Consider the following 72,089-nt stretch of genomic DNA (forward strand, 5'->3'; position numbering starts at 1 on the left):
TTTTCCTTCAGTTTTTCTTTGTTATCATACTCCACACATGAGTGAATTCATTTGGTACATGTATTTCTCCGCCTGGCCTATTGACTGAGCATAATACCCTCTAGCTCCATCCACGTTATTACAAATGATAGGATTTGTTTTCTTCTTATGGCTGCTTACTGCACTTTTTAAACTGGATTTCACTCTTCTTTTTGTTTGTAGATTCGCTATGTGCTATCACCATTGCTCTCCTGGTTATGAGCAATAGCTCTTGTTAATCGATATGTACCTATATCTATCTATCTGTCTGTCTATCTATTTATCAATCAATCAATCATCTTTTTGTCTGCCCATCTGTCCTTGTGTACAGAACAGTTAACCATATATCCTAAATCTCTTTCCTACACTACGCTTCCAAAAATCCTGCAAAGGATCTAGGCTGTAGAGAGAGCACTGGTTTCACCGAGACACTTTCAGGTCGAGTCGGCCACGTGTACCTACAATACCAGGAAATGGTTGTTCCTGGACTTGAACCCATGTCTCTATCCTCTGTCCTCTTTCATCTCCTTCTAACTTGCTGTCTGTATTTAGCCACATTCATTGACTAAGTGCTCCCTGGAGACCACAAGTATCATTCCTCTGGGCCTGTTGTCGGCAGAAAAGTAAACATGTTGCTTTGCTCACCACCATGTTTGAAGGACATCAGCGTGATCACCTCCGATAGGACGGAGGGACAAATGAAAAGGAACACCAATTTCTAGACAGGAGCAGTTGGGAGCTAAGAGTGCATTGTGGAGTGACGTGTTTATTTGAGTGTCCCAACTTCCCTCTTTAGGTGGTTATTAGATCTTCACATTCGTGAACATCATAAAACCCACTGATTTCAAAGGCCCAGATGCTTATTATTACAGCAACTCAGTTGTTGAGGTGAGAGACAATGAGAAGTATGTTGCTGCACCACTAAATCTATGGCTGGGAACTGCTGAAACAAAACAAAAAGAATTCACTGTGGCCAGATAGGGCTATTTTCTGCTGACTGTCTCTGGGGACTCAAACAGAATCCATTTGTTTGATTGGTTGTTTTTCAGTTTCACTCGTGTAGGGTACTTGTCCACACACCTTCGGCTTGTAGTTTGTCTGTGTCCTTGGATCTCAAGTGAGTCTCCTGTAAGTAAGCACGTATGTGTCTTGAGTTTTCATCCCTTCTTTTAACCCTGTGTCTTTTGTTTGCAGCACTCAGTGCCTGACCTTTTATTCTGATGAATCAGAGCTGTGCACTTATTGCACTTAAAGAATTTTTTTTATCATTAATCTACACTCACGTGAAGAACATTATGTTTACTAGGCTCCCCCCTTAACCAAGTCCCCCGAAAAACCACTTCACTCGCTGTTGATCAGCGTAGTTGGATGCTGTAGACCCCTTCACCATGTCCCCCTCCACAGACCCAGTTACATTCGCTGTCCATCAGTGAGTAGTAAGATGCTATATGATGTCTACTAGTCTTCTCTGTGTTGTACAGTACTCCCCATGCACACCCGACCCCACGCATTATACATGCTAATCCTAATGCCCACATTCTTTCTCCCCACACTTATCCCTACCTTCAGACCCACCATGCCCAGTCCTTTTCCCTTTGGTAACTTTTAGTCAACTCTCGATTTCTGTGAGTCTGCTGCTGTTTTTTTCCTACAGTTTTTCTTTATTGTTATACTCCACACATGAGTGAAATCACTTGGTACTTGTCTTTCTCCGCCTGACCTATTTCTCCGAACATACTACTGTCTAGCTCAATCCACGTCATTGCAAATGGTAGTATTTGTTTTCTTCTTAAGGCTGCTTACTGCACTTTTTAAACTGGATTTCTTTCTTCCTTTTTGTTTGTAGTTTAGCTATGTTATTCACCATTCAACTCCTGGTTATGAAAAATAGCTTGGTGTCAATTGAGATGTATCTGTATCTATCTATCTAATGGTCTGTCTATCTATGTATTTATGTATCTATGTATCTATCTATCTACCTATCTTCCTATCATCTATCTATGATGTCTATCATCTCTCAATCTATTTACCTATCTATCTATCTTTCATCTGTCGTCTGTCTCGCTATCTATCTATGAATCAATCATCATTTGTCTGCCCATCTATCCTTATGTGCAGAACTGTTATCAACACAGTGTAAGTCTCTTCACTACGTTATGCTTCCAGAAATATTGCAAGGTAACTAAGCCATAAGGAGAGCACTGTGTTCACCGATGCACTTTCAGGTAGAGTCAGCCACGTGTGCTTAAAAAACCAGTAAGTGGAGGTGAAAGGACTTGAATCCGTATCTCTGTCCCCAGTCCTCTTATACTTCCTGCTCGCTTGGTGACATTATTTAGCCACTTACAGTGAGTAAGTGATCCCTGAAGACCACAAGTATCCTTCGTCTGGGCCTGTTGTCGACAGAAACGTGTACTTGGTTCTTTGCACACCACCATGTTAGAGGAACATCGGGGTGATCACTGCTTATAGGTGGAGGGCCAAATATAAAGGAACACCTATTTATGGACAGGAGCAGATGGGAACAAAGAGTGTGTTGTGGAGTGAAGTGTTTATTTGAGGGTCCAAACTTCCCTCTTTAGGTGGTTATTACTACTTTACATTCGTGAACATCCTAAAAAGCTATGATTTTAAAAGCCAAGATGCATATTATTACAGCAATTCATTTGTTGAGGTGAGAGGAAATGAGAAGGAAGTTGCTGCACCACGAAATCTATGCCTGAGCACTGCTGAAACCAAACAAAAAGAATTCACGGTGGCTAGATAGGGCTATTTTCTACTGACTCTCTCTGGGGACGCAAACAGAATCCATTTGTTTGTTTGTTTCTCAGTTTCACTTGTGTAGGGTACCTGACCCCGCCCATTCACCTTGTAGTTTGTCTGTGCCTTTAGATCTCAAGTGAGTGTCCAGTAAGGGAACACGTAAGTGGTCTTGAGGTTTCATCAGGTCTTCTAACCCTGTGTCTTTTGATTGGAGCACTCAAAGCCTGTACTTTCATTCTGATATTTGAGAGCTGTGCTCTTACTGCACTTTGAAATTTTTTTGTTCTCATTAATATACAATCATATGCAGAACATTATGTTTTGCAGTCTACCCACTTCACCAAGTCCCCCCAAAATCCCAGTTTAAGTCGATGTCCGTCAGCATGTACTATGATGCTGTAGAATCACTACATGTCTTCTCTGTGTTGTACAGCCCTACGCATGACTCCCCACCCTACACATTACACATGCTAATCCCAATGCCCCCATTCTTTTCCCACCCTTATTACTCCCTTCCCACAAACCCTACCCAGTCCCTTTCTCTTTGGTAACTGTTAGTCCACTCTCGGGTTCTGTGTGTCTGCTGCTGTCTTTTCCTTCAGTTTTTCTTTGTTATCATACTCCACACATGAGTGAATTCATTTGGTACATGTATTTCTCCGCCTGGCCTATTGACTGAGCATAATACCCTCTAGCTCCATCCACGTTATTACAAATGATAGGATTTGTTTTCTTCTTATGGCTGCTTACTGCACTTTTTAAACTGGATTTCACTCTTCTTTTTGTTTGTAGATTCGCTATGTGCTATCACCATTGCTCTCCTGGTTATGAGCAATAGCTCTTGTTAATCGATATGTACCTATATCTATCTATCTGTCTGTCTATCTATTTATCAATCAATCAATCATCTTTTTGTCTGCCCATCTGTCCTTGTGTACAGAACAGTTAACCATATATCCTAAATCTCTTTCCTACACTACGCTTCCAAAAATCCTGCAAAGGATCTAGGCTGTAGAGAGAGCACTGGTTTCACCGAGACACTTTCAGGTCGAGTCGGCCACGTGTACCTACAATACCAGGAAATGGTTGTTCCTGGACTTGAACCCATGTCTCTATCCTCTGTCCTCTTTCATCTCCTTCTTACTTGCTGTCTGTATTTAGCCACATTCATTGACTAAGTGCTCCCTGGAGACCACAAGTATCATTCCTCTGGGCCTGTTGTCGGCAGAAAAGTAAACATGTTGCTTTGCTCACCACCATGTTTGAAGGACATCAGCGTGATCACCTCCGATAGGACGGAGGGACAAATGAAAAGGAACACCAATTTCTAGACAGGAGCAGTTGGGAGCTAAGAGTGCATTGTGGAGTGACGTGTTTATTTGAGTGTCCCAACTTCCCTCTTTAGGTGGTTATTAGATCTTCACATTCGTGAACATCATAAAACCCACTGATTTCAAAGGCCCAGATGCTTATTATTACAGCAACTCAGTTGTTGAGGTGAGAGACAATGAGAAGTATGTTGCTGCACCACTAAATCTATGGCTGGGAACTGCTGAAACAAAACAAAAAGAATTCACTGTGGCCAGATAGGGCTATTTTCTGCTGACTGTGTCTGGGGACTCAAACAGAATCCATTTGTTTGATTGGTTGTTTTTCAGTTTCACTCGTGTAGGGTACTTGTCCACACACCTTCGGCTTGTAGTTTGTCTGTGTCCTTGGATCTCAAGTGAGTCTCCTGTAAGTAAGCACGTATGTGTCTTGAGTTTTCATCCCTTCTTTTAACCCTGTGTCTTTTGTTTGCAGCACTCAGTGCCTGACCTTTTATTCTGATGAATCAGAGCTGTGCAATTACTGCACTTAAAGAATTTTTTTAATCATTAATCTACACTCACGTGAAGAACATTATGTTTACTAGGCTCCCCCCTTAACCAAGTCCCCCCGAAAAACCTCTTCACTCGCTGTCGATCAGCGTAGTTGGATGCTGTAGACCCCTTCACCATGTCCCCCTCCACAGACCCAGTTACATTCGCTGTCCATCAGTGAGTAGTAAGATGCTATATGATGTCTACTAGTCTTCTCTGTGTTGTACAGTACTCCCCATGCACACCCGACCCCACGCATTATACATGCTAATCCTAATGCCCACATTCTTTCTCCCCACACTTATCCCTACCTTCAGACCCACCATGCCCAGTCCTTTTCCCTTTGGTAACTTTTAGTCAACTCTCGATTTCTGTGAGTCTGCTGCTGTTTTTTTCCTACAGTTTTTCTTTATTGTTATACTCCACACATGAGTGAAATCACTTGGTACTTGTCTTTCTCCGCCTGACCTATTTCCCTGAACATACTACTGTCTAGCTCAATCCACGTCATTGCAAATGGTAGTATTTGTTTTCTTCTTAAGGCTGCTTACTGTACTTTTTAAACTGGATTTCTTTCTTCCTTTTTGTTTGTAGTTTAGCTATGTTATTCACCATTCAACTCCTGGTTATGAACAATAGCTTGGTGTCAATTGAGATGTATCTGTATCTATCTATCTAATGGTCTCTCTATCTATGTATTTATGTATCTATGTATCTATCTATCTACCTATCTTCCTATCATCTATCTATGATGTCTATCATCTCTCAATCTATTTACCTATCTATCTATCTTTCATCTGTCGTCTGTCTCGCTATCTATCTATGAATCAATCATCATTTGTCTGCCCATCTATCCTTATGTGCAGAACTGTTATCAACACAGCGTAAGTCTCTTCACTACGTTATGCTTCCAGAAATATTGCAAGGTAACTAAGCCATAAGGAGAGCACTGTGTTCACCGATGCACTTTCAGGTAGAGTCAGCCACGTGTGCTTAAAAAACCAGTAAGTGGAGGTGAAAGGACTTGAATCCGTATCTCTGTCCCCAGTCCTCTTATACTTCCTGCTCGCTTGGTGACATTATTTAGCCACTTACAGTGAGTAAGTGATCCCTGAAGACCACAAGTATCCTTCGTCTGGGCCTGTTGTCGACAGAAACGTGTACTTGGTTCTTTGCACACCACCATGTTAGAGGAACATCGGGGTGATCACTGCTTATAGGTGGAGGGCCAAATATAAAGGAACACCTATTTATGGACAGGAGCAGATGGGAACAAAGAGTGTGTTGTGGAGTGAAGTGTTTATTTGAGGGTCCAAACTTCCCTCTTTAGGTGGTTATTACTACTTTACATTCGTGAACATCCTAAAAAGCTATGATTTTAAAAGCCAAGATGCATATTATTACAGCAATTCATTTGTTGAGGTGAGAGGAAATGAGAAGGAAGTTGCTGCACCACGAAATCTATGCCTGAGCACTGCTGAAACCAAACAAAAAGAATTCACGGTGGCTAGATAGGGCTATTTTCTACTGACTCTCTCTGGGGACGCAAACAGAATCCATTTGTTTGTTTGTTTCTCAGTTTCACTTGTGTAGGGTACCTGACCCCGCCCATTCACCTTGTAGTTTGTCTGTGCCTTTAGATCTCAAGTGAGTGTCCAGTAAGGGAACACGTAAGTGGTCTTGAGGTTTCATCAGGTCTTCTAACCCTGTGTCTTTTGATTGGAGCACTCAAAGCCTGTACTTTCATTCTGATATTTGAGAGCTGTGCTCTTACTGCACTTTGAAATTTTTTTGTTCTCATTAATATACAATCATATGCAGAACATTATGTTTTGCAGTCTACCCACTTCACCAAGTCCCCCCAAAATCCCAGTTTAAGTCGATGTCCGTCAGCATGTACTATGATGCTGTAGAATCACTACATGTCTTCTCTGTGTTGTACAGCCCTACGCATGACTCCCCACCCTACACATTACACATGCTAATCCCAATGCCCCCATTCTTTTCCCACCCTTATTACTCCCTTCCCACAAACCCTACCCAGTCCCTTTCTCTTTGGTAACTGTTAGTCCACTCTCGGGTTCTGTGTGTCTGCTGCTGTCTTTTCCTTCAGGTTTTCTTTGTTATCATACTCCACACATGAGTGAATTCATTTGGTACATGTATTTCTCCGCCTGGCCTATTGACTGAGCATAATACCCTCTAGCTCCATCCACGTTATTACAAATGATAGGATTTGTTTTCTTCTTATGGCTGCTTACTGCACTTTTTAAACTGGATTTCACTCTTCTTTTTGTTTGTAGATTCGCTATGTGCTTTCACCATTGCTCTCCTGGTTATGAGCAATAGCTCTTGTTAATCGATATGTACCTATATCTATCTATCTGTCTGTCTATCTATTTATCAATCAATCAATCATCTTTTTGTCTGCCCATCTGTCCTTGTGTACAGAACAGTTAACCATATATCCTAAATCTCTTTCCTACACTACGCTTCCAAAAATCCTGCAAAGTATCTAGGCTGTAGAGAGAGCACTGGTTTCACCGAGACACTTTCAGGTCGAGTCGGCCACGTGTACCTACAATACCAGGAAATTGTTGTTCCTGGACTTGAACCCATGTCTCTATCCTCTGTCCTCTTTCATCTCCTTCTAACTTGCTGTCTGCATTTAGCCACATTCATTGACTAAGTGCTCCCTGGAGACCACAAGTATCATTCCTCTGGGCCTGTTGTCGGCAGAAAAGTAAACATGTTGCTTTGCTCACCACCATGTTTGAAGGACATCAGCGTGATCACCTCCGATAGGACGGAGGGACAAATGAAAAGGAACACCAATTTCTAGACAGGAGCAGTTGGGAGCTAAGAGTGCATTGTGGAGTGACGTGTTTATTTGAGTGTCCCAACTTCCCTCTTTAGGTGGTTATTAGATCTTCACATTCGTGAACATCATAAAACCCACTGATTTCAAAGGCCCAGATGCTTATTATTACAGCAACTCAGTTGTTGAGGTGAGAGACAATGAGAAGTATGTTGCTGCACCACTAAATCTATGGCTGGGAACTGCTGAAACAAAACAAAAAGAATTCACTGTGGCCAGATAGGGCTATTTTCTGCTGACTGTCTCTGGGGACTCAAACAGAATCCATTTGTTTGATTGGTTGTTTTTCAGTTTCACTCGTGTAGGGTACTTGTCCACACACCTTCAGCTTGTAGTTTGTCTGTGTCCTTGGATCTCAAGTGAGTCTCCTGTAAGTAAGCACGTATGTGTCTTGAGTTTTCATCCCTTCTTTTAACCCTGTGTCTTTTGTTTGCAGCACTCAGTGCCTGACCTTTTATTCTGATGAATCAGAGCTGTGCACTTATTGCACTTAAAGAAGTTTTTTTATCATTAATCTACACTCACGTGAAGAACATTATGTTTACTAGGCTCCCCCCTTAACCAAGTCCCCCCGAAAAACCTCTTCACTCGCTGTCGATCAGCGTAGTTGGATGCTGTAGACCCCTTCACCATGTCCCCCTCCACAGACCCAGTTACATTCGCTGTCCATCAGTGAGTAGTAAGATGCTATATGATGTCTACTAGTCTTCTCTGTGTTGTACAGTACTCCCCATGCACACCCGACCCCACGCATTATACATGCTAATCCTAATGCCCACATTCTTTCTCCCCACACTTATCCCTACCTTCAGACCCACCATGCCCAGTCCTTTTCCCTTTGGTAACTTTTAGTCAACTCTCGATTTCTGTGAGTCTGCTGCTGTTTTTTTCCTACAGTTTTTCTTTATTGTTATACTCCACACATGAGTGAAATCACTTGGTACTTGTCTTTCTCCGCCTGACCTATTTCTCTGAACATACTACTGTCTAGCTCAATCCACGTCATTGCAAATGGTAGTATTTGTTTTCTTCTTAAGGCTGCTTACTGCACTTTTTAAACTGGATTTCTTTCTTCCTTTTTGTTTGTAGTTTAGCTATGTTATTCACCATTCAACTCCTGGTTATGAACAATAGCTTTGTGTCAATTGAGATGTATCTGTATCTATCTATCTAATGGTCTGTCTATCTATGTATTTATGTATCTATGTATCTATCTATCTACCTATCTTCCTATCATCTATCTATGATGTCTATCATCTCTCAATCTATTTACCTATCTATCTATCTTTCATCTGTTGTCTGTCTCGCTATCTATCTATGAATCAATCATCATTTGTCTGCCCATCTATCCTTATGTGCAGAACTGTTATCAACACAGCGTAAGTCTCTTCACTACGTTATGCTTCCAGAAATATTGCAAGGTAACTAAGCCATAAGGAGAGCACTGTGTTCACCGATGCACTTTCAGGTAGAGTCAGCCACGTGTGCTTAAAAAACCAGTAAGTGGAGGTGAAAGGACTTGAATCCGTATCTCTGTCCCCAGTCCTCTTATACTTCCTGCTCGCTTGGTGACATTATTTAGCCACTTACAGTGAGTAAGTGATCCCTGAAGACCACAAGTATCCTTCGTCTGGGCCTGTTGTCGACAGAAACGTGTACTTGGTTCTTTGCACACCACCATGTTAGAGGAACATCGGGGTGATCACTGCTTATAGGTGGAGGGCCAAATATAAAGGAACACCTATTTATGGACAGGAGCAGATGGAACAAAGAGTGTGTTGTGAAGTGTTTATTTGAGGGTCCAAACTTCCCTCTTTAGGTGGTTATTACTACTTTACATTCGTGATCATCCTAAAAAGCTATGATTTTAAAAGCCAAGATGCATATTATTACAGCAATTCATTTGTTGAGGTGAGAGGAAATGAGAAGGAAGTTGCTGCACCACGAAATCTATGCCTGAGCACTGCTGAAACCAAACAAAAAGAATTCACGGTGGCTAGATAGGGCTATTTTCTACTGACTCTCTCTGGGGACGCAAACAGAATCCATTTGTTTGTTTGTTTCTCAGTTTCACTTGTGTAGGGTACCTGACCCCGCCCATTCACCTTGTAGTTTGTCTGTGCCTTTAGATCTCAAGTGAGTGTCCAGTAAGGGAACACGTAAGTGGTCTTGAGGTTTCATCAGGTCTTCTAACCCTGTGTCTTTTGATTGGAGCACTCAAAGCCTGTACTTTCATTCTGATATTTGAGAGCTGTGCTCTTACTGCACTTTGAAATTTTTTTGTTCTCATTAATATACAATCATATGCAGAACATTATGTTTTGCAGTCTACCCACTTCACCAAGTCCCCCCAAAATCCCAGTTAAAGTCGATGTCTGTCAGCATGTACTATGATGCTGTAGAATCACTACATGTCTTCTCTGTGTTGTACAGCCCTACGCATGACTCCCCACCCTACACATTACACATGCTAATCCCAATGCCCATATTCTTTTCCCACCCTTATTACTCCCTTCCCACAAACCCTACCCAGTCCCTTTCTCTTTGGTAACTGTTAGTCCACTCTCGGGTTCTGCGTGTCTGCTGCTGTCTTTTCCTTCAGTTTTTCTTTGTTATCATACTCCACACATGAGTGAATTCATTTGGTACATGTATTTCTCCGCCTGGCCTATTGACTGAGCATAATACCCTCTAGCTCCATCCACGTTATTACAAATGATAGGATTTGTTTTCTTCTTATGGCTGCTTACTGCACTTTTTAAACTGGATTTCATTCTACTTTTTGTTTGTAGATTCGCTATGTGCTTTCACCATTGCTCTCCTGGTTATGAGCAGTAGCTCGTGTTAATCGATATGTACCTATATCTATCTTTCTGTCTGTCTATCTATTTATCAATCAATCAATCATCTTTTTGTCTGCCCATCTGTCCTTGTGTACAGAACAGTTAACCATATATCCTAAATCTCTTTCCTACACTACGCTTCCAAAAATCCTGCAAAGTATCTAGGCTGTAGAGAGAGCACTGGTTTCACCGAGACACTTTCAGGTCGAGTCGGCCACGTGTACCTACAATACCAGGAAATGGTTGTTCCTGGACTTGAACCCATGTCTCTATCCTCTGTCCTCTTTCATCTCATTCTAACTTGCTGTCTGTATTTAGCCACATTCATTGACTAAGTGCTCCCTGAAGACCACAAGTATCATTCCTCTGGGCCTGTTGTCGGCAGAAAAGTAAACATGTTGCTTTGCTCACCACCATGTTTGAAGGACATCAGCGTGATCACCTCCGATAGGACGGAGGGACAAATGAAAAGGAACACCAATTTCTAGACAGGAGCAGTTGGGAGCTAAGAGTGCATTGTGGAGTGACGTGTTTATTTGAGTGTCCCAACTTCCCTCTTTAGGTGGTTATTAGATCTTCACATTCGTGAACATCATAAAACCCACTGATTTCAAAAGCCCAGATGCTTATTATTATAGCAACTCAGTTGTTGAGGTGAGAGACAATGAGAAGTATGTTGCTGCACCACTAAATCTATGGCTGGGAACTGCTGAAACAAAACAAAAAGAATTCACTGTGGCCAGATAGGGCTATTTTCTGCTGACTGTCTCTGGGGACTCAAACAGAATCCATTTGTTTGATTGGTTGTTTTTCAGTTTCACTCGTGTAGGGTACTTGTCCACACACCTTCGGCTTGTAGTTTGTCTGTGTCCTTGGATCTCAAGTGAGTCTCCTGTAAGTAAGCACGTATGTGTCTTGAGTTTTCATCCCTTCTTTTAACCCTGTGTCTTTTGTTTGCAGCACTCAGTGCCTGACCTTTTATTCTGATGAATCAGAGCTGTGCACTTATTGCACTTAAAGAATTTTTTTTATCATTAATCTTCACTCACGTGAAGAACATTATGTTTACTAGGCTCCCCCCTTAACCAAGTCCCCCCGAAAAACCTCTTCACTCGTTATCGATCAGCGTAGTTGGATGCTGTAGACCCCTTCACCATGTCCCCCTCCACAGACCCAGTTACATTCGCTGTCCATCAGTGAGTAGTAAGATGCTATATGATGTCTACTAGTCTTCTCTGTGTTGTACAGTACTCCCCATGCACACCCGACCCCACGCATTATACATGCTAATCCTAATGCCCACATTCTTTCTCCCCACACTTATGCCTACCTTCAGACCCACCATGCCCAGTCCTTTTCCCTTTGGTAACTTTTAGTCAACTCTCGATTTCTGTGAGTCTGCTGCTGTTTTTTTCCTACAGTTTTTCTTTATTGTTATTCTCCACACATGAGTGAAATCACTTGGTACTTGTCTTTCTCCGCCTGACCTATTTCTCTGAACATACTACTGCCTAGCTCAATCCACGTCATTGCAAATGGTAGTATTTGTTTTCTTCTTAAGGCTGCTTACTGTACTTTTTAAACTGGATTTCTTTCTTCCTTTTTGTTTGTAGTTTAGCTATGTTATTCACCATTCAACTCCTGGTTATGAACAATAGCTTGGTGTCAGTTGAGATGTATCTGTATCTATCTATCTAATGGTCTGTCTATCTATGTATTTATGTATCTATGTATCTATCTATCTACCTATCTTCCTATCATCTATCTATGATGTCTATCATCTCTCAATCTATTTACCTATCTATCTATCTTTCATCTGTCATCTGTCTCGCTATCTATCTATGAATCAATCATCATTTGTCTGCCCATCTATCCTTATGTGCAGAACTGTTATCAACACAGCGTAAGTCTCTTCACTACGTTATGCTTCCAGAAATATTGCAAGGTAACTAAGCCATAAGGAGAGCACTGTGTTCACCGATGCACTTTCAGGTAGAGTCAGCCACGTGTGCTTAAAAAACCAGTAAGTGGAGGTGAAAGGACTTGAATCCGTATCTCTGTCCCCAGTCCTCTTATACTTCCTGCTCGCTTGGTGACTTTATTTAGCCACTTACAGTGAGTAAGTGATCCCTGAAGACCACAAGTATCCTTCGTCTGGGCCTGTTTTCGACAGAAACGTGTACTTGGTTCTTTGCACACCACTATGTTAGAGGAACATCGGGGTGATCACTGCTTATAGGTGGAGGGCCAAATATAAAGGAACACCTATTTATGGACAGGAGCAGATGGGAACAAAGAGTGTGTTGTGGAGTGAAGTGTTTATTTGAGGGTCCAAACTTCCCTCTTTAGGTGGTTATTACTACTTTACATTCGTGAACATCCTAAAAAGCTGTGATTTTAAAAGCCAAGATGCATACTATTACAGCAATTCATTTGTTGAGGTGAGAGGAAATGAGAAGGAAGTTGCTGCACCACGAAATCTATGCCTGAGCACTGCTGAAACCAAACAAAAAGAATTCACGGTTGCTAGATAGGGCTATTTTCTACTGACTCTCTCTGGGGACGCAAACAGAATCCATTTGTTTGTTTGTTTCTCAGTTTCACTTGTGTAGGGTACCTGACCCCGCCCATTCACCTTGTAGTTTGTCTGTGCCCTTAGATCTCAAGTGAGTCTCCAGTAAGGGAACACGTAAGTGGTCTTGAGGTTTCATCAGGACTTCTAACCCTGTGTATTTTGATTGGAGCACTCAAAGCCTGTACTTTCATTCTGATATTTGAGAACTGTGCTCTCACTGCACTTTGAAATTTTTTTTGTTCTCATTAATATACAATCATATGCAGAACATTATGTTTTGCAGTCTACCCACTTCGACAAGTCCCCCCAAAATCCCAGTTAAAGTCGCTGTCCGTCAGCATGTACTATGATGCTGTAGAATCGCTACATGACTTCTCTGTGTTGTACAGCCCTACGCATGACTCCCCACCCTACACATTACACATGCTAATCCCAATGCCCCCATTCTTTTCCCACCCTTATTACTCCCTTCCCACAAACCCTACCCAGTCCCTTTCTCTTTGGTAACTGTTAGTCCACTCTCGGGTTCTGTGTGTCTGCTGCTGTCTTTTCCTTCAGTTTTTCTTTGTTATCATACTCCACACATGAGTGAATTCATTTGGTACATGTATTTCTCCGCCTGGCCTATTGACTGAGCATAATACCCTCTAGCTCCATCCACGTTATTACAAATGATAGGATTTGTTTTCTTCTTATGGCTGCTTACTGCACTTTTTAAACTGGATTTCACTCTTCTTTTTGTTTGTAGATTCGCTATGTGCTATCACCATTGCTCTCCTGGTTATGAGCAATAGCTCTTGTTAATCGATATGTACCTATATCTATCTATCTGTCTGTCTATCTATTTATCAATCAATCAATCATCTTTTTGTCTGCCCATCTGTCCTTGTGTACAGAACAGTTAACCATATATCCTAAATCTCTTTCCTACACTACGCTTCCAAAAATCCTGCAAAGGATCTAGGCTGTAGAGAGAGCACTGGTTTCACCGAGACACTTTCAGGTCGAGTCGGCCACGTGTACCTACAATAAAAGGAAATGGTTGTTCCTGGACTTGAACCCATGTCTCTATCCTCTGTCCTCTTTCATCTCCTTCTAACTTGCTGTCTGTATTTAGCCACATTCATTGACTAAGTGCTCCCTGAAGACCACAAGTATCATTCCTCTGGGCCTGTTGTCGGCAGAAATGTAAACATGTTGCTTTGCTCACCACCATGTTTGAAGGACATCAGCGTGATCACCTCCGATAGGACGGAGGGACAAATGAAAAGGAACACCAATTTCTAGACAGGAGCAGTTGGGAGCTAAGAGTGCATTGTGGAGTGACGTGTTTATTTGAGTGTCCCAACTTCCCTCTTTAGGTGGTTATTAGATCTTCACATTCGTGAACATCATAAAACCCACTGATTTCAAAGGCCCAGATGCTTATTATTACAGCAACTCAGTTGTTGAGGTGAGAGACAATGAGAAGTATGTTGCTGCACCACTAAATCTATGGCTGGGAACTGCTGAAACAAAACAAAAAGAATTCACTGTGGCCAGATAGGGCTATTTTCTGCTGACTGTCTCTGGGGACTCAAACAGAATCCATTTGTTTGATTGGTTGTTTTTCAGTTTCACTCGTGTAGGGTACTTGTCCACACACCTTCTGCTTGTAGTTTGTCTGTGTCCTTGGATCTCAAGTGAGTCTCCTGTAAGTAAGCACGTATGTGTCTTGAGTTTTCATCCCTTCTTTTAACCCTGTGTCTTTTGTTTGCAGCACTCAGTGCCTGACCTTTTATTCTGATGAATCAGAGCTGTGCACTTATTGCACTTAAAGAATTTTTTTTATCATTAATCTACACTCAAGTGAAGAACATTATGTTTACTAGGCTCCCCCCTTAACCAAGTCCCCCCGAAAAACCTCTTCACTCGCTGTCGATCAGCGTAGTTGGATGCTGTAGACCCCTTCACCATGTGAAGACCCCTCCACAGACCCAGTTACATTCGCTGTCCATCAGTGAGTAGTAAGATGCTATATGATGTCTCCTAGTCTTCTCTGTGTTGTACAGTACTCCCCATGCACACCCGACCCCACGCATTATACATGCTAATCCTAATGCCCACATTCTTTCTCCCCACACTTATCCCTACCTTCAGACCCACCATGCCCAGTCCTTTTCCCTTTGGTAACTTTTAGTCAACTCTCGATTTCTGTGAGTCTGCTGCTGTTTTTTTCCTACAGTTTTTCTTTATTGTTATACTCCACACATGAGTGAAATCACTTGGTACTTGTCTTTCTCCGCCTGACCTATTTCTCTGAACATACTACTGTCTAGCTCAATCCACGTCATTGCAAATGGTAGTATTTGTTTTCTTCTTAAGGCTGCTTACTGCACATTTTAAACTGGATTTCTTTCTTCCTTTTTGTTTGTAGTTTAGCTATGTTATTCACCATTCAACTCCTGGTTATGAACAATAGCTTGGTGTCAATTGAGATGTATCTGTATCTATCTATCTAATGGTCTGTCTATCTATGTATTTATGTATCTATGTATCTATCTATCTACCTATCTTCCTATCATCTATCTATGATGTCTATCATCTCTCAATCTATTTACCTATCTATCTATCTTTCATCTGTCGTCTGTCTCGCTATCTATCTATGAATCAATCATCATTTGTCTGCCCATCTATCCTTATGTGCAGAACTGTTATCAACACAGTGTAAGTCTCTTCACTACGTTATGCTTCCAGAAATATTGCAAGGTAACTAAGCCATAAGGAGAGCACTGTGTTCACCGATGCACTTTCAGGTAGAGTCAGCCACGTGTGCTTAAAAAACCAGTAAGTGGAGGTGAAAGGACTTGAATCCGTATCTCTGTCCCCAGTCCTCTTATACTTCCTGCTCGCTTGGTGACATTATTTAGCCACTTACAGTGAGTAAGTGATCCCTGAAGACCACAAGTATCCTTCGTCTGGGCCTGTTGTCGACAGAAATGTGTACTTGGTTCTTTGCACACCACCATGTTAGAGGAACATCGGGGTGATCACTGCTTATAGGTGGAGGGCCAAATATAAAGGAACACCTATTTATGGACAGGAGCAGATGGGAACAAAGAGTGTGTTGTGGAGTGAAGTGTTTATTTGAGGGTCCAAACTTCCCTCTTTAGGTGGTTATTACTACTTTACATTCGTGAACATCCTAAAAAGCTATGATTTTAAAAGCCAAGATGCATATTATTACAGCAATTCATTTGTTGAGGTGAGAGGAAATGAGAAGGAAGTTGCTGCACCACGAAATCTATGCCTGAGCACTGCTGAAACCAAACAAAAAGAATTCACGGTGGCTAGATAGGGCTATTTTCTACTGACTCTCTCTGGGGACGCAAACAGAATATATTTGTTTGTTTGTTTCTCAGTTTCACTTGTGTAGGGTACCTGACCCCGCCCATTCACCTTGTAGTTTGTCTGTGCCTTTAGATCTCAAGTGAGTGTCCAGTAAGGGAACACGTAAGTGGTCTTGAGGTTTCATCAGGTCTTCTAACCCTGTGTCTTTTGATTGGAGCACTCAAAGCCTGTACTTTCATTCTGATATTTGAGAGCTGTGCTCTTACTGCACTTTGAAATTTTTTTGTTCTCATTAATATACAATCATATGCAGAACATTATGTTTTGCAGTCTACCCACTTCACCAAGTCCCCCCAAAATCCCAGTTTAAGTCGATGTCCGTCAGCATGTACTATGATGCTGTAGAATCACTACATGTCTTCTCTGTGTTGTACAGCCCTACGCATGACTCCCCACCCTACACATTACACATGCTAATCCCAATGCCCCCATTCTTTTCCCACCCTTATTACTCCCTTCCCACAAACCCTACCCAGTCCCTTTCTCTTTGGTAACTGTTAGTCCACTCTCGGGTTCTGTGTGTCTGCTGCTGTCTTTTCCTTCAGTTTTTCTTTGTTATCATACTCCACACATGAGTGAATTCATTTGGTACATGTATTTCTCCGCCTGGCCTATTGACTGAGCATAATACCCTCTAGCTCCATCCACGTTATTACAAATGATAGGATTTGTTTTCTTCTTATGGCTGCTTACTGCACTTTTTAAACTGGATTTCACTCTTCTTTTTGTTTGTAGATTCGCTATGTGCTATCACCATTGCTCTCCTGGTTATGAGCAATAGCTCTTGTTAATCGATATGTACCTATATCTATCTATCTGTCTGTCTATCTATTTATCAATCAATCAATCATCTTTTTGTCTGCCCATCTGTCCTTGTGTACAGAACAGTTAACCATATATCCTAAATCTCTTTCCTACACTACGCTTCCAAAAATCCTGCAAAGGATCTAGGCTGTAGAGAGAGCACTGGTTTCACCGAGACACTTTCAGGTCGAGTCGGCCACGTGTACCTACAATACCAGGAAATGGTTGTTCCTGGACTTGAACCCATGTCTCTATCCTCTGTTCTCTTTCATCTCCTTCTAACTTGCTGTCTGTATTTAGCCACATACATTGACTAAGTGCTCCCTGAAGACCACAAGTATCATTCCTCTGGGCCTGTTGTCGGCAGAAAAGTAAACATGTTGCTTTGCTCACCACCATGTTTGAAGGACATCAGCGTGATCACCTCCGATAGGACGGAGGGACAAATGAAAAGGAACACCAATTTCTAGACAGGAGCAGTTGGGAGCTAAGAGTGCATTGTGGAGTGACGTGTTTATTTGAGTGTCCCAACTTCCCTCTTTAGGTGGTTATTAGATCTTCACATTCGTGAACATCATAAAACCCACTGATTTCAAAGGCCCAGATGCTTATTATTACAGCAACTCAGTTGTTGAGGTGAGAGACAATGAGAAGTATGTTGCTGCACCACTAAATCTATGGCTGGGAACTGCTGAAACAAAACAAAAAGAATTCACTGTGGCCAGATAGGGCTATTTTTTGCTGACTGTCTCTGGGGACTCAAACAGAATCCATTTGTTTGATTGGTTGTTTTTCAGTTTCACTCGTGTAGGGTACTTGTCCACACACCTTCGGCTTGTAGTTTGTCTGTGTCCTTGGATCTCAAGTGAGTCTCCTGTAAGTAAGCACGTATGTGTCTTGAGTTTTCATCCCTTCTTTTAACCCTGTGTCTTTTGTTTGCAGCACTCAGTGCCTGACCTTTTATTCTGATGAATCAGAGCTGTGCACTTATTGCACTTAAAGAATTTTTTTTATCATTAATCTACACTCACGTGAAGAACATTATGTTTACTAGGCTCCCCCCTTAACCAAGTCCCCCCGAAAAACCTCTTCACTCGCTGTCGATCAGCGTAGTTGGATGCTGTAGACCCCTTCACCATGTCCCCCTCCACAGACCCAGTTACATTCGCTGTCCATCAGTGAGTAGTAAGATGCTATATGATGTCTACTAGTCTTCTCTGTGTTGTACAGTACTCCCCATGCACACCCGACCCCACGCATTATACATGCTAATCCTAATGCCCACATTCTTTCTCCCCACACTTATCCCTACCTTCAGACCCACCATGCCCAGTCCTTTTCCCTTTGGTAACTTTTAGTCAACTCTCGATTTCTGTGAGTCTGCTGCTGTTTTTTTCCTACAGTTTTTCTTTATTGTTATACTCCACACATGAGTGAAATCACTTGGTACTTGTCTTTCTCCGCCTGACCTATTTCTCTGAACATACTACTGTCTAGCTCAATCCACGTCATTGCAAATGGTAGTATTTGTTTTCTTCTTAAGGCTGCTTACTGCACTTTTTAAACTGGATTTCTTTCTTCCTTTTTGTTTGTAGTTTAGCTATGTTATTCACCATTCAACTCCTGGTTATGAAAAATAGCTTGGTGTCAATTGAGATGTATCTGTATCTATCTATCTAATGGTCTGTCTATCTATGTATTTATGTATCTATGTATCTATCTATCTACCTATCTTCCTATCATCTATCTATGATGTCTATCATCTCTCAATCTATTTACCTATCTATCTATCTTTCATCTGTCGTCTGTCTCGCTATCTATCTATGAATCAATCATCATTTGTCTGCCCATCTATCCTTATGTGCAGAACTGTTATCAACACAGTGTAAGTCTCTTCACTACGTTATGCTTCCAGAAATATTGCAAGGTAACTAAGCCATAAGGAGAGCACTGTGTTCACCGATGCACTTTCAGGTAGAGTCAGCCACGTGTGCTTAAAAAACCAGTAAGTGGAGGTGAAAGGACTTGAATCCGTATCTCTGTCCCCAGTCCTCTTATACTTCCTGCTCGCTTGGTGACATTATTTAGCCACTTACAGTGAGTAAGTGATCCCTGAAGACCACAAGTATCCTTCGTCTGGGCCTGTTGTCGACAGAAACGTGTACTTGGTTCTTTGCACACCACCATGTTAGAGGAACATCGGGGTGATCACTGCTTATAGGTGGAGGGCCAAATATAAAGGAACACCTATTTATGGACAGGAGCAGATGGGAACAAAGAGTGTGTTGTGGAGTGAAGTGTTTATTTGAGGGTCCAAACTTCCCTCTTTAGGTGGTTATTACTACTTTACATTCGTGAACATCCTAAAAAGCTATGATTTTAAAAGCCAAGATGCATATTATTACAGCAATTCATTTGTTGAGGTGAGAGGAAATGAGAAGGAAGTTGCTGCACCACGAAATCTATGCCTGAGCACTGCTGAAACCAAACAAAAAGAATTCACGGTGGCTAGATAGGGCTATTTTCTACTGACTCTCTCTGGGGACGCAAACAGGATCCATTTGTTTGTTTGTTTCTCAGTTTCACTTGTGTAGGGTACCTGACCCCGCCCATTCACCTTGTAGTTTGTCTGTGCCTTTAGATCTCAAGTGAGTGTCCAGTAAGGGAACACGTAAGTGGTCTTGAGGTTTCATCAGGTCTTCTAACCCTGTGTCTTTTGATTGGAGCACTCAAAGCCTGTACTTTCATTCTGATATTTGAGAGCTGTGCTCTTACTGCACTTTGAAATTTTTTTGTTCTCATTAATATACAATCATATGCAGAACATTATGTTTTGCAGTCTACCCACTTCACCAAGTCCCCCCAAAATCCCAGTTTAAGTCGATGTCCGTCAGCATGTACTATGATGCTGTAGAATCACTACATGTCTTCTCTGTGTTGTACAGCCCTACGCATGACTCCCCACCCTACACATTACACATGCTAATCCCAATGCCCCCATTCTTTTCCCACCCTTATTACTCCCTTCCCACAAACCCTACCCAGTCCCTTTCTCTTTGGTAACTGTTAGTCCACTCTCGGGTTCTGTGTGTCTGCTGCTGTCTTTTCCTTCAGTTTTTCTTTGTTATCATACTCCACACATGAGTGAATTCATTTGGTACATGTATTTCTCCGCCTGGCCTATTGACTGAGCATAATACCCTCTAGCTCCATCCACGTTATTACAAATGATAGGATTTGTTTTCTTCTTATGGCTGCTTACTGCACTTTTTAAACTGGATTTCACTCTTCTTTTTGTTTGTAGATTCGCTATGTGCTATCACCATTGCTCTCCTGGTTATGAGCAATAGCTCTTGTTAATCGATATGTACCTATATCTATCTATCTGTCTGTCTATCTATTTATCAATCAATCAATCATCTTTTTGTCTGCCCATCTGTCCTTGTGTACAGAACAGTTAACCATATATCCTAAATCTCTTTCCTACACTACGCTTCCAAAAATCCTGCAAAGGATCTAGGCTGTAGAGAGAGCACTGGTTTCACCGAGACACTTTCAGGTCGAGTCGGCCACGTGTACCTACAATACCAGGAAATGGTTGTTCCTGGACTTGAACCCATGTCTCTATCCTCTGTCCTCTTTCATCTCCTTCTAACTTGCTGTCGGTATTTAGCCACATTCATTGACTAAGTGCTCCCTGGAGACCACAAGTATCATTCCTCTGGGCCTGTTGTCGGCAGAAAAGTAAACATGTTGCTTTGCTCACCACCATGTTTGAAGGACATCAGCGTGATCACCTCCGATAGGACGGAGGGACAAATGAAAAGGAACACCAATTTCTAGACAGGAGCAGTTGGGAGCTAAGAGTGCATTGTGGAGTGACGTGTTTATTTGAGTGTCCCAACTTCCCTCTTTAGGTGGTTATTAGATCTTCACATTCGTGAACATCATAAAACCCACTGATTTCAAAGGCCCAGATGCTTATTATTACAGCAACTCAGTTGTTGAGGTGAGAGACAATGAGAAGTATGTTGCTGCACCACTAAATCTATGGCTGGGAACTGCTGAAACAAAACAAAAAGAATTCACTGTGGCCAGATAGGGCTATTTTCTGCTGACTGTGTCTGGGGACTCAAACAGAATCCATTTGTTTGATTGGTTGTTTTTCAGTTTCACTCGTGTAGGGTACTTGTCCACACACCTTCGGCTTGTAGTTTGTCTGTGTCCTTGGATCTCAAGTGAGTCTCCTGTAAGTAAGCACGTATGTGTCTTGAGTTTTCATCCCTTCTTTTAACCCTGTGTCTTTTGTTTGCAGCACTCAGTGCCTGACCTTTTATTCTGATGAATCAGAGCTGTGCACTTATTGCACTTAAAGAATTTTTTTATCATTAATCTTCACTCACGTGAAGAACATTATGTTTACTAGGCTCCCCCCTTAACCAAGTCCCCCCGAAAAACCTCTTCACTCGCTGTCGATCAGCGTAGTTGGATGCTGTAGACCCCTTCACCATGTGAAGACCCCTCCACAGACCCAGTTACATTCGCTGTCCATCAGTGAGTAGTAAGATGCTATATGATGTCTCCTAGTCTTCTCTGTGTTGTACAGTACTCCCCATGCACACCCGACCCCACGCATTATACATGCTAATCCTAATGCCCACATTCTTTCTCCCCACACTTATCCCTACCTTCAGACCCACCATGCCCAGTCCTTTTCCCTTTGGTAACTTTTAGTCAACTCTCGATTTCTGTGAGTCTGCTGCTGTTTTTTTCCTACAGTTTTTCTTTATTGTTATACTCCACACATGAGTGAAATCACTTGGTACTTGTCTTTCTCCGCCTGACCTATTTCTCTGAACATACTACTGTCTAGCTCAATCCACGTCATTGCAAATGGTAGTATTTGTTTTCTTCTTAAGGCTGCTTACTGCACATTTTAAACTGGATTTCTTTCTTCCTTTTTGTTTGTAGTTTAGCTATGTTATTCACCATTCAACTCCTGGTTATGAACAATAGCTTGGTGTCAATTGAGATGTATCTGTATCTATCTATCTAATGGTCTGTCTATCTATGTATTTATGTATCTATGTATCTATCTATCTACCTATCTTCCTATCATCTATCTATGATGTCTATCATCTCTCAATCTATTTACCTATCTATCTATCTTTCATCTGTCGTCTGTCTCGCTATCTATCTATGAATCAATCATCATTTGTCTGCCCATCTATCCTTATGTGCAGAACTGTTATCAACACAGTGTAAGTCTCTTCACTACGTTATGCTTCCAGAAATATTGCAAGGTAACTAAGCCATAAGGAGAGCACTGTGTTCACCGATGCACTTTCAGGTAGAGTCAGCCACGTGTGCTTAAAAAACCAGTAAGTGGAGGTGAAAGGACTTGAATCCGTATCTCTGTCCCCAGTCCTCTTATACTTCCTGCTCGCTTGGTGACATTATTTAGCCACTTACAGTGAGTAAGTGATCCCTGAAGACCACAAGTATCCTTCGTCTGGGCCTGTTGTCGACAGAAATGTGTACTTGGTTCTTTGCACACCACCATGTTAGAGGAACATCGGGGTGATCACTGCTTATAGGTGGAGGGCCAAATATAAAGGAACACCTATTTATGGACAGGAGCAGATGGGAACAAAGAGTGTGTTGTGGAGTGAAGTGTTTATTTGAGGGTCCAAACTTCCCTCTTTAGGTGGTTATTACTACTTTACATTCGTGAACATCCTAAAAAGCTATGATTTTAAAAGCCAAGATGCATATTATTACAGCAATTCATTTGTTGAGGTGAGAGGAAATGAGAAGGAAGTTGCTGCACCACGAAATCTATGCCTGAGCACTGCTGAAACCAAACAAAAAGAATTCACGGTGGCTAGATAGGGCTATTTTCTACTGACTCTCTCTGGGGACGCAAACAGAATATATTTGTTTGTTTGTTTCTCAGTTTCACTTGTGTAGGGTACCTGACCCCGCCCATTCACCTTGTAGTTTGTCTGTGCCTTTAGATCTCAAGTGAGTGTCCAGTAAGGGAACACGTAAGTGGTCTTGAGGTTTCATCAGGTCTTCTAACCCTGTGTCTTTTGATTGGAGCACTCAAAGCCTGTACTTTCATTCTGATATTTGAGAGCTGTGCTCTTACTGCACTTTGAAATTTTTTTGTTCTCATTAATATACAATCATATGCAGAACATTATGTTTTGCAGTCTACCCACTTCACCAAGTCCCCCCAAAATCCCAGTTTAAGTCGATGTCCGTCAGCATGTACTATGATGCTGTAGAATCACTACATGTCTTCTCTGTGTTGTACAGCCCTACGCATGACTCCCCACCCTACACATTACACATGCTAATCCCAATGCCCCCATTCTTTTCCCACCCTTATTACTCCCTTCCCACAAACCCTACCCAGTCCCTTTCTCTTTGGTAACTGTTAGTCCACTCTCGGGTTCTGTGTGTCTGCTGCTGTCTTTTCCTTCAGTTTTTCTTTGTTATCATACTCCACACATGAGTGAATTCATTTGGTACATGTATTTCTCCGCCTGGCCTATTGACTGAGCATAATACCCTCTAGCTCCAATCACGTTATTACAAATGATAGGATTTGTTTTCTTCTTATGGCTGCTTACTGCACTTTTTAAACTGGATTTCACTCTTCTTTTTGTTTGTAGATTCGCTATGTGCTATCACCATTGCTCTCCTGGTTATGAGCAATAGCTCTTGTTAATCGATATGTACCTATATCTATCTATCTGTCTGTCTATCTATTTATCAATCAATCAATCATCTTTTTGTCTGCCCATCTGTCCTTGTGTACAGAACAGTTAACCATATATCCTAAATCTCTTTCCTACACTACGCTTCCAAAAATCCTGCAAAGGATCTAGGCTGTAGAGAGAGCACTGGTTTCACCGAGACACTTTCAGGTCGAGTCGGCCACGTGTACCTACAATACCAGGAAATGGTTGTTCCTGGACTTGAACCCATGTCTCTATCCTCTGTTCTCTTTCATCTCCTTCTAACTTGCTGTCTGTATTTAGCCACATACATTGACTAAGTGCTCCCTGAAGACCACAAGTATCATTCCTCTGGGCCTGTTGTCGGCAGAAAAGTAAACATGTTGCTTTGCTCACCACCATGTTTGAAGGACATCAGCGTGATCACCTCCGATAGGACGGAGGGACAAATGAAAAGGAACACCAATTTCTAGACAGGAGCAGTTGGGAGCTAAGAGTGCATTGTGGAGTGACGTGTTTATTTGAGTGTCCCAACTTCCCTCTTTAGGTGGTTATTAGATCTTCACATTCGTGAACATCATAAAACCCACTGATTTCAAAGGCCCAGATGCTTATTATTACAGCAACTCAGTTGTTGAGGTGAGAGACAATGAGAAGTATGTTGCTGCACCACTAAATCTATGGCTGGGAACTGCTGAAACAAAACAAAAAGAATTCACTGTGGCCAGATAGGGCTATTTTTTGCTGACTGTCTCTGGGGACTCAAACAGAATCCATTTGTTTGATTGGTTGTTTTTCAGTTTCACTCGTGTAGGGTACTTGTCCACACACCTTCGGCTTGTAGTTTGTCTGTGTCCTTGGATCTCAAGTGAGTCTCCTGTAAGTAAGCACGTATGTGTCTTGAGTTTTCATCCCTTCTTTTAACCCTGTGTCTTTTGTTTGCAGCACTCAGTGCCTGACCTTTTATTCTGATGAATCAGAGCTGTGCACTTATTGCACTTAAAGAATTTTTTTTATCATTAATCTACACTCACGTGAAGAACATTATGTTTACTAGGCTCCCCCCTTAACCAAGTCCCCCCGAAAAACCTCTTCACTCGCTGTCGATCAGCGTAGTTGGATGCTGTAGACCCCTTCACCATGTCCCCCTCCACAGACCCAGTTACATTCGCTGTCCATCAGTGAGTAGTAAGATGCTATATGATGTCTACTAGTCTTCTCTGTGTTGTACAGTACTCCCCATGCACACCCGACCCCACGCATTATACATGCTAATCCTAATGCCCACATTCTTTCTCCCCACACTTATCCCTACCTTCAGACCCACCATGCCCAGTCCTTTTCCCTTTGGTAACTTTTAGTCAACTCTCGATTTCTGTGAGTCTGCTGCTGTTTTTTTCCTACAGTTTTTCTTTATTGTTATACTCCACACATGAGTGAAATCACTTGGTACTTGTCTTTCTCCGCCTGACCTATTTCTCTGAACATACTACTGTCTAGCTCAATCCACGTCATTGCAAATGGTAGTATTTGTTTTCTTCTTAAGGCTGCTTACTGCACTTTTTAAACTGGATTTCTTTCTTCCTTTTTGTTTGTAGTTTAGCTATGTTATTCACCATTCAACTCCTGGTTATGAAAAATAGCTTGGTGTCAATTGAGATGTATCTGTATCTATCTATCTAATGGTCTGTCTATCTATGTATTTATGTATCTATGTATCTATCTATCTACCTATCTTCCTATCATCTATCTATGATGTCTATCATCTCTCAATCTATTTACCTATCTATCTATCTTTCATCTGTCGTCTGTCTCGCTATCTATCTATGAATCAATCATCATTTGTCTGCCCATCTATCCTTATGTGCAGAACTGTTATCAACACAGTGTAAGTCTCTTCACTACGTTATGCTTCCAGAAATATTGCAAGGTAACTAAGCCATAAGGAGAGCACTGTGTTCACCGATGCACTTTCAGGTAGAGTCAGCCACGTGTGCTTAAAAAACCAGTAAGTGGAGGTGAAAGGACTTGAATCCGTATCTCTGTCCCCAGTCCTCTTATACTTCCTGCTCGCTTGGTGACATTATTTAGCCACTTACAGTGAGTAAGTGATCCCTGAAGACCACAAGTATCCTTCGTCTGGGCCTGTTGTCGACAGAAACGTGTACTTGGTTCTTTGCACACCACCATGTTAGAGGAACATCGGGGTGATCACTGCTTATAGGTGGAGGGCCAAATATAAAGGAACACCTATTTATGGACAGGAGCAGATGGGAACAAAGAGTGTGTTGTGGAGTGAAGTGTTTATTTGAGGGTCCAAACTTCCCTCTTTAGGTGGTTATTACTACTTTACATTCGTGAACATCCTAAAAAGCTATGATTTTAAAAGCCAAGATGCATATTATTACAGCAATTCATTTGTTGAGGTGAGAGGAAATGAGAAGGAAGTTGCTGCACCACGAAATCTATGCCTGAGCACTGCTGAAACCAAACAAAAAGAATTCACGGTGGCTAGATAGGGCTATTTTCTACTGACTCTCTCTGGGGACGCAAACAGAATCCATTTGTTTGTTTGTTTCTCAGTTTCACTTGTGTAGGGTACCTGACCCCGCCCATTCACCTTGTAGTTTGTCTGTGCCTTTAGATCTCAAGTGAGTGTCCAGTAAGGGAACACGTAAGTGGTCTTGAGGTTTCATCAGGTCTTCTAACCCTGTGTCTTTTGATTGGAGCACTCAAAGCCTGTACTTTCATTCTGATATTTGAGAGCTGTGCTCTTACTGCACTTTGAAATTTTTTTGTTCTCATTAATATACAATCATATGCAGAACATTATGTTTTGCAGTCTACCCACTTCACCAAGTCCCCCCAAAATCCCAGTTTAAGTCGATGTCCGTCAGCATGTACTATGATGCTGTAGAATCACTACATGTCTTCTCTGTGTTGTACAGCCCTACGCATGACTCCCCACCCTACACATTACACATGCTAATCCCAATGCCCCCATTCTTTTCCCACCCTTATTACTCCCTTCCCACAAACCCTACCCAGTCCCTTTCTCTTTGGTAACTGTTAGTCCACTCTCGGGTTCTGTGTGTCTGCTGCTGTCTTTTCCTTCAGTTTTTCTTTGTTATCATACTCCACACATGAGTGAATTCATTTGGTACATGTATTTCTCCGCCTGGCCTATTGACTGAGCATAATACCCTCTAGCTCCATCCACGTTATTACAAATGATAGGATTTGTTTTCTTCTTATGGCTGCTTACTGCACTTTTTAAACTGGATTTCACTCTTCTTTTTGTTTGTAGATTCGCTATGTGCTATCACCATTGCTCTCCTGGTTATGAGCAATAGCTCTTGTTAATCGATATGTACCTATATCTATCTATCTGTCTGTCTATCTATTTATCAATCAATCAATCATCTTTTTGTCTGCCCATCTGTCCTTGTGTACAGAACAGTTAACCATATATCCTAAATCTCTTTCCTACACTACGCTTCCAAAAATCCTGCAAAGGATCTAGGCTGTAGAGAGAGCACTGGTTTCACCGAGACACTTTCAGGTCGAGTCGGCCACGTGTACCTACAATACCAGGAAATGGTTGTTCCTGGACTTGAACCCATGTCTCTATCCTCTGTCCTCTTTCATCTCCTTCTAACTTGCTGTCGGTATTTAGCCACATTCATTGACTAAGTGCTCCCTGGAGACCACAAGTATCATTCCTCTGGGCCTGTTGTCGGCAGAAAAGTAAACATGTTGCTTTGCTCACCACCATGTTTGAAGGACATCAGCGTGATCACCTCCGATAGGACGGAGGGACAAATGAAAAGGAACACCAATTTCTAGACAGGAGCAGTTGGGAGCTAAGAGTGCATTGTGGAGTGACGTGTTTATTTGAGTGTCCCAACTTCCCTCTTTAGGTGGTTATTAGATCTTCACATTCGTGAACATCATAAAACCCACTGATTTCAAAGGCCCAGATGCTTATTATTACAGCAACTCAGTTGTTGAGGTGAGAGACAATGAGAAGTATGTTGCTGCACCACTAAATCTATGGCTGGGAACTGCTGAAACAAAACAAAAAGAATTCACTGTGGCCAGATAGGGCTATTTTCTGCTGACTGTGTCTGGGGACTCAAACAGAATCCATTTGTTTGATTGGTTGTTTTTCAGTTTCACTCGTGTAGGGTACTTGTCCACACACCTTCGGCTTGTAGTTTGTCTGTGTCCTTGGATCTCAAGTGAGTCTCCTGTAAGTAAGCACGTATGTGTCTTGAGTTTTCATCCCTTCTTTTAACCCTGTGTCTTTTGTTTGCAGCACTCAGTGCCTGACCTTTTATTCTGATGAATCAGAGCTGTGCACTTATTGCACTTAAAGAATTTTTTTATCATTAATCTTCACTCACGTGAAGAACATTATGTTTACTAGGCTCCCCCCTTAACCAAGTCCCCCCGAAAAACCTCTTCACTCGCTGTCGATCAGCGTAGTTGGATGCTGTAGACCCCTTCACCATGTCCCCCTCCACAGACCCAGTTATATTCGCTGTCCATCAGTGAGTAGTAAGATGCTATATGATGTCTACTAGTCTTCTCTGTGTTGTACAGTACTCCCCATGCACACCCGACCCCACGCATTATACATGCTAATCCTAATGCCCACATTCTTTCTCCCCACACTTATCCCTACCTTCAGACCCACCATGCCCAGTCCTTTTCCCTTTGGTAACTTTTAGTCAACTCTCGATTTCTGTGAGTCTGCTGCTGTTTTTTTCCTACAGTTTTTCTTTATTGTTATACTCCACACATGAGTGAAATCACTTGGTACTTGTCTTTCTCCGCCTGACCTATTTCCCTGAACATACTACTGTCTAGCTCAATCCACGTCATTGCAAATGGTAGTATTTGTTTTCTTCTTAAGGCTGCTTACTGTACTTTTTAAACTGGATTTCTTTCTTCCTTTTTGTTTGTAGTTTAGCTATGTTATTCACCATTCAACTCCTGGTTATGAACAATAGCTTGGTGTCAATTGAGATGTATCTGTATCTATCTATCTAATGGTCTGTCTATCTATGTATTTATGTATCTATGTATCTATCTATCTACCTATCTTCCTATCATCTATCTATGATGTCTATCATCTCTCAATCTATTTACCTATCTATCTATCTTTCATCTGTCGTCTGTCTCGCTATCTATCTATGAATCAATCATCATTTGTCTGCCCATCTATCCTTATGTGCAGAACTGTTATCAACACAGCGTAAGTCTCTTCACTACGTTATGCTTCCAGAAATATTGCAAGGTAACTAAGCCATAAGGAGAGCACTGTGTTCACCGATGCACTTTCAGGTAGAGTCAGCCACGTGTGCTTAAAAAACCAGTAAGTGGAGGTGAAAGGACTTGAATCCGTATCTCTGTCCCCAGTCCTCTTATACTTCCTGCTCGCTTGGTGACATTATTTAGCCACTTAGAGTGAGTAAGTGATACCTGAAGACCACAAGTATCCTTCGTCTGGGCCTGTTGTCGACAGAAACGTGTACTTGGTTCTTTGCACACCACCATGTTAGAGGAACATCGGGGTGATCACTGCTTATAGGTGGAGGGCCAAATATAAAGGAACACCTATTTATGGACAGGAGCAGATGGGAACAAAGAGTGTGTTGTGGAGTGAAGTGTTTATTTGAGGGTCCAAACTTCCCTCTTTAGGTGGTTATTACTACTTTACATTCGTGAACATCCTAAAAAGCTATGATTTTAAAAGCCAAGATGCATATTATTACAGCAATTCATTTGTTGAGGTGAGAGGAAATGAGAAGGAAGTTGCTGCACCACGAAATCTATGCCTGAGCACTGCTGAAACCAAACAAAAAGAATTCACGGTGGCTAGATAGGGCTATTTTCTACTGACTCTCTCTGGGGACGCAAACAGAATCCATTTGTTTGTTTGTTTCTCAGTTTCACTTGTGTAGGGTACCTGACCCCGCCCATTCACCTTGTAGTTTGTCTGTGCCTTTAGATCTCAAGTGAGTGTCCAGTAAGGGAACACGTAAGTGGTCTTGAGGTTTCATCAGGTCTTCTAACCCTGTGTCTTTTGATTGGAGCACTCAAAGCCTGTACTTTCATTCTGATATTTGAGAGCTGTGCTCTTACTGCACTTTGAAATTTTTTTGTTCTCATTAATATACAATCATATGCAGAACATTATGTTTTGCAGTCTACCCACTTCACCAAGTCCCCCCAAAATCCCAGTTTAAGTCGATGTCCGTCAGCATGTACTATGATGCTGTAGAATCACTACATGTCTTCTCTGTGTTGTACAGCCCTACGCATGACTCCCCACCCTACACATTACACATGCTAATCCCAATGCCCCCATTCTTTTCCCACCCTTATTACTCCCTTCCCACAAACCCTACCCAGTCCCTTTCTCTTTGGTAACTGTTAGTCCACTCTCGGGTTCTGTGTGTCTGCTGCTGTCTTTTCCTTCAGGTTTTCTTTGTTATCATACTCCACACATGAGTGAATTCATTTGGTACATGTATTTCTCCGCCTGGCCTATTGACTGAGCATAATACCCTCTAGCTCCATCCACGTTATTACAAATGATAGGATTTGTTTTCTTCTTATGGCTGCTTACTGCACTTTTTAAACTGGATTTCACTCTTCTTTTTGTTTGTAGATTCGCTATGTGCTATCACCATTGCTCTCCTGGTTATGAGCAATAGCTCTTGTTAATCGATATGTACCTATATCTATCTATCTGTCTGTCTATCTATTTATCAATCAATCAATCATCTTTTTGTCTGCCCATCTGTCCTTGTGTACAGAACAGTTAACCATATATCCTAAATCTCTTTCCTACACTACGCTTCCAAAAATCCTGCAAAGGATCTAGGCTGTAGAGAGAGCACTGGTTTCACCGAGACACTTTCAGGTCGAGTCGGCCACGTGTACCTACAATACCAGGAAATGGTTGTTCCTGGACTTGAACCCATGTCTCTATCCTCTGTCCTCTTTCATCTCCTTCTAACTTGCTGTCGGTATTTAGCCACATTCATTGACTAAGTGCTCCCTGGAGACCACAAGTATCATTCCTCTGGGCCTGTTGTCGGCAGAAAAGTAAACATGTTGCTTTGCTCACCACCATGTTTGAAGGACATCAGCGTGATCACCTCCGATAGGACGGAGGGACAAATGAAAAGGAACACCAATTTCTAGACAGGAGCAGTTGGGAGCTAAGAGTGCATTGTGGAGTGACGTGTTTATTTGAGTGTCCCAACTTCCCTCTTTAGGTGGTTATTAGATCTTCACATTCGTGAACATCATAAAACCCACTGATTTCAAAGGCCCAGATGCTTATTATTACAGCAACTCAGTTGTTGAGGTGAGAGACAATGAGAAGTATGTTGCTGCACCACTAAATCTATGGCTGGGAACTGCTGAAACAAAACAAAAAGAATTCACTGTGGCCAGATAGGGCTATTTTCTGCTGACTGTGTCTGGGGACTCAAACAGAATCCATTTGTTTGATTGGTTGTTTTTCAGTTTCACTCGTGTAGGGTACTTGTCCACACACCTTCGGCTTGTAGTTTGTCTGTGTCCTTGGATCTCAAGTGAGTCTCCTGTAAGTAAGCACGTATGTGTCTTGAGTTTTCATCCCTTCTTTTAACCCTGTGTCTTTTGTTTGCAGCACTCAGTGCCTGACCTTTTATTCTGATGAATCAGAGCTGTGCACTTATTGCACTTAAAGAATTTTTTTATCATTAATCTTCACTCACGTGAAGAACATTATGTTTACTAGGCTCCCCCCTTAACCAAGTCCCCCCGAAAAACCTCTTCACTCGCTGTCGATCAGCGTAGTTGGATGCTGTAGACCCCTTCACCATGTCCCCCTCCACAGACCCAGTTATATTCGCTGTCCATCAGTGAGTAGTAAGATGCTATATGATGTCTACTAGTCTTCTCTGTGTTGTACAGTACTCCCCATGCACACCCGACCCCACGCATTATACATGCTAATCCTAATGCCCACATTCTTTCTCCCCACACTTATCCCTACCTTCAGACCCACCATGCCCAGTCCTTTTCCCTTTGGTAACTTTTAGTCAACTCTCGATTTCTGTGAGTCTGCTGCTGTTTTTTTCCTACAGTTTTTCTTTATTGTTATACTCCACACATGAGTGAAATCACTTGGTACTTGTCTTTCTCCGCCTGACCTATTTCCCTGAACATACTACTGTCTAGCTCAATCCACGTCATTGCAAATGGTAGTATTTGTTTTCTTCTTAAGGCTGCTTACTGTACTTTTTAAACTGGATTTCTTTCTTCCTTTTTGTTTGTAGTTTAGCTATGTTATTCACCATTCAACTCCTGGTTATGAACAATAGCTTGGTGTCAATTGAGATGTATCTGTATCTATCTATCTAATGGTCTGTCTATCTATGTATTTATGTATCTATGTATCTATCTATCTACCTATCTTCCTATCATCTATCTATGATGTCTATCATCTCTCAATCTATTTACCTATCTATCTATCTTTCATCTGTCGTCTGTCTCGCTATCTATCTATGAATCAATCATCATTTGTCTGCCCATCTATCCTTATGTGCAGAACTGTTATCAACACAGCGTAAGTCTCTTCACTACGTTATGCTTCCAGAAATATTGCAAGGTAACTAAGCCATAAGGAGAGCACTGTGTTCACCGATGCACTTTCAGGTAGAGTCAGCCACGTGTGCTTAAAAAACCAGTAAGTGGAGGTGAAAGGACTTGAATCCGTATCTCTGTCCCCAGTCCTCTTATACTTCCTGCTCGCTTGGTGACATTATTTAGCCACTTAGAGTGAGTAAGTGATCCCTGAAGACCACAAGTATCCTTCGTCTGGGCCTGTTGTCGACAGAAACGTGTACTTGGTTCTTTGCACACCACCATGTTAGAGGAACATCGGGGTGATCACTGCTTATAGGTGGAGGGCCAAATATAAAGGAACACCTATTTATGGACAGGAGCAGATGGGAACAAAGAGTGTGTTGTGGAGTGAAGTGTTTATTTGAGGGTCCAAACTTCCCTCTTTAGGTGGTTATTACTACTTTACATTCGTGAACATCCTAAAAAGCTATGATTTTAAAAGCCAAGATGCATATTATTACAGCAATTCATTTGTTGAGGTGAGAGGAAATGAGAAGGAAGTTGCTGCACCACGAAATCTATGCCTGAGCACTGCTGAAACCAAACAAAAAGAATTCACGGTGGCTAGATAGGGCTATTTTCTACTGACTCTCTCTGGGGACGCAAACAGAATCCATTTGTTTGTTTGTTTCTCAGTTTCACTTGTGTAGGGTACCTGACCCCGCCCATTCACCTTGTAGTTTGTCTGTGCCTTTAGATCTCAAGTGAGTGTCCAGTAAGGGAACACGTAAGTGGTCTTGAGGTTTCATCAGGTCTTCTAACCCTGTGTCTTTTGATTGGAGCACTCAAAGCCTGTACTTTCATTCTGATATTTGAGAGCTGTGCTCTTACTGCACTTTGAAATTTTTTTGTTCTCATTAATATACAATCATATGCAGAACATTATGTTTTGCAGTCTACCCACTTCACCAAGTCCCCCCATAATCCCAGTTTAAGTTGATGTCCGTCAGCATGTACTATGATGCTGTAGAATCACTACATGTCTTCTCTGTGTTGTACAGCCCTACGCATGACTCCCCACCCTACACATTACACATGCTAATCCCAATGCCCCCATTCTTTTCCCACCCTTATTACTCCCTTCCCACAAACCCTACCCAGTCCCTTTCTCTTTGGTAACTGTTAGTCCACTCTCGGGTTCTGTGTGTCTGCTGCTGTCTTTTCCTTCAGGTTTTCTTTGTTATCATACTCCACACATGAGTGAATTCATTTGGTACATGTATTTCTCCGCCTGGCCTATTGACTGAGCATAATACCCTCTAGCTCCATCCACGTTATTACAAATGATAGGATTTGTTTTCTTCTTATGGCTGCTTACTGCACTTTTTAAACTGGATTTCACTCTTCTTTTTGTTTGTAGATTCGCTATGTGCTTTCACCATTGCTCTCCTGGTTATGAGCAATAGCTCTTGTTAATCGATATGTACCTATATCTATCTATCTGTCTGTCTATCTATTTATCAATCAATCAATCATCTTTTTGTCTGCCCATCTGTCCTTGTGTACAGAACAGTTAACCATATATCCTAAATCTCTTTCCTACACTACGCTTCCAAAAATCCTGCAAAGTATCTAGGCTGTAGAGAGAGCACTGGTTTCACCGAGACACTTTCAGGTCGAGTCGGCCACGTGTACCTACAATACCAGGAAATTGTTGTTCCTGGACTTGAACCCATGTCTCTATCCTCTGTCCTCTTTCATCTCCTTCTAACTTGCTGTCTGCATTTAGCCACACTCATTGACTAAGTGCTCCCTGGAGACCACAAGTATCATTCCTCTGGGCCTGTTGTCGGCAGAAAAGTAAACATGTTGCTTTGCTCACCACCATGTTTGAAGGACATCAGCGTGATCACCTCCGATAGGACGGAGGGACAAATGAAAAGGAACACCAATTTCTAGACAGGAGCAGTTGGGAGCTAAGAGTGCATTGTGGAGTGACGTGTTTATTTGAGTGTCCCAACTTCCCTCTTTAGGTGGTTATTAGATCTTCACATTCGTGAACATCATAAAACCCACTGATTTCAAAGGCCCAGATGCTTATTATTACAGCAACTCAGTTGTTGAGGTGAGAGACAATGAGAAGTATGTTGCTGCACCACTAAATCTATGGCTGGGAACTGCTGAAACAAAACAAAAAGAATTCACTGTGGCCAGATAGGGCTATTTTCTGCTGACTGTCTCTGGGGACTCAAACAGAATCCATTTGTTTGATTGGTTGTTTTTCAGTTTCACTCGTGTAGGGTACTTGTCCACACACCTTCAGCTTGTAGTTTGTCTGTGTCCTTGGATCTCAAGTGAGTCTCCTGTAAGTAAGCACGTATGTGTCTTGAGTTTTCATCCCTTCTTTTAACCCTGTGTCTTTTGTTTGCAGCACTCAGTGCCTGACCTTTTATTCTGATGAATCAGAGCTGTGCACTTATTGCACTTATAGAAGTTTTTTTATCATTAATCTACACTCACGTGAAGAACATTATGTTTACTAGGCTCCCCCCTTAACCAAGTCCCCCCGAAAAACCTCTTCACTCGCTGTCGATCAGCGTAGTTGGATGCTGTAGACCCCTTCACCATGTCCCCCTCCACAGACCCAGTTACATTCGCTGTCCATCAGTGAGTAGTAAGATGCTATATGATGTCTACTAGTCTTCTCTGTGTTGTACAGTACTCCCCATGCACACCCGACCCCACGCATTATACATGCTAATCCTAATGCCCACATTCTTTCTCCCCACACTTATCCCTACCTTCAGACCCACCATGCCCAGTCCTTTTCCCTTTGGTAACTTTTAGTCAACTCTCGATTTCTGTGAGTCTGCTGCTGTTTTTTTCCTACAGTTTTTCTTTATTGTTATACTCCACACATGAGTGAAATCACTTGGTACTTGTCTTTCTCCGCCTGACCTATTTCTCTGAACATACTACTGTCTAGCTCAATCCACGTCATTGCAAATGGTAGTATTTGTTTTCTTCTTAAGGCTGCTTACTGCACTTTTTAAACTGGATTTCTTTCTTCCTTTTTGTTTGTAGTTTAGCTATGTTATTCACCATTCAACTCCTGGTTATGAACAATAGCTTGGTGTCAATTGAGATGTATCTGTATCTATCTATCTAATGGTCTGTCTATCTATGTATTTATGTATCTATGTATCTATCTATCTACCTATCTTCCTATCATCTTTCTATGATGTCTATCATCTCTCAATCTATTTACCTATCTATCTATCTTTCATCTGTTGTCTGTCTCGCTATCTATCTATGAATCAATCATCATTTGTCTGCCCATCTATCCTTATGTGCAGAACTGTTATCAACACAGCGTAAGTCTCTTCACTACGTTATGCTTCCAGAAATATTGCAAGGTAACTAAGCCATAAGGAGAGCACTGTGTTCACCGATGCACTTTCAGGTAGAGTCAGCCACGTGTGCTTAAAAAACCAGTAAGTGGAGGTGAAAGGACTTGAATCCGTATCTCTGTCCCCAGTCCTCTTATACTTCCTGCTCGCTTGGTGACATTATTTAGCCACTTAGAGTGAGTAAGTGATCCCTGAAGACCACAAGTATCCTTCGTCTGGGCCTGTTGTCGACAGAAACGTGTACTTGGTTCTTTGCACACCACCATGTTAGAGGAACATCGGGGTGATCACTGCTTATAGGTGGAGGGCCAAATATAAAGGAACACCTATTTATGGACAGGAGCAGATGGAACAAAGAGTGTGTTGTGAAGTGTTTATTTGAGGGTCCAAACTTCCCTCTTTAGGTGGTTATTACTACTTTACATTCGTGATCATCCTAAAAAGCTATGATTTTAAAAGCCAAGATGCATATTATTACAGCAATTCATTTGTTGAGGTGAGAGGAAATGAGAAGGAAGTTGCTGCACCACGAAATCTATGCCTGAGCACTGCTGAAACCAAACAAAAAGAATTCACGGTGGCTAGATAGGGCTATTTTCTACTGACTCTCTCTGGGGACGCAAACAGAATCCATTTGTTTGTTTGTTTCTCAGTTTCACTTGTGTAGGGTACCTGACCCCGCCCATTCACCTTGTAGTTTGTCTGTGCCTTTAGATCTCAAGTGAGTGTCCAGTAAGGGAACACGTAAGTGGTCTTGAGGTTTCATCAGGTCTTCTAACCCTGTGTCTTTTGATTGGAGCACTCAAAGCCTGTACTTTCATTCTGATATTTGAGAGCTGTGCTCTTACTGCACTTTGAAATTTTTTTGTTCTCATTAATATACAATCATATGCAGAACATTATGTTTTGCAGTCTACCCACTTCACCAAGTCCCCCCAAAATCCCAGTTAAAGTCGATGTCTGTCAGCATGTACTATGATGCTGTAGAATCACTACATGTCTTCTCTGTGTTGTACAGCCCTACGCATGACTCCCCACCCTACACATTACACATGCTAATCCCAATGCCCATATTCTTTTCCCACCCTTATTACTCCCTTCCCACAAACCCTACCCAGTCCCTTTCTCTTTGGTAACTGTTAGTCCACTCTCGGGTTCTGTGTGTCTGCTGCTGTCTTTTCCTTCAGTTTTTCTTTGTTATCATACTCCACACATGAGTGAATTCATTTGGTACATGTATTTCTCCGCCTGGCCTATTGACTGAGCATAATACCCTCTAGCTCCATCCACGTTATTACAAATGATAGGATTTGTTTTCTTCTTATGGCTGCTTACTGCACTTTTTAAACTGGATTTCATTCTACTTTTTGTTTGTAGATTCGCTATGTGCTTTCACCATTGCTCTCCTGGTTATGAGCAGTAGCTCGTGTTAATCGATATGTACCTATATCTATCTATCTGTCTGTCTATCTATTTATCAATCAATCAATCATCTTTTTGTCTGCCCATCTGTCCTTGTGTACAGAACAGTTAACCATATATCCTAAATCTCTTTCCTACACTACGCTTCCAAAAATCCTGCAAAGTATCTAGGCTGTAGAGAGAGCACTGGTTTCACCGAGACACTTTCAGGTCGAGTCGGCCACGTGTACCTACAATACCAGGAAATGGTTGTTCCTGGACTTGAACCCATGTCTCTATCCTCTGTCCTCTTTCATCTCATTCTAACTTGCTGTCTGTATTTAGCCACATTCATTGACTAAGTGCTCCCTGAAGACCACAAGTATCATTCCTCTGGGCCTGTTGTCGGCAGAAAAGTAAACATGTTGCTTTGCTCACCACCATGTTTGAAGGACATCAGCGTGATCACCTCCGATAGGACGGAGGGACAAATGAAAAGGAACACCAATTTCTAGACAGGAGCAGTTGGGAGCTAAGAGTGCATTGTGGAGTGACGTGTTTATTTGAGTGTCCCAACTTCCCTCTTTAGGTGGTTATTAGATCTTCACATTCGTGAACATCATAAAACCCACTGATTTCAAAGGCCCAGATGCTTATTATTATAGCAACTCAGTTGTTGAGGTGAGAGACAATGAGAAGTATGTTGCTGCACCACTAAATCTATGGCTGGGAACTGCTGAAACAAAACAAAAAGAATTCACTGTGGCCAGATAGGGCTATTTTCTGCTGACTGTCTCTGGGGACTCAAACAGAATCCATTTGTTTGATTGGTTGTTTTTCAGTTTCACTCGTGTAGGGTACTTGTCCACACACCTTCGGCTTGTAGTTTGTCTGTGTCCTTGGATCTCAAGTGAGTCTCCTGTAAGTAAGCACGTATGTGTCTTGAGTTTTCATCCCTTCTTTTAACCCTGTGTCTTTTGTTTGCAGCACTCAGTGCCTGACCTTTTATTCTGATGAATCAGAGCTGTGCACTTATTGCACTTAAAGAATTTTTTTTATCATTAATCTACACTCACGTGAAGAACATTATGTTTACTAGGCTCCCCCCTTAACCAAGTCCCCCCGAAAAACCTCTTCACTCGTTGTCGATCAGCGTAGTTGGATGCTGTAGACCCCTTCACCATGTCCCCCTCCACAGACCCAGTTACATTCGCTGTCCATCAGTGAGTAGTAAGATGCTATATGATGTCTACTAGTCTTCTCTGTGTTGTACAGTACTCCCCATGCACACCCGACCCCACGCATTATACATGCTAATCCTAATGCCCACATTCTTTCTCCCCACACTTATGCCTACCTTCAGACCCACCATGCCCAGTCCTTTTCCCTTTGGTAACTTTTAGTCAACTCTCGATTTCTGTGAGTCTGCTGCTGTTTTTTTCCTACAGTTTTTCTTTATTGTTACTCTCCACACATGAGTGAAATCACTTGGTACTTGTCTTTCTCCGCCTGACCTATTTCTCTGAACATACTACTGTCTAGCTCAATCCACGTCATTGCAAATGGTAGTATTTGTTTTCTTCTTAAGGCTGCTTACTGTACTTTTTAAACTGGATTTCTTTCTTCCTTTTTGTTTGTAGTTTAGCTATGTTATTCACCATTCAACTCCTGGTTATGAACAATAGCTTGGTGTCAGTTGAGATGTATCTGTATCTATCTATCTAATGGTCTGTCTATCTATGTATTTATGTATCTATGTATCTATCTATCTACCTATCTTCCTATCATCTATCTATGATGTCTATCATCTCTCAATCTATTTACCTATCTATCTATCTTTCATCTGTCATCTGTCTCGCTATCTATCTATGAATCAATCATCATTTGTCTGCCCATCTATCCTTATGTGCAGAACTGTTATCAACACAGCGTAAGTCTCTTCACTACGTTATGCTTCCAGAAATATTGCAAGGTAACTAAGCCATAAGGAGAGCACTGTGTTCACCGATGCACTTTCAGGTAGAGTCAGCCACGTGTGCTTAAAAAACCAGTAAGTGGAGGTGAAAGGACTTGAATCCGTATCTCTGTCCCCAGTCCTCTTATACTTCCTGCTCGCTTGGTGACTTTATTTAGCCACTTACAGTGAGTAAGTGATCCCTGAAGACCACAAGTATCCTTCGTCTGGGCCTGTTTTCGACAGAAACGTGTACTTGGTTCTTTGCACACCACTATGTTAGAGGAACATCGGGGTGATCACTGCTTATAGGTGGAGGGCCAAATATAAAGGAACACCTATTTATGGACAGGAGAAGATGGGAACAAAGAGTGTGTTGTGGAGTGAAGTGTTTATTTGAGGGTCCAAACTTCCCTCTTTAGGTGGTTATTACTACTTTACATTCGTGAACATCCTAAAAAGCTGTGATTTTAAAAGCCAAGATGCATACTATTACAGCAATTCATTTGTTGAGGTGAGAGGAAATGAGAAGGAAGTTGCTGCACCACGAAATCTATGCCTGAGCACTGCTGAAACCAAACAAAAAGAATTCACGGTTGCTAGATAGGGCTATTTTCTACTGACTCTCTCTGGGGACGCAAACAGAATCCATTTGTTTGTTTGTTTCTCAGTTTCACTTGTGTAGGGTACCTGACCCCGCCCATTCACCTTGTAGTTTGTCTGTGCCCTTAGATCTCAAGTGAGTCTCCAGTAAGGGAACACGTAAGTGGTCTTGAGGTTTCATCAGGACTTCTAACCCTGTGTATTTTGATTGGAGCACTCAAAGCCTGTACTTTCATTCTGATATTTGAGAGCTGTGCTCTTACTGCACTTTGAAATTTTTTTTGTTCTCATTAATATACAATCATATGCAGAACATTATGTTTTGCAGTCTACCCACTTCACCAAGTCCCCCCAAAATCCCAGTTAAAGTCGCTGTCCGTCAGCATGTACTATGATGCTGTAGAATCGCTACATGACTTCTCTGTGTTGTACAGCCCTACGCATGACTCCCCACCCTACACATTACACATGCTAATCCCAATGCCCCCATTCTTTTCCCACCCTTATTACTCCCTTCCCACAAACCCTACCCAGTCCCTTTCTCTTTGGTAACTGTTAGTCCACTCTCGGGTTCTGTGTGTCTGCTGCTGTCTTTTCCTTCAGTTTTTCTTTGTTATCATACTCCACACATGAGTGAATTCATTTGGTACATGTATTTCTCTGCCTGGCCTATTGACTGAGCAGAATACCCTCTAGCTCCATCCACGTTATTACAAATGATAGGATTTGTTTTCTTCTTATGGCTGCTTACTGCACTTTTTAAACTGGATTTCATTCTACTTTTTGTTTGTAGATTCGCTATGTGCTTTCACCATTGCTCTCCTGGTTATGAGCAGTAGCTCGTGTTAATCGATATGTACCTATATCTATCTTTCTGTCTGTCTATCTATTTATCAATCAATCAATCATTTTTTGTCTGCCCATCTGTCCTTGTGTAAAGAACAGTTAACCATATATCCTAAATCTCTTTCCTACACTACGCTTCCAAAAATCCTGCAAAGAATCTAGGCTGTAGAGAGAGCACTGGTTTCACCGAGACACTTTCAGGTCTAGTCGGCCACGTGTACCTACAATACCAGGAAATGGTTGTTCCTTGACTTGAACCCATGTCTCTATCCTGTGTCCTCTTTCATCTCCTTCTAACTTGCTGTCTGTATTTAGCCACATTCATTGACTAAGTGCTCCCTGAAGACCACAAGTATCATTCCTCTGGGCCTGTTGTCGGCAGAAAAGTAAACATGTTGCTTTGCTCACCACCATGTTTGAAGGACATCAGCGTGATCACCTCCGATAGGACGGAGGGACAAATGAAAAGGAACACCAATTTCTAGACAGGAGCAGTTGGGAGCTAAGAGTGCATTGTGGAGTGACGTGTTTATTTGAGTGTCCCAACTTCCCTCTTTAGGTGGTTATTAGATCTTCAGATTCGTGAACATCATAAAACCCACTGATTTCAAAGGACCAGATGCTTATTATTACAGCAACTCAGTTGTTGAGGTGAGAGACAATGAGATGTATGTTGCTGCACCACTAAATCTATGGCTGGGAACTGCTGAAACAAAACAAAAAGAATTCACTGTGGCCATATAGGGCTATTTTCTGCTGACTGTCTCTGGGGACTCAAACAGAATCCATTTGTTTGATTGGTTGTTTTTCAGTTTCACTCGTGTAGGGTACTTGTCCACACACCTTCTGCTTGTAGTTTGTCTGTGTCCTTGGATCTCAAGTGAGTCTCCTGTAAGTAAGCACGTATGTGTCTTGAGTTTTCATTCCTTCTTTTAACCCTGTGTCTTTTGTTTGCAGCACTCAGTGCCTGACCTTTTATTCTGATGAATCAGAGCTGTGCACTTATTGCACTTAAAGAATTTTTTTTATCATTAATCTACACTCACGTGAAGAACATTATGTTTACTAGGCTCCCCCCTTAACCAAGTCCCCCCGAAAAACCTCTTCACTCGCTGTCGATCAGCGTAGTTGGATGCTGTAGACCCCTTCACCATGTCCCCCTCCACAGACCCAGTTACATTCGCTGTCCATCAGTGAGTAGTAAGATGCTATATGATGTCTACTAGTCTTCTCTGTGTTGTACAGTACTCCCCATGCACACCCGACCCCACGCATTATACAAGCTAATCCTAATGCCCACATCCTTTCTCCCCACACTTATCCCTACCTTCAGACCCACCATGCCCAGTCCTTTTCCCTTTGGTAACTTTTAGTCAACTCTCGATTTCTGTGAATCTGCTGCTGTTTTTTTCCTACAGTTTTTCTTTATTGTTATACTCCACACATGAGTGAAATCACTTGGTACTTGACTTTCTCGGCCTGACCTATTTCTCTGAACATACTACTGTCTAGCTCAATCCACGTCATTGCAAATGGTAGTATTTGTTTTCTTCTTAAGGCTGCTTACTGTACTTTTTAAACTGGATTTCTTTCTTCCTTTTTGTTTGTAGTTTTGCTATGTTATTCACCATTCAACTCCTGGTTATGAACAATAGCTTGGTGTCAATTGAGATGTATCTGTATCTATCTATCTAATGGTCTGTCTATCTATGTATTTATGTATCTATGTATCTATCTATCTACCTATCTTCCTATCATCTATCTATGATGTCTATCATCTCTCAATCTATTTACCTATCTATCTATCTTTCATCTGTCGTCTGTCTCGCTATCTATCTATGAATCAATCATCATTTGTCTGCCCATCTATCCTTATGTGCAGAACTGTTATCAACACAGCGTAAGTCTCTTCACTACGTTATGCTTCCAGAAATATTGCAAGGTAACTAAGCCATAAGGAGAGCACTGTGTTCACCGATGCACTTTCAGGTAGAGTCAGCCACGTGTGCTTAAAAAACCAGTAAGTGGAGGTGAAAGGACTTGAATCCGTATCTCTGTCCCCAGTCCTCTTATACTTCCTGCTCGCTTGGTGACATTATTTAGCCACTTACAGTGAGTAAGTGATCCCTGAAGACCACAAGTATCCTTCGTCTGGGCCTGTTGTCGACAGAAACGTGTACTTGGTTCTTTGCACACCACCATGTTAGAGGAACATCGGGGTGATCACTGCTTATAGGTGGAGGGCCAAATATAAAGGAACACCTATTTATGGACAGGAGCAGATGGGAACAAAGAGTGTGTTGTGGAGTGAAGTGTTTATTTGAGGGTCCAAACTTCCCTCTTTATGTGGTTATTACTACTTTACATTCGTGAACATCCTAAAAAGCTATGATTTTAAAAGCCAAGACGCATATTATTACAGCGATTCATTTGTTGAGGTGAGAGGAAATGAGAAGGAAGTTGCTGCACCACGAAATCTATGCCTGAGCACTGCTGAAACCAAACAAAAAGAATTCACGGTGGCTAGATAGGGCTATTTTCTACTGACCCTCTCTGGGGACGCAAACAGAATCCATTTGTTTGTTTGTTTCTCAGTTTCACTTGTGTAGGGTACCTGACCCCGCCCATTCACCTTGTAGTTGTCTGTGCCCTTAGATCTCAAGTGAGTCTCCAGTAAAGGAACACGTATGTGGACTTGAGGTTTCATCAGTTCTTCTAACCCTGTGTCTTTTGATTGGAGCACTCAAAGCCTGTACTTTCATTCTGATATTTGAGAGCTGTGCTCTTACTGCACTTTGAAATTTTTTTTGTTCTCATTAATATACAATCATATGCAGAACATTATGTTTTGCAGTCTACCCACTTCACCAAGTCCCCCCAAAATCCCAGTTAAAGTCGCTGTCCGTCAGCATGTACTATGATGCTGTAGAATCGCTACATGACTTCTTTGTGTTGTACAGCCCTACGCATGACTCCCCACCCTACACATTACACATGCTAATCCCAATGCCCCCATTCTTTTCCCACCCTTATTACTCCCTTCCCACAAACCCTACCCAGTCCCTTTCTCTTTGGTAACTGTTAGTCCACTCTCGGGTTCTGTGTGTCTGCTGCTGTCTTTTCCTTCAGGTTTTCTTTGTTATCATACTCCACACATGAGTGAATTCATTTGGTACATGTATTTCTCTGCCTGGCCTATTGACTGAGCAGAATACCCTCTAGCTCCATCCACGTTATTACAAATGATAGGATTTGTTTTCTTCTTATGGCTGCTTACTGCACTTTTTAAACTGGATTTCATTCTACTTTTTGTTTGTAGATTCGCTATGTGCTTTCACCATTGCTCTCCTGGTTATGAGCAGTAGCTCGTGTTAATCGATATGTACCTATATCTGTCTTTCTGTCTGTCTATCTATTTATCAGTCAGTCAATCATTTTTTGTCTGCCCATCTGTCCTTGTGTACAGAACAGTTAACCATATATCCTAAATCTCTTTCCTACACTACGCTTCCAAAAATCCTGCAAAGTATCTAGGCTGTAGAGAGAGCACTGGTTTCACCGAGACACTTTCAGGTCTAGTCGGCCACGTGTACCTACAATAAAAGGAAATGGTTGTTCCTGGACTTGAACCCATGTCTCTATCCTCTGTCCTCTTTCATCTCCTTCTAACTTGCTGTCTGTATTTAGCCACATTCATTGACTAAGTGCTCCCTGAAGACCACAAGTATCATTCCTCTGGGCCTGTTGTCGGCAGAAAAGTAAACATGTTGCTTTGCTCACCACCATGTTTGAAGGACATCAGCGTGATCACCTCCGATAGGACGGAGGGACAAATGAAAAGGAACACCAATTTCTAGACAGGAGCAGTTGGGAGCTAAGAGTGCATTGTGGAGTGACGTGTTTATTTGAGTGTCCCAACTTCCCTCTTTAGGTGGTTATTAGATCTTCAGATTCGTGAACATCATAAAACCCACTGATTTCAAAGGCCCAGATGCTTATTATTACAGCAACTCAGTTGTTGAAGTGAGAGACAATGAGAAGTATGTTGCTGCACCACTAAATCTATGGCTGGGAACTGCTGAAACAAAACAAAAAGAATTCACTGTGGCCATATAGGGCTATTTTCTGCTGACTGTCTCTGGGGACTCAAACAGAATCCATTTGTTTGATTGGTTGTTTTTCAGTTTCACTCGTGTAGGGTACTTGTCCACACACCTTCTGCTTGTAGTTTGTCTGTGTCCTTGGATCTCAAGTGAGTCTCCTGTAAGTAAGCAGGTATGTGTCTTGAGTTTTCATTCCTTCTTTTAACCCTGTGTCTTTTGTTTGCAGCACTCAGTGCCTGACCTTTTATTCTGATGAATCAGAGCTGTGCACTTATTGCACTTAAAGAATTTTTTTTATCATTAATCTACACTCACGTGAAGAACATTATGTTTACTAGGCTCCCCCCTTAACCAAGTCCCCCCGAAAAACCTCTTCACTCGTTGTCGATCAGCGTAGTTGGATGCTGTAGACCCCTTCACCATGTCCCCCTCCACAGACCCAGTTACATTCGCTGTCCATCAGTGAGTAGTAAGATGCTATATGATGTCTACTAGTCTTCTCTGTGTTGTACAGTACTCCCCATGCACACCCGACCCCACGCATTATACATGCTAATCCTAATGCCCACATTCTTTATCCGCACACTTATCCCTACCTTCAGACCCACCATGCCCAGTCCTTTTAACTTTGGTAACTTTTAGTCAACTCTCGATTTCTGTGAGTCTGCTGCTGTTTTTTTCCTACAGTTTTTCTTTATTGTTATACTCCACACATGAGTGAAATCACTTGGTACTTGTCTTTCTCTGCCTGACCTATTTCTCTGAACATACTACTGTCTAGCTCAATCCACGTCATTGCAGTTGGTAGTATTTGCTTTCTTCTTAAGGCTGCTTACTGCACTTTTTAAACTGGATTTCTTTCTTCCTTTTTGTTTGTAGTTTAGCTATGTTATTCACCATTCAACTCCTGGTTATGAACAATAGCTTTGTGTCAATTGAGATGTACCTGTATCTATCTATCTAATGGTCTGTCTATCTATGTATTTATGTATCTATGTATCTATCTATCTACCTATCTTCCTATCATCTATCTATGATGTCTATCATCTCTCAATCTATTTACCTATCTATCTTTCATCTGTCGTCTGTCTCGCTATCTATCTATGAATCAATCATCATTTGTCTGCCCATCTATCCTTATGTGTAGAACTGTTAACAACACAGCGTAAGTCTCTTCACTACGTTATGCTTCCAGAAATATTGCAAGGTAACTAAGCCATAAGGAGAGCACTGTGTTCACCGATGCACTTTCAGGTAGAGTCAGCCACGTGTGCTTAGAAAACCAGTAAGTGGAGGTGAAAGGACTTGAATCCGTATCTCTGTCCCCAGTCCTCTTATACTTCCTGCTCGCTTGGTGACTTTATTTAGCCACTTACAGTGAGTAAGTGATCCCTGAAGACCACAAGTATCCTTCTTCTGGTCCTGTTGTCGACAGAAACGTGTACTTGGTTCTTTGCACACCACCATGTTAGAGGAACATCGGGGTGATCACTGCTTATAGGTGGAGGGCCAAATATAAAGGAACACCTATTTATGGACAGGAGCAGATGGGAACAAAGAGTGTGTTGTGGAGTGAAGTGTTTATTTGAGGGTCCAAACTTCCCTCTTTAGGTGGTTATTACTACTTTACATTGGTGAACATCCTAAAAAGCTATGATTTTAAAAGCCAAGATGCATATTATTACAGCAATTCATTTGTTGAGGTGAGAGGAAATGAGAAGGAAGTTGCTGCACCACGAAATCTATGCCTGAGCACTGCTGAAACCAAACAAAAAGAATTCACGGTGGCTAGATAGGGCTATTTTCTACTGACTCTCTCTGGGGACGCAAACAGAATCCATTTGTTTGTTTGTTTCTCAGTTTCACTTGTGTAGGGTACCTGACCCCGCCATTCACCTTGTAGTTTGTCTGTGCCCTTAGATCTCAAGTGAGTGTCCAGTAAGGAAACACGTAAGTGGTCTTGAGGTTTCATCAGGTCTTCTAACCCTGTGTCTTTTGATTGGAGCACTCAAAGCCTGTACTTTCATTCTGATGTTTGAGAGCTGTGCTCTTACTGCACTTTGAAATTTTTGTTGTTCTCATTAATATACAATCATATGCAGAACATTATGTTTTGCAGTCTACCCGCTTCACCAAGTCCCCCCAAAATTCCAGTTAAAGTCGCTGTCCGTCAGCATGTACTATGATGCTGTAGAATCACTACATGTCTTCTCTGTGTTGTACAGCCCTACGCATGACTCCCAACCCTACACATTACACATGCTAATCCCAATGCCCCCATTCTTTTCCCACCCTTATTACTCCCTTCCCACAAACCCTACCCAGTCCCTTTCTCTTTGGTAACTGTTAGTCCACTCTCGGGTTCTGTGTGTCTGCTGCTGTCTTTTCCTTCAGTTTTTCTTTGTTATCATACTCCACACATGAGTGAATTCATTTGGTACATGTATTTCTCTGCCTGGCCTATTGACTGAGCAGAATACCCTCTAGCTCCATCCACGTTATTACAAATGATAGGATTTGTTTTCTTCTTATGGCTGCTTACTGCACTTTTTAAACTGGATTTCATTCTACTTTTTGTTTGTAGATTCGCTATGTGCTTTCACCATTGCTCTCCTGGTTATGAGCAGTAGCTCGTGTTAATCGATATGTACCTATATCTATCTTTCTGTCTGTCTATCTATTTATCAATCAATCAATCATTTTTTGTCTGCCCATCTGTCCTTGTGTACAGAACAGTTAACCATATATCCTAAATCTCTTTCCTACACTACGCTTCCAAAAATCCTGCAAAGTATCTAGGCTGTAGAGAGAGCACTGGTTTCACCGAGACACTTTCAGGTCTAGTCGGCCACGTGTACCTACAATACCAGGAAATGGTTGTTCCTGGACTTGAACCCATGTCTCTATCCTGTGTCCTCTTTCATCTCCTTCTAACTTGCTGTCTGTATTTAGCCACATTCATTGACTAAGTGCTCCCTGAAGACCACAAGTATCATTCCTCTGGGCCTGTTGTCGGCAGAAAAGTAAACATGTTGCTTTGCTCACGACCATGTTTGAAGGACATCAGCGTGATCACCTCCGATAGGACGGAGGGACAAATGAAAAGGAACACCAATTTCTAGACAGGAGCAGTTGGGAGCTAAGAGTGCATTGTGGAGTGACGTGTTTATTTGAGTGTCCCAACTTCCCTCTTTAGGTGGTTATTAGATCTTCAGATTCGTGAACATCATAAAACCCACTGATTTCAAAGGCCCAGATGCTTATTATTACAGCAACTCAGTTGTTGAGGTGAGAGACAATGAGAAGTATGTTGCTGCACCACTAAATCTATGGCTGGGAACTGCTGAAACAAAACAAAAAGAATTCACTGTGGCCAGATAGGGCTATTTTCTGCTGACTGTCTCTGGGGACTCAAACAGAATCCATTTGTTTGATTGGTTGTTTTTCAGTTTCACTCGTGTAGGGTACTTGTCCACACACCTTCGGCTTGTAGTTTGTCTGTGTCCTTGGATCTCAAGTGAGTCTCCTGTAAGTAAGCACGTATGTGTCTTGAGTTTTCATCCCTTCTTTTAACCCTGTGTCTTTTGTTTGCAGCACTCAGTGCCTGACCTTTTATTCTGATGAATCAGAGCTGTGCACTTATTGCACTTAAAGAAGTTTTTTTATCATTAATCTACACTCACGTGAAGAACATTATGTTTACTAGGCTCCCCCCTTAACCAAGTCCCCCCGAAAAACCTCTTCACTCGCTGTCGATCAGCGTAGTTGGATGCTGTAGACCCCTTCACCATGTCCCCCTCCACAGACCCAGTTACATTCGCTGTCCATCAGTGAGTAGTAAGATGCTATATGATGTCTACTAGTCTTCTCTGTGTTGTACAGTACTCCCCATGCACACCCGACCCCACGCATTATACATGCTAATCCTAATGCCCACATTCTTTCTCCCCACACTTATCCCTACCTTCAGACCCACCATGCCCAGTCCTTTTCCCTTTGGTAACTTTCAGTCAACTCTCGATTTCTGTGAGTCTGCTGCTGTTTTTTTTCTACAGTTTTTCTTTATTGTTATACTCCACACATGAGTGAAATCACTTGGTACTTGTCTTTCTCCGCCTGACCTATTTCTCTGAACATACTACTGTCTAGCTCAATCCACGTCATTGCAAATGGTAGTATTTGTTTTCTTCTTAAGGCTGCTTACTGCACTTTTTAAACTGGATTTCTTTCTTCCTTTTTGTTTGTAGTTTAGCTATGTTATTCACCATTCAACTCCTGGTTATGAAAAATAGCTTGGTGTCAATTGAGATGTATCTGTATCTATCTATCTAATGGTCTGTCTATCTATGTATTTATGTATCTATGTATCTATCTATCTACCTATCTTCCTATCATCTATCTATGATGTCTATCATCTCTCAATCTATTTACCTATCTATCTATCTTTCATCTGTCGTCTGTCTCGCTATCTATCTATGAATCAATCATCATTTGTCTGCCCATCTATCCTTATGTGCAGAACTGTTATCAACACAGCGTAAGTCTCTTCACTACGTTATGCTTCCAGAAATATTGAAGGTAACTAAGCCATAAGGAGAGCACTGTGTTCACCGATGCACTTTCAGGTAGAGTCAGCCACGTGTGCTTAAAAAACCAGTAAGTGGAGGTGAAAGGACTTGAATCCGTATCTCTGTCCCCAGTCCTCTTATACTTCCTGCTCGCTTGGTGACATTATTTAGCCACTTACAGTGAGTAAGTGATCCCTGAAGACCACAGGTATCCTTCGTCTGGGCCTGTTGTCGACAGAAACGTGTACTTGGTTCTTTGCACACCACCATGTTAGAGGAACATCGGGGTGATCACTGCTTATAGGTGGAGGGCCAAATATAAAGGAACACCTATTTATGGACAGGAGCAGATGGGAACAAAGAGTGTGTTGTGGAGTGAAGTGTTTATTTGAGGGTCCAAACTTCCCTCTTTAGGTGGTTATTACTACTTTACATTCGTGAACATCCTAAAAAGCTATGATTTTAAAAGCCAAGATGCATATTATTACAGCAATTCATTTGTTGAGGTGAGAGGAAATGAGAAGGAAGTTGCTGCACCACGAAATCTATGCCTGAGCACTGCTGAAACCAAACAAAAAAAATTCACGGTGGCTAGATAGGGCTATTTTCTACTGACTCTCTCTGGGGACGCAAACAGAATCCATTTGTTTGTTTGTTTCTCAGTTTCACTTGTGTAGGGTACCTGACACCGCCCATTCACCTTGTAGTTTGTCTGTGCCCTTAGATCTCAAGTGAGTCTCCAGTAAGGGAACATGTAAGTGGTCTTGAGGTTTCATCAGGTCTTCTAACCCTGTGTCTTTTGATTGGAGCACTCAAAGCCTGTACTTTCATTCTGATATTTGAGAGCTGTGCTCTTACTGCACTTTGAAATTTTTTTTGTTCTCATTAATATACAATCATATGCAGAACATTATGTTTTGCAGTCTACCCACGTCACCAAGTCCCCCCAAAATCCCAGTTAAAGTCGCTGTCCGTCAGCATGTACTATGATGCTGTAGAATCACTACATGTCTTCTCTGTGTTGTACAGCCCTACGCATGACTCCCCACCCTACACATTACACATGCTAATCCCAATGCCCCCATTCTTTTCCCACCCTTATTACTCCCTTCCCACAAACCCTACCCAGTCCCTTTCTCTTTGGTAACTGTTAGTCCACTCTCGGGTTCTGTGTGTCTGCTGCTGTCTTTTCCTTCAGTTTTTCTTTGTTATCATACTCCACACATGAGTGAATTCATTTGGTACATGTATTTCTCCACCTGGCCTATTGACTAAGCATAATACCCTCTAGCTCCATCCACGTTATTACAAATGATAGGATTTGTTTTCTTCTTATGGCTGCTTACTGCACTTTTTAAACTGGACTTCATTCTACTTTTTGTTTGTAGATTCGCTATGTGCTTTCACCATTGCTCTCCTGGTTATGAGCAGTAGCTCGTGTTAATCGATATGTACCTATATCTATCTTTCTGTCTGTCTATCTATTTATCAATCAATCAATCATTTTTTGTCTGCCCATCTGTCCTTGTGTACAGAACAGTTAACCATATATCCTAAATCTCTTTCCTACACTACGCTTCCAAAAATCCTGCAAAGTATCTAGGCTGTAGAGAGAGCACTGGTTTCACCGAGACACTTTCAGGTCGAGTCGGCCACGTGTACCTACAATACCAGGAAATGGTTGTTCCTGGACTTGAACCCATGTCTCTATCCTCTGTCCTCTTTCATCTCCTTCTAACTTGCTGTCTGTATTTAGCCACATTCATTGACTAAGTGCTCCCTGAAGACCACAAGTATCATTCCTCTGGGCCTGTTGTCGGCAGAAAAGTAAACATGTTGCTTTGCTCACCACCATGTTTGAAGGACATCAGCGTGATCACCTCCGATAGGACGGAGGGACAAATGAAAAGGAACACCAATTTCTAGACAGGAGCAGTTGGGAGCTAAGAGTGTATTGTGGAGTGACGTGTTTATTTGAGTGTCCCAACTTCCCTCTTTAGGTGGTTATTAGATTTTCACATTCGTGAACATCATAAAACCCACTGATTTCAAAGGCCCAGATGCTTATTATTACAGCAACTCAGTTGTTGAGGTGAGAGACAATGAGAAGTATGTTGCTGCACCACTAAATCTATGGCTGGGAACTGCTGAAACAAAACAAAAAGAATTCACTGTAGCCAGGTAGGGCTATTTTCTGCTGATTGTCTCTGGGGACTCAAACAGAATCCATTTGTTTGATTGGTTGTTTTTCAGTTTCACTCGTGTAGGGTACTTGTCCACATACCTTCGGCTTGTAGTTTGTCTGTGTCCTTGGATCTCAAGTGAGTCTCCTGTAAGTAAGCACGTATGTGTCTTGAGTTTTCATCCCTTCTTTTAACCCTGTGTCTTTTGTTTGCAGCACTCAGTGCCTGACCTTTTATTCTGATGAATCAGAGCTGTGCACTTATTGCACTTAAAGAATTTTTTTTATCATTAATCTACACTCACGTGAAGAACATTATGTTTACTAGGCTCCCCCCTTAACCAAGTCCCCCCGAAAAACCTCTTCACTCGCTGTCGATCAGCGTAGTTGGATGCTGTAGACCCCTTCACCATGTCCCCCTCCACAGACCCAGTTACATTCGCTGTCCATCAGTGAGTAGTAAGATGCTATATGATGTCTACTAGTCTTCTCTGTGTTGTACAGTACTACCCATGCACACCCGACCCCACGCATTATACAAGCTAATCCTAATGCCCACATCCTTTCTCCCCACACTTATCCCTACCTTCAGAACCACCATGCCCAGTCCTTTTCCCTTTGGTAACTTTTAGTCAACTCTCGATTTCTGTGAGTCTGCTGCTGTTTTTTTCCTACAGTTTTTCTTTATTGTTATACTCCACACATGAGTGAAATCACTTGGTACTTGTCTTTCTCGGCCTGACCTATTTCTCTGAACATACTACTGTCTAGCTCAATCCACGTCATTGCAAATGGTAGTATTTGTTTTCTTCTTAAGGCTGCTTACTGTACTTTTTAAACTGGATTTCTTTCTTCCTTTTTGTTTGTAGTTTAGCTATGTTATTCACCATTCAACTCCTGGTTATGAAAAATAGCTTGGTGTCAATTGAGATGTATCTGTATCTATCTATCTAATGGTCTGTCTATCTATGTATTCATGTATCTATGTATCTATCTATCTACCTATCTTCCTATCATCTATCTATGATGTCTATCATCTCTCAATCTATTTACCTATCTATCTATCTTTCATCTGTCGTCTGTCTCGCTATCTATCTATGAATCAATCATCATTTGTCTGCCCATCTATCCTTATGTGCAGAACTGTTATCAACACAGCGTAAGTCTCTTCACTACGTTATGCTTCCAGAAATATTGCAAGGTAACTAAGCCATAAGGAGAGCACTGTGTTCACCGATGCACTTTCAGGTAGAGTCAGCCACGTGTGCTTAAAAAACCAGTAAGTGGAGGTGAAAGGACTTGAATCCGTATCTCTGTCCCCAGTCCTCTTATACTTCCTGCTCGCTTGGTGACATTATTTAGCCACTTACAGTGAGTAAGTGATCCCTGAAGACCACAGGTATCCTTCGTCTGGGCCTGTTGTCGACAGAAACGTGTACTTGGTTCTTTGCACACCACCATGTTAGAGGAACATCGGGGTGATCACTGCTTATAGGTGGAGGGCCAAATATAAAGGAACACCTATTTATGGACAGGAGCAGATGGGAACAAAGAGTGTGTTGTGGAGTGAAGTGTTTATTTGAGGGTCCAAACTTCCCTCTTTAGGTGGTTATTACTACTTTACATTCGTGAACATCCTAAAAAGCTATGATTTTAAAAGCCAAGATGCATATTATTACAGCGATTCATTTGTTGAGGTGAGAGGAAATGAGAAGGAAGTTGCTGCACCACGAAATCTATGCCTGAGCACTGCTGAAACCAAACAAAAAGAATTCACGGTGGCTAGATAGGGCTATTTTCTACTGACTCTCTCTGGGGACGCAAACAGAATCCATTTGTTTGTTTGTTTCTCAGTTTCACTTGTGTAGGGTACCTGACACCGCCCATTCACCTTGTAGTTTGTCTGTGCCCTTAGATCTCAAGTGAGTCTCCAGTAAGGGAACATGTAAGTGGTCTTGAGGTTTCATCAGGTCTTCTAACCCTGTGTCTTTTGATTGGAGCACTCAAAGCCTGTACTTTCATTCTGATATTTGAGAGCTGTGCTCTTACTGCACTTTGAAATTTTTTTTGTTCTCATTAATATACAATCATATGCAGAACATTATGTTTTGCAGTCTACCCACTTCACCAAGTCCCCCCAAAATCCCAGTTAAAGTCGCTGTCCGTCAGCATGTACTATGATGCTGTAGAATCGCTACATGTCTTCTCTGTGTTGTACAGCCCTACGCATGACTCCCCACCCTACACATTACACATGCTAATCCCAATGCCCCCATTCTTTTCCCACCCTTATTACTCCCTTCCCACAAACCCTACCCAGTCCCTTTCTCTTTGGTAACTGTTAGTCCACTCTCGGGTTCTGTGTGTCTGCTGCTGTCTTTTCCTTCAGTTTTTCTTTGTTATCATACTCCACACATGAGTGAATTCATTTGGTACATGTATTTCTCCACCTGGCCTATTGACTGAGCAGAATACCCTCTAGCTCCATCCACGTTATTACAAATGATAGGATTTGTTTTCTTCTTATGGCTGCTTACTGCACTTTTTAAACTGGACTTCATTCTACTTTTTGTTTGTAGATTCGCTATGTGCTTTCACCATTGCTCTCCTGGTTATGAGCAGTAGCTCGTGTTAATCGATATGTACCTATATCTATCTTTCTGTCTGTCTATCTATTTATCAATCAATCAATCATTTTTTGTCTGCCCATCTGTCCTTGTGTACAGAACAGTTAACCATATATCCTAAATCTCTTTCCTACACTACGCTTCCAAAAATCCTGCAAAGTATCTAGGCTGTAGAGAGAGCACTGGTTTCACCGAGACACTTTCAGGTCGAGTCGGCCACGTGTACCTACAATACCAGGAAATGGTTGTTCCTGGACTTGAACCCATGTCTCTATCCTCTGTCCTCTTTCATCTCCTTCTAACTTGCTGTCTGTATTTAGCCACATTCATTGACTAAGTGCTCCCTGAAGACCACAAGTATCATTCCTCTGGGCCTGTTGTCGGCAGAAAAGTAAACATGTTGCTTTGCACACCACCATGTTTGAAGGACATCAGCGTGATCACCTCCGATAGGACGGAGGGACAAATGAAAAGGAACACCAATTTCTAGACAGGAGCAGTTGGGAGCTAAGAGTGTATTGTGGAGTGACGTGTTTATTTGAGTGTCCCAACTTCCCTCTTTAGGTGGTTATTAGATTTTCACATTCGTGAACATCATAAAACCCACTGATTTCAAAGGCCCAGATGCTTATTATTACAGCAACTCAGTTGTTGAGGTGAGAGACAATGAGAAGTATGTTGCTGCACCACTAAATCTATGGCTGGGAACTGCTGAAACAAAACAAAAAGAATTCACTGTAGCCAGGTAGGGCTATTTTCTGCTGATTGTCTCTGGGGACTCAAACAGAATCCATTTGTTTGATTGGTTGTTTTTCAGTTTCACTCGTGTAGGGTACTTGTCCACATACCTTCGGCTTGTAGTTTGTCTGTGTCCTTGGATCTCAAGTGAGTCTCCTGTAAGTAAGCACGTATGTGTCTTGAGTTTTCATCCCTTCTTTTAACCCTGTGTCTTTTGTTTGCAGCACTCAGTGCCTGACCTTTTATTCTGATGAATCAGAGCTGTGCACTTATTGCACTTAAAGAATTTTTTTTATCATTAATCTACACTCACGTGAAGAACATTATGTTTACTAGGCTCCCCCCTTAACCAAGTCCCCCCGAAAAACCTCTTCACTCGCTGTCGATCAGCGTAGTTGGATGCTGTAGACCCCTTCACCATGTCCCCCTCCACAGACCCAGTTACATTCGCTGTCCATCAGTGAGTAGTAAGATGCTATATGATGTCTACTAGTCTTCTCTGTGTTGTACAGTACTACCCATGCACACCCGACCCCACGCATTATACAAGCTAATCCTAATGCCCACATCCTTTCTCCCCACACTTATCCCTACCTTCAGAACCACCATGCCCAGTCCTTTTCCCTTTGGTAACTTTTAGTCAACTCTCGATTTCTGTGAGTCTGCTGCTGTTTTTTTCCTACAGTTTTTCTTTATTGTTATACTCCACACATGAGTGAAATCACTTGGTACTTGTCTTTCTCGGCCTGACCTATTTCTCTGAACATACTACTGTCTAGCTCAATCCACGTCATTGCAAATGGTAGTATTTGTTTTCTTCTTAAGGCTGCTTACTGTACTTTTTAAACTGGATTTCTTTCTTCCTTTTTGTTTGTAGTTTAGCTATGTTATTCACCATTCAACTCCTGGTTATGAACAATAGCTTTGTGTCAATTGAGATGTATCTGTATCTATCTATCTAATGGTCTGTCTATCTATGTATTTATGTATCTATGTATCTATCTATCTACCTATCTTCCTATCATCTATCTATGATGTCTATCATCTCTCAATCTATTTACCTATCTATCTATCTTTCATCTGTCGTCTGTCTCGCTATCTATCTATGAATCAATCATCATTTGTCTGCCCATCTATCCTTATGTGCAGAACTGTTATCAACACAGCGTAAGTCTCTTCACTACGTTATGCTTCCAGAAATATTGCAAGGTAACTAAGCCATAAGGAGAGCACTGTGTTCACCGATGCACTTTCAGGTAGAGTCAGCCACGTGTGCTTAAAAAACCAGTAAGTGGAGGTGAAAGGACTTGAATCCGTATCTCTGTCCCCAGTCCTCTTATACTTCCTGCTCGCTTGGTGACTTTATTTAGCCACTTACAGTGAGTAAGTGATCCCTGAAGACCACAAGTATCCTTCGTCTGGGCCTGTTGTCGACAGAAACGTGTACTTGGTTCTTTGCACACCACCATGTTAGAGGAACATCGGGGTGATCACTGCTTATAGGTGGAGGGCCAAATATAAAGGAACACCTATTTATGGACAGGAGCAGATGGGAACAAAGAGTGTGTTGTGGAGTGAAGTGTTTATTTGAGGGTCCAAACTTCCCTCTTTAGGTGGTTATTACTACTTTACATTCGTGAACATCCTAAAAAGCTATGATTTTAAAAGCCAAGACGCATATTATTACAGCGATTCATTTGTTGAGGTGAGAGGAAATGAGAAGGAAGTTGCTGCACCACGAAATCTATGCCTGAGCACTGCTGAAACCAAACAAAAAGAATTCACGGTGGCTAGATAGGGCTATTTTCTACTGACCCTCTCTGGGGACGCAAACAGAATCCATTTGTTTGTTTGTTTCTCAGTTTCACTTGTGTAGGGTACCTGACCCCGCCCATTCACCTTGTAGTTTGTCTGTGCCCTTAGATCTCAAGTGAGTCTCCAGTAAAGGAACACGTATGTGGACTTGAGGTTTCATCAGTTCTTCTAACCCTGTGTCTTTTGATTGGAGCACTCAAAGCCTGTACTTTCATTCTGATATTTGAGAGCTGTGCTCTTACTGCACTTTGAAATTTTTTTTGTTCTCATTAATATACAATCATATGCAGAACATTATGTTTTGCAGTCTACCCACTTCACCAAGTCCCCCCAAAATCCCAGTTAAAGTCGCTGTCCTTCAGCATGTACTATGATGCTGTAGAATCGCTACATGACTTCTATGTGTTGTACAGCCCTACGCATGACTCCCCACCCTACACATTACACATGCTAATCCCAATGCCCCCATTCTTTTCCCACCCTTATTACTCCCTTCCCACAAACCCTACCCAGTCCCTTTCTCTTTGGTAACTGTTAGTCCACTCTCGGGTTCTGTGTGTCTGCTGCTGTCTTTTCCTTCAGTTTTTCTTTGTTATCATACTCCACACATGAGTGAATTCATTTGGTACATGTATTTCTCCGCCTGGCCTATTGACTGAGCAGAATACCCTCTAGCTCCATCCACGTTATTACAAATGATAGGATTTGTTTTCTTCTTATGGCTGCTTACTGCACTTTTTAAACTGGATTTCATTCTACTTTTTGTTTGTAGATTCGCTATGTGCTTTCACCATTGCTCTCCTGGTTATGAGCAGTAGCTCGTGTTAATCGATATGTACCTATATCTATGTTTCTGTCTGTCTATTTTTTATCAATCAATCAATCATCTTTTTGTCTGCCCATCTGTCCTTGTGTACAGAACAGTTAACCATATATCCTAAATCTCTTTCCTACACTACGCTTCCAAAAATCCTGCAAAGTATCTAGGCTGTAGAGAGAGCACTGGTTTCACCGAGACACTTTCAGGTCGATTCGGCCACGTGTACCTACAATACCAGGAAATGGTTGTTCCTGGACTTGAACCCATGTCTCTATCCTCTGTCCTCTTTCATCTCCTTCTAACTTGCTGTCTGTATTTAGCCACATTCATTGACTAAGTGCTCCCTGAAGACCACAAGTATCATTCCTCTGGGCCTGTTGTCGGCAGAAAAGTAAACATGTTGCTTTGCTCACGACCATGTTTGAAGGACATCAGCGTGATCACCTCCGATAGGACGGAGGGACAAATGAAAAGGAACACCAATTTCTAGACAGGAGCAGTTGGGAGCTAAGAGTGCATTGTGGAGTGACGTGTTTATTTGAGTGTCCCAACTTCCCTCTTTAGGTGGTTATTAGATCTTCAGATTCGTGAACATCATAAAACCCACTGATTTCAAAGGCCCAGATGCTTATTATTACAGCAACTCAGTTGTTGAGGTGAGAGACAATGAGAAGTATGTTGCTGCACCACTAAATCTATGGCTGGGAACTGCTGAAACAAAACAAAAAGAATTCACTGTGGCCAGATAGGGCTATTTTCTGCTGACTGTCTCTGGGGACTCAAACAGAATCCATTTGTTTGATTGGTTGTTTTTCAGTTTCACTCGTGTAGGGTACTTGTCCACACACCTTCGGCTTGTAGTTTGTCTGTGTCCTTGGATCTCAAGTGAGTCTCCTGTAAGTAAGCACGTATGTGTCTTGAGTTTTCATTCCTTCTTTTAACCCTGTGTCTTTTGTTTGCAGCACTCAGTGCCTGACCTTTTATTCTGATGAATCAGAGCTGTGCACTTATTGCACTTAAAGAAGTTTTTTTATCATTAATCTACACTCACGTGAAGAACATTATGTTTTCTAGGCTCCCCCCTTAACCAAGTCCCCCCGAAAAACCTCTTCACTCGCTGTCGATCAGCGTAGTTGGATGCTGTAGACCCCTTCACCATGTCCCCCTCCACAGACCCAGTTACATTCGCTGTCCATCAGTGAGTAGTAAGATGCTATATGATGTCTACTAGTCTTCTCTGTGTTGTACAGTACTCCCCATGCACACCCGACCCCACGCATTATACATGCTAATCCTAATGCCCACATTCTTTCTCCCCACACTTATCCCTACCTTCAGACCCACCATGCCCAGTCCTTTTCCCTTTGGTAACTTTCAGTCAACTCTCGATTTCTGTGAGTCTGCTGCTGTTTTTTTTCTACAGTTTTTCTTTATTGTTATACTCCACACATGAGTGAAATCACTTGGTACTTGTCTTTCTCCGCCTGACCTATTTCTCTGAACATACTACTGTCTAGCTCAATCCACGTCATTGCAAATGGTAGTATTTGTTTTCTTCTTAAGGCTGCTTACTGCACTTTTTAAACTGGATTTCTTTCTTCCTTTTTGTTTGTAGTTTAGCTATGTTATTCACCATTCAACTCCTGGTTATGAACAATAGCTTGGTGTCAGTTGAGATGGACCTGTATCTATCTATCTAATGGTCTGTCTATCTATGTATTAATGTATCTATATATCTATCTATCTACCTATCTTCCTATCATCTATCTATGATGTCTATCATCTCTCAATCTATTTACCTATCTATCTATCTTTCATCTTTCGTCTGTCTCGCTATCTATCTATGAATCAATCATCATTTGTCTGCCCATCTATCCTTATGTGCAGAACTGTTATCAACACAGCGTAAGTCTCTTCACTACGTTATGCTTCCAGAAATATTGCAAGGTAACTAAGCCATAAGGAGAGCACTGTGTTCACCGATGCACTTTCAGGTAGAGTCAGCCACGTGTGCTTAAAAAACCAGTAAGTGGAGGTGAAAGGACTTGAATACGTATCTCTGTCCCCAGTCCTCTTATACTTCCTGCTCGCTTGGTGACATTATTTAGCCACTTACAGTGAGTAAGTGATCCCTGAAGACCACAAGTATCCTTCGTCTGGGCCTGTTGTCGACAGAAACGTGTACTTGGTTCTTTGCACACCACCATGTTAGAGGAACATCGGGGTGATCACTGCTTATAGGTGGAGGGCCAAATATAAAGGAACACCTATTTATGGACAGGAGCAGATGGGAACAAAGAGTGTGTTGTGGAGTGAAGTGTTTATTTGAGGGTCCAAACTTCCCTCTTTAGGTGGTTATTACTACTTTACATTCGTGAACATCCTGAAAAGCTATGATTTTAAAAGCCAAGATGCATATTATTACAGCAATTCATTTGTTGAGGTGAGAGGAAATGAGAAGGAAGTTGCTGCACCACGAAATCTATGCCTGAGCACTGCTGAAACCAAACAAAAAGAATTCACGGTGGCTAGATAGGGCTATTTTCTACTGACTCTCTCTGGGGACGCAAACAGAATCCATTTGTTTGTTTGTTTCTCAGTTTCACTTGTGTAGGGTACCTGACCCCGCCCATTCACCTTGTAGTTTGTCTGTGCTCTTAGATCGCAAGTGAGTCTCCAGTAAAGGAACACGTATGTGGACTTGAGGTTTCATCAGTTCTTCTAACCCTGTGTCTTTTGATTGGAGCACTCAAAGCCTGTACTTTCATTCTGATATTTGAGAGCTGTGCTCTTACTGCACTTTGAAATTTTTTTTGTTCTCATTAATATACAATCATATGCAGAACATTATGTTTTGCAGTCTACCCACCTCACCAAGTCCCCCCAAAATCCCAGTTAAAGTCGCTGTCCGTCAGCATGTACTATGATGCTGTAGAATCGCTACATGACTTCTATGTGTTGTACAGCCCTACGCATGACTCCCCACCCTACACATTACACATGCTAATCCCAATGCCCCCATTCTTTTCCCACCCTTATTACTCCCTTCCCACAAACCCTACCCAGTCCCTTTCTCTTTGGTAACTGTTAGTCCACTCTCGGGTTCTGTGTGTCTGCTGCTGTCTTTTCCTTCAGTTTTTCTTTGTTATCATACTCCACACATGAGTGAATTCATTTGGTACATGTATTTCTCTGCCTGGCCTAATGACTGAGCAGAATACTCTCTAGCTCCATCCACGTTATTACAAATGAAAGGATTTGTTTTCTTCTTATGGCTGCTTACTGCACTTTTTAAACTGGATTTCATTCTACTTTTTGTTTGTAGATTCGCTATGTGCTTTCACCATTGCTCTCCTGGTTATGAGCAGTAGCTCGTGTTAATCGATATGTACCTATATCTATCTTTCTGTCTGTCTATCTATTTATCAATCAATCAATAATTTTTTGTCTGCCCATCTGTCCTTGTGTACAGAACAGTTAACCATATATCCTAAATCTCTTTCCTACACTACGCTTCCAAATATCCTGCAAAGTATCTAGGCTGTAGAGAGAGCACTGGTTTCACCGAGACACTTTCAGGTCGAGTCGGCCACGTGTACCTACAATACCAGGAAATGGTTGTTCCTGGACTTGAACCCATGTCTCTATCCTCTGTCCTCTTTCATCTCCTTCTAACTTGCTGTCTGTATTTAGCCACATTCATTGACTAAGTGCTCCCTGAAGACCACAAGTATCATTCCTCTGGGCCTGTTGTCGGCAGAAAAGTAAACATGTTGCTTTGCTCACCACCATGTTTGAAGGACATCAGCGTGATCACCTCCGATAGGACGGAGGGACAAATGAAAAGGAACACCAATTTCTAGACAGGAGCAGTTGGGAGCTAAGAGTGCATTGTGGAGTGACGTGTTTATTTGAGTGTCCCAACTTCCCTCTTTAGGTGGTTATTAGATCTTCACATTCGTGAACATCATAAAACCCACTGATTTCAAAGGCCCAGATGCTTATTATTACAGCAACTCAGTTGTTGAGGTGAGAGACAATGAGAAGTATGTTGCTGCACCACTAAATCTATGGCTGGGAACTGCTGAAACAAAACAAAAAGAATTCACTGTGGCCAGATAGGGCTATTTTCTGCTGACTGTCTCTGGGGACTCAAACAGAATCCATTTGTTTGATTGGTTGTTTTTCAGTTTCACTCGTGTAGGGTACTTGTCCACACACCTTCGGCTTGTAGTTTGTCTGTGTCCTTGGATCTCAAGTGAGTCTCCTGTAAGTAAGCACGTATGTGTCTTGAGTTTTCATCCCTTCTTTTAACCCTGTGTCTTTTGTTTGCAGCACTCAGTGCCTGACCTTTTATTCTGATGAATCAGAGCTGTGCACTTATTGCACTTAAAGAAGTTTTTTTATCATTAATCTACACTCACGTGAAGAACATTATGTTTACTAGGCTCCCCCCTTAACCAAGTCCCCCCGAAAAACCTCTTCACTCGCTGTCGATCAGCGTAGTTGGATGCTGTAGACCCCTTCACCATGTCCCCCTCCACAGACCCAGTTACATTCGCTGTCCATCAGTGAGTAGTAAGATGCTATATGATGTCTACTAGTCTTCTCTGTGTTGTACAGTACTCCCCATGCACACCCGACCCCACGCATTATACATGCTAATCCTAATGCCCACATTCTTTCTCCCCACACTTATCCCTACCTTCAGACCCACCATGCCCAGTCCTTTTCCCTTTGGTAACTTTCAGTCAACTCTCGATTTCTGTGAGTCTGCTGCTGTTTTTTTTCTACAGTTTTTCTTTATTGTTATACTCCACACATGAGTGAAATCACTTGGTACTTGTCTTACTCCGCCTGACCTATTTCTCTGAACATACTACTGTCTAGCTCAATCCACGTCATTGCAAATGGTAGTATTTGTTTTCTTCTTAAGGCTGCTTACTGCACTTTTTAAACTGGATTTCTTCCTTCCTTTTTGTTTGTAGTTTAGCTATGTTATTCACCATTCAACTCCTGGTTATGAACAATAGCTTGGTGTCAGTTGAGATGGACCTGTATCTATCTATCTAATGGTCTGTCTATCTATGTATTAATGTATCTATATATCTATCTATCTACCTATCTTCCTATCATCTATATATGATGTCTATCATCTCTCAATCTATTTACCTATCTATCTATCTTTCATCTGTCGTCTGTCTCGCTATCTATCTATGAATCAATCATCATTTGTCTGCCCATCTATCCTTATGTGCAGAACTGTTATCAACACAGCGTAAGTCTCTTCACTACGTTATGCTTCCAGAAATATTGCAAGGTAACTAAGCCATAAGGAGAGCACTGTGTTCACCGATGCACTTTCAGGTAGAGTCAGCCACGTGTGCTTTAAAAACCAGTAAGTGGAGGTGAAAGGACTTGAATCCGTATCTCTGTCCCCAGTCCTCTTATACTTCCTGCTCGCTTGGTGACATTATTTAGCCACTTACAGTGAGTAAGTGATCCCTGAAGACCACAGGTATCCTTCGTCTGGGCCTGTTGTCGACAGAAACGTGTACTTGGTTCTTTGCACACCACCATGTTAGAGGAACATCGGGGTGATCACTGCTTATAGGTGGAGGGCCAAATATAAAGGAACACCTATTTATGGACAGGAGCAGATGGGAACAAAGAGTGTGTTGTGGAGTGAAGTGTTTATTTGAGGGTCCAAACTTCCCTCTTTAGGTGGTTATTACTACTTTACATTCGTGAACATCCTAAAAAGCTATGATTTTAAAAGCCAAGATGCATATTATTACAGCAATTCATTTGTTGAGGTGAGAGGAAATGAGAAGGAAGTTGCTGCACCACGAAATCTATGCCTGAGCACTGCTGAAACCAAACAAAAAGAATTCACGGTGGCTAGATAGGGCTATTTTCTACTGACTCTCTCTGGGGACGCAAACAGAATCCATTTGTTTGTTTGTTTCTCAGTTTCACTTGTGTAGGGTACCTGACCCCGCCCATTCACCTTGTAGTCAGTCTGTGAACTTAGATCACAAGTGAGTCTCCAGTAAGGGAACACGTAAGTGGTCTAGAGGTTTCATCAGGTCTTCTAACCCTGTGTCTTTTGATTGGAGCACTCAAAGCCTGTACTTTCATTCTGATATTTGAGAGCTGTGCTCTTACTGCACTTTGAAACTTTTTTTGTTCTCATTAATATACAATCATATGCAGAACATTATGTTTTGCAGTCTACCCACTTCACCAAGTCCCCCCAAAATCCCAGTTAAAGTCGCTGTCCGTCAGCATGTACTATGATGCTGTAGAATCACTACATGTCTTCTCTGTGTTGTACAGCCCTACGCATGACTCCCCACCCTACACATTATACATGCTAATCCCAATGCCCCCATTCTTTTCCCACCCTTATTACTCCCTTCCCACAAACCCTACCCAGTCCCTTTCTCTTTGGTAACTGTTAGTCCACTCTCGGGTTCTGTGTGTCTGCTGCTGTCTTTTCCTTCAGTTTTTCTTTGTTATCATACTCCACACATGAGTGAATTCATTTGGTACATGTATTTCTCCGCCTGGCCTATTGACTGAGCATAATACCCTCTAGCTCCATCCACGTTATTACAAATGATAGGATTTGTTTTCTTCTTATGGCTGCTTACTGCACTTTTTAAACTGGATTTCATTCTACTTTTTGTTTGTAGATTCGCTATGTGCTTTCACCATTGCTCTCCTGGTTATGAGCAGTAGCTCATGTTAATCGATATGTACCTATATCTATCTTTCTGTCTGTCTATCTATTTATCAATCAATCAATCATCTTTTTGTCTGCCCATCTGTCCTTGTGTACAGAACAGTTAACCATATATCCTAAATCTCTTTCCTACACTACGCTTCCAAAAATCCTGCAAAGTATCTAGGCTGTAGAGAGAGCACTGGTTTCACCGAGACACTTTCAGGTCGAGTCGGCCACGTGTCCCTACAATACCAGGAAATGGTTGTTCCTGGACTTGAACCCATGTGTCTATACTCTGTCCTCTTTCATCTCCTTCTAACTTGCTGTCTGTATTTAGCCACATTCATTGACTAAGTGCTCCCTGAAGACCACAAGTATCATTCCTCTGGGCCTGTTGTCGGCAGAAAAGTAAACATGTTGCTTTGCTCACCACCATGTTTGAAGGACATCAGCGTGATCACCTCCGATAGGACGGAGGGACAAATGAAAAGGAACACCAATTTCTAGACAGGAGCAGTTGGGAGCTAAGAGTGCATTGTGGAGTGACGTGTTTATTTGAGTGTCCCAACTTCCCTCTTTAGGTGGTTATTAGATCTTCACATTCGTGAACATCATAAAACCCACTGATTTCAAAGGCCCAGATGCTTATTATTACAGCAACTCAGTTGTTGAGGTGAGAGACAATGAGAAGTATGTTGCTGCACCACTAACTCTATGGCTGGGAACTGCTGAAACAAAACAAAAAGAATTCACTGTGGCCAGATAGGGCTATTTTCTGCTGACTGTCTCTGGGGACTCAAACAGAATCCATTTGTTTGATTGGTTGTTTTTCAGTTTCACTCGTGTAGGGTACTTGTCCACACACCTTCGGCTTGTAGTTTGTCTGTGTCCTTGGATCTCAAGTGAGTCTCCTGTAAGTAAGCACGTATGTGTCTTGAGTTTTCATCCCTTCTTTTAACCCTGTGTCTTTTGTTTGCAGCACTCAGTGCCTGACCTTTTATTCTGATGAATCAGAGCTGTGCACATATTGCACTTAAAGAATTTTTTTTATCATTAATCTACACTCACGTGAAGAACATTATGTTTACTAGGCTCCCCCCTTAACCAAGTCCCCCCGAAAAACCTCTTCACTCGCTGTCGTTCAGCGTAGTTGGATGCTGTAGACCCCTTCACCATGACCCCTCCACAGACCCAGTTACATTCGCTGTCCATCAGTGAGTAGTAAGATGCTATATGATGTCTACTAGTCTTCTCTGTGTTGTACAGTACTCCCCATGCACACCCGACCCCACGCATTATACATGCTAATCCTAATGCCCACATTCTTTATCCCCACACTTATCCCTACCTTCAGACCCACCATGCCCAGTCCTTTTCCCTTTGGTAACTTTTAGTCAACTCTCGATTTCTGTGAGTCTGCTGCTGTTTTTTTCCTACAGTTTTTCTTTATTGTTATACTCCACACATGAGTGAAATCACTTGGTACTTGTCTTTCTCCGCCTGACCTATTTCTCTGAACATACTACTGTCTAGCTCAATCCACGTCATTGCAAATGGTAGTATTTGTTTTCTTCTTAAGGCTGCTTACTGCACTTTTTAAACTGGATTTCTGTCTTCCTTTTTGTTTGTAGTTTAGCTATGTTATTCACCATTCAACTCCTGGTTATGAACAATAGCTTGGTGTCAGTTGAGATGTATCTGTATCTATCTATCTAATGGTCTGTCTATCTATGTATTTATGTATCTATGTATCTATCTATCTACCTATCTTCCTATCATCTATCTATGATGTCTATCATCTCTCAATCTATTTACCTATCTATCTATCTTTCATCTGTCGTCTGTCTCGCTATCTATCTATGAATCAATCATCATTTGTCTGCCCATCTATCCTTATGTGCAGAACTGTTATCAACACAGCGTAAGTCTCTTCACTACGTTATGCTTCCAGAAATATTGCAAGGTAACTAAGCCATAAGGAGAGCACTGTGTTCACCGATGCACTTTCAGGTAGAGTCAGCCACGTGTGCTTAAAAAACCAGTAAGTGGAGGTGAAAGGACTTGAATCCGTATCTCTGTCCCCAGTCCTCTTATACTTCCTGCTCGCTTGGTGACTTTATTTAGCCACTTACAGTGAGTAAGTGATCCCTGAAGACCACAAGTATCCTTCTTCTGGTCCTGTTGTCGACAGAAACGTGTACTTGGTTCTTTGCACACCACCATGTTAGAGGAACATCGGGGTGATCACTGCTTATAGGTGGAGGGCCAAATATAAAGGAACACCTATTTATGGACAGGAGCAGATGGGAACAAAGAGTGTGTTGTGGAGTGAAGTGTTTATTTGAGGGTCCAAACTTCCCTCTTTAGGTGGTTATTACTACTTTACATTGGTGAACATCCTAAAAAGCTATGATTTTAAAAGCCAAGATGCATATTATTACAGCAATTCATTTGTTGAGGTGAGAGGAAATGAGAAGGAAGTTGCTGCACCACGAAATCTATGCCTGAGCACTGCTGAAACCAAACAAAAAGAATTCACGGTGGCTAGATAGGGCTATTTTCTACTGACTCTCTCTGGGGACGCAAACAGAATCCATTTGTTTGTTTGTTTCTCAGTTTCACTTGTGTAGGGTACCTGACCCCGCCCATTCACCTTGTAGTTTGTCTGTGCCCTTAGATCTCAAGTGAGTCTCCAGTAAGGGAACACGTAAGTGGTCTTGAGGTTTCATCAGGTCTTCTAACCCTGTGTCTTTTGATTGGAGCACTCAAAGCCTGTACTTTCATTCTGATGTTTGAGAGCTGTGCTCTTACTGCACTTTGAAATTTTTTTTGTTCTCATTAATATACAATCATATGCAGAACATTATGTTTTGCAGTCTACCCGCTTCACCAAGTCCCCCCAAATCCCAGTTAAAGTCGCTGTCCGTCAGCATGTACTATGATGCTGTAGAATCACTACATGTCTTCTCTGTGTTGTACAGCCCTACGCATGACTCCCAACCCTACACCTTATACATGCTAATCCCAATGCCCCCATTCTTTTCCCACCCTTATTACTCCCTTCCCACAAACCCTACCCAGTCCCTTTCTCTTTGGTAACTGTTAGTCCACTCTCGGGTTCTGTGTGTCTGCTGCTGTCTTTTCCTTCAGTTTTTCTTTGTTATCATACTCCACACATGAGTGAATTCATTTGGTACATGTATTTCTCTGCCTGGCCTATTGACTGAGCAGAATACCCTCTAGCTCCATCCACGTTATTACAAATGATAGGATTTGTTTTCTTCTTATGGCTGCTTACTGCACTTTTTAAACTGGATTTCATTCTACTTTTTGTTTGTAGATTCGCTATGTGCTTTCACCATTGCTCTCCTGGTTATGAGCAGTAGCTCGTGTTAATCGATATGTACCTATATCTATCTTTCTGTCTGTCTATCTATTTATCAATCAATCAATCATCTTTTTGTCTGCCCATCTGTCCTTGTGTACAGAACAGTTAACCATATATCCTAAATCTCTTTCCTACACTACGCTTCCAAAAATCCTACAAAGTATCTAGGCTGTAGAGAGAGCACTGGTTTCACCGAGACACTTTCAGGTCGAGTCGGCCACGTGTACCTACAATACCAGGAAATGGTTGTTCCTGGACTTGAACCCATGTGTCTATACTCTGTCCTCTTTCATCTCCTTCTAACTTGCTGTCTGTATTTAGCCACATTCATTGACTAAGTGCTCCCTGAAGACCACAAGTATCATTCCTCTGGGCCTGTTGTCGGCAGAAAAGTAAACATGTTGCTTTGCTCACCACCATGTTTGAAGGACATCAGCGTGATCACCTCCGATAGGACGGAGGGACAAATGAAAAGGAACACCAATTTCTAGACAGGAGCAGTTGGGAGCTAAGAGTGCATTGTGGAGTGACGTGTTTATTTGAGTGTCCCAACTTCCCTCTTTAGGTGGTTATTAGATCTTCACATTCGTGAACATCATAAAACCCACTGATTTCAAAGGCCCAGATGCTTATTATTACAGCAACTCAGTTGTTGAGGTGAGAGACAATGAGAAGTATGTTGCTGCACCACTAAATCTATGGCTGGGAACTGCTGAAACAAAACAAAAAGAATTCACTGTGGCCAGATAGGGCTATTTTCTGCTGACTGTCTCTGGGGACTCAAACAGAATCCATTTGTTTGATTGGTTGTTTTTCAGTTTCACTCGTGTAGGGTACTTGTCCACACACCTTCGGCTTGTAGTTTGTCTGTGTCCTTGGATCTCAAGTGAGTCTCCTGTAAGTAGGCACGTATGTGTCTTGAGTTTTCATCCCTTCTTTTAACCCTGTGTCTTTTGTTTGCAGCACTCAGTGCCTGACCTTTTATTCTGATGAATCAGAGCTGTGCACTTATTGCACTTAAAGATTTTTTTTTATCATTAATCTACACTCACGTGAAGAACATTATGTTTACTAGGCTCCCCCCTTAACCAAGTCCCCCCGAAAAACCTCTTCACTCGCTGTCGATCAGCGTAGTTGGATGCTGTAGACCCCTTCACCATGTCCCCCTCCACAGACCCAGTTACATTCGCTGTCCATCAGTGAGTAGTAAGATGCTATATGATGTCTACTAGTCTTCTCTGTGTTGTACAGTACTCCCCATGCACACCCGACCCCACGCATTATACATGCTAATCCTAATGCCCACATTCTTTATCCGCACACTTATCCCTACCTTCAGACCCACCATGCCCAGTCCTTTTAACTTTGGTAACTTTTAGTCAACTCTCGATTTCTGTGAGTCTGCTGCTGTTTATTTCCTACAGTTTTTCTTTATTGTTATACTCCACACATGAGTGAAATCACTTGGTACTTGTCTTTCTCTGCCTGACCTATTTCTCTGAACATACTACTGTCTAGCTCAATCCACGTCATTGCAAATGGTAGTATTTGTTTTCTTCTTAAGGCTGCTTACTGCACTTTTTAAACTGGATTTCTTTCTTCCTTTTTGTTTGTAGTTTAGCTATGTTATTCACCATTCAACTCCTGGTTATGAATAATAGCTTTGTGTCAATTGAGATGTACCTGTATCTATCTATCTAATGGTCTGTCTATCTATGTATTTATGTATCTATGTATCTATCTATCTACCTATCTTCCTATCATCTATCTATGATGTATATCATCTCTCAATCTATTTACCTATCTATCTTTCATCTGTCGTCTGTCTCGCTATCTATCTATGAATCAATCATCATTTGTCTGCCCATCTATCCTTATGTGTAGAACTGTTAACAACACAGCGTAAGTCTCTTCACTACGTTATGCTTCCAGAAATATTGCAAGGTAACTAAGCCATAAGGAGAGCACTGTGTTCACCGATGCACTTTCAGGTAGAGTCAGCCACGTGTGCTTAGAAAACCAGTAAGTGGAGGTGAAAGGACTTGAATCCGTATCTCTGTCCCCAGTCCTCTTATACTTCCTGCTCGCTTGGTGACTTTATTTAGCCACTTACAGTGAGTAAGTGATCCCTGAAGACCACAAGTATCCTTCTTCTGGTCCTGTTGTCGACAGAAACGTGTACTTGGTTCTTTGCACACCACCATGTTAGAGGAACATCGGGGTGATCACTTCTTATAGGTGGAGGGCCAAATATAAAGGAACACCTATTTATGGACAGGAGCAGATGGGAACAAAGAGTGTGTTGTGGAGTGAAGTGTTTATTTGAGGGTCCAAACTTCCCTCTTTAGGTGGTTATTACTACTTTACATTGGTGAACATCCTAAAAAGCTATGATTTTAAAAGCCAAGATGCATATTATTACAGCAATTCATTTGTTGAGGTGAGAGGAAATGAGAAGGAAGTTGCTGCACCACGAAATCTATGCCTGAGCACTGCTGAAACCAAACAAAAAGAATTCACGGTGGCTAGATAGGGCTATTTTCTACTGACTCTCTCTGGGGACGCAAACAGAATCCATTTGTTTGTTTGTTTCTCAGTTTCACTTGTGTAGGGTACCTGACCCCGCCCATTCACCTTGTAGTTTGTCTGTGCCCTTAGATCTCAAGTGAGTCTCCAGTAAGGGAACACGTAAGTGGTCTTGAGGTTTCATCAGGTCTTCTAACCCTGTGTCTTTTGATTGGAGCACTCAAAGCCTGTACTTTCATTCTGATGTTTGAGAGCTGTGCTCTTACTGCACTTTGAAATTTTTGTTGTTCTCATTAATATACAATCATATGCAGAACATTATGTTTTGCAGTCTACCCGCTTCACCAAGTCCCCCCAAAATCCCAGTTAAAGTCGCTGTCCGTCAGCATGTACTATGATGCTGTAGAATCACTACATGTCTTCTCTGTGTTGTGCAGCCCTACGCATGACTCCCCACCCTACACATTATACATGCTAATCCCAATGCCCCCATTCTTTTCCCACCCTTATTACTCCCTTCCCACAAACCCTACCCAGTCCCTTTCTCTTTGGTAACTGTTAGTCCACTCTCTTGTTTTGTGTGTCTGCTGCTGTCTTTTCCTTCAGTTTTTCTTTGTTATCATACTCCACACATGAGTGAATTCATTTGGTACATGTATTTCTAAGCCTGGCCTATTGACTGAGCATAATACCCTCTAGCTCCATCCACGTTATTACAAATGATAGGATTTGTTTTCTTCTTATGGCTGCTTACTGCACTTTTTAAACTGGATTTCATTCTACTTTTTGTTTGTAGATTCGCTATGTGCTTTCACCATTGCTCTCCTGGTTATGAGCAGTAGCTCGTGTTAATCGATATGTACCTATATCTATCTTTCTGTCTGTCTATCTATTTATCAATCAATCAATCATCTTTTTGTCTGCCCATCTGTCCTTGTGTACAGAACAGATAACCATATATCCTAAATCTCTTTCCTACACTACGCTTCCAAAAATCCTGCAAAGTATCTAGGCTGTAGAGAGAGCACTGGTTTCACCGAGACACTTTCAGGTCGAGTCGGCCACGTGTACCTACAATACCAGGAAATGGTTGTTTCTTGACTTGAACCCATGTCTCTATCCTCTGTCCTCTTTCATCTCCTTCTAACTTGCTGTCTGTATTTAGCCACATTCATTGACTAAGTGCTCCCTGAAGACCACAAGTATCATTCCTCTGGGCCTGTTGTCGGCAGAAAAGTAAACATGTTGCTTTGCTCACCACCATGTTTGAAGGACATCAGCGTGATCACCTCCGATAGGATGGAGGGACAAATGAAAAGGAACACCAATTTCTAGACAGGAGCAGTTGGGAGCTAAGAGTGCATTGTGGAGTGACGTGTTTATTTGAGTGTCCCAACTTCCCTCTTTAGGTGGTTATTAGATCTTCACATTCGTGAACATCATAAAACCCACTGATTTCAAAGGCCCAGAAGCTTATTATTACAGCAACTCAGTTGTTGAGGTGAGAGACAATGAGAAGTATTTTGCTGCACCACTAAATCTATGGCTGGGAACAGCTGAAACAAAACAAAAAGAATTCACTGTGGCCAGATAGGGCTATTTTCTGCTGACTGTCTCTAGGGACTCAAACAGAATCCATTTGTTTGATTGGTTGTTTTTCAGTTTCACTCGTGTAGGGTACTTGTCCACACACCTTCGGCTTGTAGTTTGTCTGTGTCCTTGGATCTCAAGTGAGTCTCCTGTAAGTAAGCACGTATGTGTCTTGAGTTTTCATCCCTTCTTTTAACCCTGTGTCTTTTGTTTGCAGCACTCAGTGCCTGACCTTTTATTCTGATGAATCAGAGCTGTGCACTTATTGCACTTAAAGA

Source organism: Manis pentadactyla, chromosome X, assembly GCF_030020395.1.
Source record: "Manis pentadactyla isolate mManPen7 chromosome X, mManPen7.hap1, whole genome shotgun sequence".
NCBI lineage: Eukaryota > Metazoa > Chordata > Mammalia > Pholidota > Manidae > Manis > Manis pentadactyla.